This window comes from Oryzias latipes, chromosome 20 (genome assembly GCF_053564925.1).
Source record: "Oryzias latipes strain Hd-rR chromosome 20, Olatipes_Hd-rR_3.1".
Classification (NCBI taxonomy): Eukaryota; Metazoa; Chordata; class Actinopteri; order Beloniformes; family Adrianichthyidae; genus Oryzias; species Oryzias latipes.
The window spans coordinates 15,256,238-15,328,326 of record NC_136256.1 but is presented as its reverse complement, the minus strand read 5'-3'; the positions used below and the strand labels follow the sequence as shown (position 1 = coordinate 15,328,326).

Here is a 72,089-nt window from a genome sequence, read left to right as displayed (position 1 = left end):
GATAGAATGACTGATAGCTGTTTATTTCTCTAGTAGTCTATGGGATTTTGGCTTCTTGGAGCCAGTGGGTTCTTCATGTCTGGAACGGGAAGGTAGAGGGGTCACTCAGTTCAGTTTTCGTATACCAAGGGCCTGACACCTGAGGCTCCAGAGCCACATGTTGCTCCTTCACCCCTTCATTGTAGTTTATTGGGCTATGAAGAAAAATGCAAACAATCTCAATAAATAATAAATTTATTTTTGTTTTGTCATTTATGTTTAGAATGTTAACATGTCAGATAACTGAGGAAAAATTTGAGTGGTTATTTATTTGAAAAAGCTTAAAGCACATATAGAATAAATTAAATAAACAAAAAATGATTCTACACCAAAGTTAATTTTCAATAAAAAATCTGGGATGACGACACACCAAAGTTATAATAATAGATAACATCGTGTCTGGTTTTCCTGCTTTTGTAATTCAAGTAAATCTGTTGCACCACTAGGATCCTTTTTGAGAGAGGGTGGATTTTATTTTGACGGGAACTTGCATGTCCTGCTGTTCAAATTAAAGGAAGGTACAGATGTTATATAAAGAATATTTAAAGTATCAGTGTTAACAATTAATCGTTAATGTCCACAAAAACACTAATAAATTGTATTTTTCTTAACAGTGACTTTGTGGCCCACTGAAGTAACCTTAATTTTTACACTGTGAGTGTTTGTTTCCATCAAAACTATTTCTTTATTACAGATGATATGAATGTTAGTGTATTAAATCAAATAGGTAACACTTTACTTTGTGATCTGTTTAAATTGCAAGAAGGGTCTTTTAGATGCATTTCTGTTTAAAAATTTGTTGATAAAAACAACAAATCGTGACTTTTAGACATTTCCAAATGAGGTGCATCCCACAATACAAAAAGTGAGGTTTAATGGAGCAGCAAAATGTAAAAATGTAATAGGAGTTTTACCTATTTCACACATTTCAATTTGCTATCAGGAGAAAAAAGGGTTATAATCAACTTTAAACCCGTCCAAAACTATCTTTAAAGTTAATGAGTCGATTGCATCTATTTACATGATGGTCTATCTCTGCTGATCCTGCAAAAAATAATGATATAAATAGATCTGAAGAGAAATTCATATATATTCTCACATTAGTCCGGAGAAATAAAATATCACCAGAATTACAAATCATCCATGATCCAGGAAGAGTGATAAAAGCAGGCTAAATATAGAAGATGAATTACTATCCCAGGGAAAACAGCTTTTTGAATAATTCATGGCCCAGACCTTCAATTTCTCTGATGGTGGAAAAAGAAGAATCCCCTTTTCTTCTTCAAGAAAAGTTCCATCTTAAATTAGTTAATTACTTTATCATCCTTTTAATGTGCCCTCTGTGGAGCCATTAAATAATGACACATTCACATAGTCCATGCTTTTTTTGTCCATATTCATTTGATTGAAGGACATGCATCCCTGCAAACCCCTCAGTTTTGTTCCACTGTTTAAAGATGCTGAGCATCTTATTTTAAAAATTTCCAATTTGCAAAATTGAGATTTGTGACAAACTCGGGAGTATAAACACATGTTTATAAATCTGTTGTATCTTGGCTGAACGTCTCATTTGCATCATATACCGTATTAACATTTTCACTGAATATTCAATTACTCTTAGTTGTAAGTCACTCAAATTAAAATCTAGAAATATGCATATTGGCAGCAAAACCACAAGTGTCTTACAAATAGGCAGAATATTGTATTGGGAATAGAACTTCTTACCTTTTGCTGATTGATTGGAGCACCATTGCCTCTCAGCTGTCAATCACACCACCAGATTTGTTACAGCTGCAAATGTAAACACATTTTTTGTTGTGTTTGTGGGTTTTCATGGAAAGGTTGGGATGAGTTTTTTTGTTGTACTGCAAGCTACTTCTATCTCTTTGATATTGCCTCTCAAGATCCAGTGTTTCTTTTCCTTTGTTTCTCGAAACATTTTTGTTTCGCTAATGATAATATTCCATGGTGTTTTTATAAAATTGAAAGGAAAAAAATAAAGCTTTTTACCAAAAAATCTAACACAGGCCTCCATCACACCATGGATCCATAAGTAGGCCGTACATGTGACACCAGATGCTGAGAGTTATGTCTAGCATGGATAGTAACAATATGCTGAATGTTATGGATCAAATAGTGTTGGACTACAGTCTGTTTGGGATTGTCCTTCCATGATGGTTCCTACCCTTTAGCTCCTCAGGTTTCTGCTCCCTGTGGTATTCACAAGCCGCGTTATTCCTTGAAGCCTTCTTCCTGTTGTATTCCTGGAGCTTTTCTGCTTCATTTTGGGTAGTAGTCTTGGCTACGTGTCCCTTACCTCCCTACTTCAGCTTAGTGTACAGTTTTATGGTAGTGGATTTTGGGGCAGTTAAATATTTCTAATGCCACAGGTATAGAATCCCAGTCTTTATCACACTGTTCTGCAATTACGATGGCGATTGACTTCTCTGTGAGTTGCCTCGATTTCTGTTTCCGCCCTCTTATTGAGCCACGCATCTCAAGGGTCACTGTTGCTGTTGAGTCTATCAGCTAATGGGTGTCAGTGAAGGTTGTTGTGGAGATTTCTTCATGTGTTTACTTGTTCCAGTAACCTCATCCATACAAGCAAACAGCTCAGGTTTTATTTCATTGCACCACCTTTCAAACATCTCCTTACCATGGTTTAAATGCTCCCCATGGAACTTCACAGAGTTTACATCAAAGGCTATCATTAAGAGGCCTTATGAAAACCTTCTGTGAAATATAATTTCCAGAAGAAGCCGATGCAGCAATAACCATCCTCAAAGACCTCTGGGAATTCCTGTGCATGCCTCTTTCTATTTATGAAAGGTTGAATGCACAGATATACGTGTGTGTTCAACCTTTATATGGGGGAAAGTTAATAATGTTCTGATTTAGTAAATGAAAGGATTTAGTCAATGACATTCAATTCAAATTAAATTTTTACCAACTATCAATTATCAGAGGAATAGGTAGTTTTGTCCAGGGATCTGTGATCTATTTTCCTTTCAAGCCTGTATTTCAGTAAAATTCGATTGCCAAGTTGACTTGGATCTCATTTGGTTCTAGTCAATTAGGTTTTAATCAATTAATTAGTTATTTATAAACTAAACTGCAGCAGAATTCAAAATTCTGGGAAGAAAATACCAACTTCTACATAGATGTCAGAAGGCAGCCGTATCTGTTGTGCTACGTTCACACTGGCCTCGGAGACGCACGTTCAAGTAACCACTTTCAATGAAAAGTCTTTGTAAACACTTTTCGGCCTTCTGTCTTGAAAACATATTATGTGTTTTTGGGCTCTAAGTACAAGACGTGCGGCCATTGAACCAGCTGAACTGAACTTTGAACGATCAGCTACTTGCATTTGGTATGTACAGGTAGTGTCCGTTTTAATTCACAGAAATACCAACCATTTGAAAATTGATCATGAAGGAGGAATTATTATTTGCATGTTTTTGCCTGGCTGAAGAGTTTCATTTATAGGAATACGGCTGTGAAAGAAAAAGCCAGGAGCGAGATCTGCACCGCTTTGACATTTCGCTACATTCTACATTCGCTAGTATCAGGTTGCGACAGTATAGTGTGAACATCATATGCTAAACGTGCGATTCTGAACCTGCATCATTGAATGCGCGACACATGTGAACGTAGCATCTTTTAAAAGAATTGTATTCGAGAGGAATTACACCTTACTTTTAGATCATATTAAGCCATTACTTATTGAAACATTTCATTTTTGATGGCTTTAAGTCTCTGCTTGCCTTCCTGGGGTCTAAGAAATGCCAGCTTGTATTAAAAAACTGGTCATATTATACATCAACAGTATTTCCCATGGTAATATGTATATACAGCAGTACTGCTTTGAAGGAGGAGTTTGTTAAATACTCTTTTGTGTATAGTAAAAGCTGAGTTATACTCTCTAATTTTGCAGTTTTGAGCTCTGAAGGCAATGACTTCCTTCCTGCCTTGGGACCTTACTTTAACTTATCAGTCGCCAGCGAACAGAAACCGACTGACATGTGGAGGGAACAGAATTTCTGATTTGGATTGGAGACCATGCTAATTGCCACAAGATCTGTAAAGACAAATAATATCCATCACTCTGATTAAATTCCTTTTAGCCCGGGTGTCCTTGGCTGGGGAAGTTTTTGAGCGCCGCTGCTGTGTTAACGGCACTAACATCCAGAGTCAGCGCAGTAATTAGAATGACACCAAATGGTCAGTCTTTGAAAGCCAATCAGCTTCCAGTTGGAGTTCTGCCTGTCATAATGGCTGATTTTATTTTTCTAAGGCATAAGTAAAAATTTGGTTTAGCAAGAGTAAAAAAAGAAAAAAATGAAAAGAAAAAGTAAATTTTTGATTGAAAGTTTGCTGGAAGGAAGTGTGGGTGACTTATCTGCTGTGACTAGACTCTACTGTGCTACTTTCTGAGGCACAACGTCTCTCCCGGCTAATCTCTGTCCTGATTGGCCTCAGGTTACCTTCATATTACATAATTCACATCAGCGTGATTCGGTGTGTCACGCCTTTTGGGATAGATGCTCTCAGTTCCCTGATTACAAACCCATACCTTCATTAAGACAGTCATCTAGATTAAAAATGATGGACTCCACTCGACACCAACAGTTTAGGGATGGTTTGGGAGTAAAGCTATCAGGTTGCTTTTACTTTTATATATAAAAAGAAAGTAGGATATTAAATTTAAATGAGTGTTGTTTGCAGCTCCTCCTCCCCTTCACCTCTTCATGTCAAAAAGCACCGATTTATATACGAAACAAGAATCTAAGATAATGGCCTTTCACGAAAGGCTAATGCTATTAACTGCCACCAAAAACAAACATGGATGGATGCTTCTGCACCACCATCTTTTGCCGTTTTCTTGTAGATGGATCACTTAGCTGTTTAATCAGTAGTTTGATATAAGCCTTGGCAATTTGTCAGAGACACTTCTCCAATGAGTCACTTGGACAGTCGGCACTGGTTGTTGCAGGCGTTCAGTGAGATTGATTCATTTTAAGGGAAGATTGGGCGCCACCAGTCACCTAATCTTGATGGATGTGACAGCTTTTGGAAAGCTGGAGAAAAGAGCCAAGATGGAATAAAATGGATGATTATTTGCCAGTTGTGTTGTGTTTTTTTTTGTTCTGTTGTTGTTGCAGATCAACAATCAGGGCGCTTATGGAAACATATTTTGAGAAATCGTATTTTAAGTTAGCCATAAGTGTTTCCATCTCCTTTAGCCATTCCCGGTTTGCCATTAAGCTGCCAATCAGTGTTAGGGAGTGGCTTGGGATTCAATCAATCAAGCTGATTGGGAGTGTCAGGAAGTAGCTGCTTTAAGCAGCCAGAGGTTGTGCCTGTTGCAAACTTCATTTAACTGGCACAGCATGTTTAGCCAGCATGATAATTAGAGCAGAGTCCCTGTTAATCTTCCCTCTTTAGCTTCAGACTCGCCCGAAATGCAAATGGAAAAGCCTGCCGTACTCCTGCGGTTTTCAAATAGCTTTACCGCTTTGTTTATTCTTTTTTTCTTTTATTGCTCTGTTGATACAATTGAGATATCCTGTTTCTGACAACTACAACATTTGCTGTAAAAGCTGTGAGCTTCATTGGTAAAACGTGTCGCACTCCAACAGTCGCGATTCTAGCTTTTACAACATGTCAGCGTACTGGCGTAGCTGATAAAAACTAGTCAAGAATTTTCAAAAGATAGAGTTTGCAGCACAATATAAAGCAGCTAAAAGTCTTTGATGTGAGTGAGGTTTCTTTTTTAAGACTGATTTTAACATCAAAGGGAAACCAATGAGAGGCATTTCATTTTGATGGTCATCATATGGTGACAACCCTCACTTGGAAGTGTAAAACGTAAAATAAAAGCAGCAAAAAGTAAAAAAATAATTATAACGTTTTATATTTCTTTAGAAGTCTTATGCCGGTCATATTTGGATCTACTGTAAAAGCGTTCCCATTGGTCTTTTAATTATGATCAAGCTGCTTTTAGCTCAAATCCTTTTAGCCATTTTGTCCTTTTCTAGGACATAGTTTCTGCAGAGCAGCAGTAGTTCATAAAAAATGTACTTCTGAGTTGTGGGAGGGACTGTTGAAGCAGGAGTAGGCCGACCCCAACAGCCGCTTCCATCCGTTAACAGCCCCTCACACTGTCAACCTAACATTAGTTGTGCAACAAAACACTAAATTGTGTTTTGGGTGTTTTTAACATGTTCTTGTAGCATTTTTCTAATGATGGAGGACATATAAAAAAGAAAATGAAGCTTAACATTGCGTTTCTGAGTATTTTTTAATTCAAATTGTTGTGAATCAGGAGCAAATATAAAATGACGTTCGAAAAAAGCTCATTTGTGATGTTAAAAACCCAAAAGACAGGCCAAAACGTCCCTGCTCTGAGCTCTCTGCAGCAGCAAGGGGAAGGGGGGGGGGGGGGGGGGGGGTTGCTCTACGCCAACAGTCAACTCTGAGGCGGATTGTACAGCTTGTTTGCAGAAACTACGTTCTAGAGAAAAACACAGATTTTTGTATTTTGCTTAAAAACGGCATAATCATAATTAAAAGACCACAAGGAACGCTTTTAATAAAGATCAAAAGATGATCGGAGTGAGACTCTGAGTTGTCCATTAAACAAAAAGAACACAAACACTAAACCACAATGTGACATCATGAATGTTCCCTACAGCATCAAGATGCAAAAAGTTGGTTTTGTGACTGCGGTGCATGTATGTGCAGCAATACTATAAAGGTTATGAAGAAAGCTTGTGGCCAGAGGGAGGCTGGTTTGCATTGATTAATACAGTGAGGCTGCAGCTGAGAATATGACCTGAGCCTGCAGCCAGCTCTCCATCAGCCCAACCAGCACTGTCTGTCTCCCCGAGCTGTCAATAGAGCCTGATGGGCCTTTTAGACACTTATCAATATTTAACCAGCCTACCCCATTGACTCAGCAATTACTGCCTAATTGATCTTAGATTGATTATCATTAGCAGCATACTGCCAGCACCAGTCAGAGGCAAAAATCCTGAGTGCAAAATCACAGACTCCTTTTATACAATCGCTGCGTGAAGGAAAGGAGGGAGAAGAGGACCGATTGGATGTGGTACAATGCTGCAAACATACCTCCATACAGAACTGGTTCAAAAAATGATACAAATGATTGGATTACACATGTTTTGTGAAAACTTTAAAGAAATAGATTATGCCTTCTTAGCTGCATGAGATGATTCTGGCTCTTCTGGAACATGGCAATGCTCCACTATTTCCCTTCATATGTCCAGAAAAACATAGTCTGAGCTACATCATCACTTTAACCCTTGTGCTATCTTAGATGACCCCACCCTTACATTGACGTGTTCTTCCTACCATGACAAAGGTGGATAAAGGTGGAAAGATTTCATGTAATCCATGGACACCAGTGAAGATCACAAATCATTGAAGAAAAAAGGTTCAGAGCACTGTCTAGTGGGTGTAGATGACCTAACTCCCAATGTTAAAGTGCCTAGGATAGCACAAGGATTAACTTCTGTGTTTTAATCGAAGTAAATGTATGTGTGACCACACCATTGACTGCATATGAGGACTTGACTGAGTGAGTCTGATGTCACCAAAGGAAATGTCTGACTTCCCGCTAAATTTGAGTCGCTATTTTTTCCCGATACGAATGTCACCATGTTGGAACCAAACGATGTCAGCAAGCAGTGATTAGTCCGAATCGATCAACGTTTAATAGGCAACCACTGTTGCCAATCATGAGTCAGCTTGAAATCTTTATTTATTTGTTCCTTTTATGAAAATTGTTGATCGTCAAATATGTTTACATGTTTGTTGTACATTATTGAACATTTTCACGATTGGAAACTTGAACAACAAAATAAAATACAAATACAAAAAAGTAGGAGACTTTCCAGGAAGAGAAGCCCTCAAAAGTCACTGAGATTTCAGAAATATTTCTGAAATCCATGACTGATAACAATCATTATTTGTATTTTAGCTTTTTCTCCTCTAGTTTCCTGGTGGAAAGGATTTCAGGTGCCTGTTAAAGTTTCAATGCACTTCAGGTCACAGAGTTCTTGTCCAGGACTGCAGCACAATGCAGCAAAAGCAGCACATCGTGTTGTTCTCTCTCTGTTTTCAACCGTGTGTCTCAGTCCCATCAGTGAAATATTAATAATGAAGCCGTTCAAAAATCTTTAAGAAACTGGTTTGTTTTGAAAGCACAATCATCACAGCACATAAGTACACCTTCAATCGCATTCTTCATACACAAATTTAGGATTTTTAAAATCCCACTCCGATCGTCTTTTGATCTATTTTAAAAGTGGTCTTTTAATTGTGATTTTGCCTTTCTTGGTAAAAAAAAGAAAGAAAAAAAAAACTGTTTTCTAGGAGATAGTTTCCTTTGAGCTGTAGACAGTACTACTGCTCTGTGTTTATGTGCTGTACCACTAGCTTACAGCCCCTTGTGGTTCACCCAATCAATTTTTTTTTACATCAAAAATAAACTATTATTATTTAAATGGCTTTTCTTAAACAATAAACACAAGTAAACTGCTAACTAATGCTATAAATAATACACTTGGTAGTCCAAAGTAATGCAAAAAGTGTCTGTAAACATGTTATTTAATACATAAATAATGCTTAATTAAGTATTAAGAAACGTTACTAAAGGAAATCGTATCACATGTTGTTATCTAATTTTGTAATCCAGGCATTTTGCAGAAATAATACTGAAAAATGAACCTTGTAAGAAAGCTCGGAACTTGTGCTGCCTAAAAATTTTTATTACCTGTTTGACTTAAGACTCAGAGACTGTCCATCCATCCACCTAACCATCCATCCATCCATCTTCTGAACCCACTGAATCCTACTGAGATCAAGGGGGTTGCTGGAGCCTATCTCAGCTACTGTATCAGCAATTATAACATATGAAGCATATTTTAGAGGTAGCTGGAGAAACCTCACTCATGCACGAGGAGAGCATGCAAAGTCCACACAGAAAGGTCCCAGCTGGGATTTAAACCAGGGGCTTCTTGCTGTGAGGCAAGAGCGCTAACCACTAGTCCATTGGGCAGCCTTAAAGGCCCCAATTTTGGAGTCACACGGTTGCTGGAGCCTATCCTTTTCTCCTCCCATGGCAGGGCCACATATTCCTACTTATATTGGCCAGAGGAATTCAGAAATACATGTTAGCTCACATTTAACCGCTCCATTGGAGTAAACCCAATGGTTAGGAGGCTAAATTACTATGTGGGAATGCTCCTCCTGGTCTTTGCTGCACACTTGATACTGTATTTCATTCACCTCCAAAGCTCTTAAAGCCTGGGAGCTTTTAGAGCTTTGGAACAAAGTAAGTAGCATTCGTTGGTGTCTTTGAAACACAACGGCTTAGTAGGAGTGTGGCTGCGTAGACTCGTGCAGGTCATTAGCCTGCTAAAATACCTCGGGCTCCAAAGTGATTATGACTGCACGATAGGCTAATTAGATAATATGCTAAACATTCAACAGAGACTGTTTGTGAAGCGAATAAATAACTGCTCCCTGCAGAGATATTAGCCATGCTTTTGACACCAGAACATGCATGAAAATTTCAAACTAAGAAGAAGGGAGCCTGCCTCCTTGTTGGATGACGGATGCTTCACTCTGGCAGCAACAAGCAGAATCTCCGAATGAGAGTCAAATAAAAAAAGAAAATCTTCTACTTTACTGTGTGATAGAAGGTTGGTTCTATATCATATTTTGCCTTCTAACCTTTTCAGTGTTACTTATCAGCTTTGGTTGATTTGATTTTATCAGTTTGGCCGTCCTCCACCTTTTCCTTGCATCCTCCTGCTGTCCTTCATTTATCCATCCTTTAAAAGTCATCTTGGGTTAGCTGGAATGTCACATCACTCACATGTACCCTCTGGGGCAGCTCCTGTTATTTTAAGGGGTCACGTACATTTATCTGTGCGATGAATAAGGAGGCAACCAGAGACTGGATAAAAGTCCCTCTCCGATCATCTTTTGAGCTATTTTAGAAGCGTTTCCGTTCCCCTTCAATTATGATTATGCCAAAATAAAAAATAAAACTGTTGTTTTATATATATATAGTTTCTGCAGAGTTGCAGGAGTTTATTAGAATTTTGCCTCTAAATTGTTAAAGAGGAGCAACCCTACTCCGCCTCCCCTCCCTGTCATTGAGAGCTCTCTGTTTACACTCCCAGAGTAACATTAGCGGTCACAAAAAAAAGTGGCGAGCGATGTTGGATTTATCCAGTTGGACAGTTCTGAGCCAGATGTCAGCGTAGACGAGGAAAACGAAGACGTACACGGATCTATTTGTCCACAAGTGGATGCGTCAGAAGCAGGGAGCTTGTGGCCAGTCCATAGTATTTTCTTTTTCAAGTTGCATTTTTTTTGCCTTTTCCTGATTCACAACGATTTGAATAAAGAAATATAGGATTTCTTTATGAATACATAAATACTTTTCTTTATTTAAGTCCTCCATCATCATGAAGAACATCATAAAAAAAAGACCATTTTCATCAGTAAGGATGTTTAAGTAGAAGGTTGGAAAAACATAAAAGTTTGTTTTTTTCTCTCCTTTCTTTTAAAGGTTAAAGTTTGAGGATTGTTCACCAGCTGTCATCATGTGCATTTGGATCTGGATCTGTGGACTTTAAACCAGGAGGCTTGCAGTAAGCACCCCCTCCCGAATATGAGCAGCTCTTTAATGTCCCCTGTTTCTCTACCATGAATATAAACTCCTGCATGTATCCCTGCTCTAATTAAAATAATCAAGTAAAAGAAAAAAAAAAGAAAAACCTCAAAGTATTCAAACCGTTTTAATGAATCTGTGAGCTATTCTTGCGAAACACATGGAGGAAAAAGCAGGTTAAAAGAAAGAAAGAGGGGGAAAAAAACAAAAAAAAGGTGAGTTCCTCTAACCATTAGCTGCTGCTTGGAATACTTGCAGCGGGCGCAGTGCTCATTAAGCAGTGATATAAAGCCCAATCTCATAATGACTAAAGATCTGTTGTCTGGTAAGCACTAACAAAACGATTGCTTCATAAGCAGGAGAAGAGATGAGGCCAAGAAAAGATAGAAAATCCTAATGAGAGTGTGTGAGAGAGGGGGGAGTAAAGAGGCTGGGAGAGGCATTTAGTTGGCAGACAGTTTCCTGATTCAGCCAGGCTGGAGAGCAGGGCTAGCTGTCTTCTTCCATGTAGCTCATCTATCACTGCCTATTTCTAGAAGACTCACCCATTTCTCCACCCCCTAACCTCCCCCCCTCCAGCACACACACAGATGGAAGGGAGTGAGAATTCAATCTTTCCTTGCCTCTCGGTCATCTGCAGAAATGCATTCGTTCACCCTTCGCGGTGGGGCCCCAGAACCTGCCAATAACCCTCCACTGCGGCGGGGGCGAATGACTGCAGGTGACCGAGCTGTCCTCATGTGATCTCTTTCCAATCTGTAAAGTTACACGGGTAGATTAGGGACACGCCGAACAAGTCTGAAGGAGTGACGCCGGGCTCCGACAGCAGCCTAACACAGTTGGGATTGAATTTGGAAGCCCAAAGCTGTTGTTATTATTTAATTTTTTTTAAAAACCCACTCTGATGAAAATCATGTTTTTGACATGTTCTTGTGGCATTTTTCCGATTACGGAGAAATGCCACAAACTTAGTATAAGTTTAAACTCTTTTCTTATGTCTAATTGCTGTTCAGTTCTTAAAGTATAACTGCCAGTAATCTCCTGCAGCAGGAGGATCTCATTTGACACAGGATCTATTTAAGTTTGAAAGGAACTTGTATGTGCTGCTGTCAAAAGTAATAACATAAAAGAATTACATACATAGTTAAATTTTGTAAATATTTATAAGCAACATTTTATTAAAGAATGGCTTAGTGGCCACAAAAACCTTTTTTTCCCTTTTTCTTCTCAAAACAGCAAGTTAGGACTTTGCAGCTCTATTCTGTAGGAAACTGGACCAGATAACCTTTTTAGCAATAAAGGTTGCAGACCCCTGTCTTAGAAAGTGTTTATTTTTTATTTTTTTATTTTTTACTCTAGCTAAAAACAGCAAAATCATTATAAAAGCCCACTGGTTGCGCTTTTAAAATAGATCAAAAGATGATTAAATTGGGACTTTAATCTGAAATGCTTCTGATTTCATACTTTAAAAAATGTAAAAGAACCCACTTAAATGTTGAATACACGCCTGTAACTAAACACTCCCAAACCACTTTGTTTTATCACATTGTACCAAAACGTGAAACTGCAATCAAAATGCTCTAAAGTCAAAAACCGTCTCTTAAAAAAATGTCTTGAGTAGAATTTTTCCACAGGATGGTGGCCCTGAGCACATCAACAAGAGAATGGCTTTGAAAGAACAAAGAAAGTGGGTGCAATGTGTCCATCATAGTTCAGACGTGTGCCTGACTGAAGTGCTGCAGCAGAACCTTCTGGAAGCAACAGTTTGAAGTAAACTTTTTCAAAGAAAAAGTGGGACTTGTAGCATTTTACAGAAACATTCGACTGGCTATAAAATGTCCTTTACTAGCTAAAACATAATAGACTTGAGGGAATTTTTCATGAACGATTGACGTGTTTTGACAGTCAGCTCAAGTGTACATCAGATAAAGAGTTTTATCTGTAAAGGTTTTTTTTGTTTTTTTGAACGTTGTCCGCTCATGTAAAGCTTAATCCCTTTGCTTAAGCTAGCATGTAAGTGGTTGTTACTTACTTACAGCTTCATAACACACATTTGCAAGAAAAGGAAAAGGATTGTTGAAGTGGTTCGCTTTGAACCACAAAGACTTGATGCTGCACGTATCCCACAAAGTACCAAAGGGTTCTGATAGTGGTTGCACAGCAGCTTTAGGTCCGAAATACCAAGTTCTAATGTTTGTCTGCAGGTATTCAAACTTTAATTTGCTACTACCTAATCGTTCCTACTCTTAAAACCCAATCCGATCATCTTTTTATCTATTGTAAAAGGGTTCCCAGTGGTCTTTTAATCATGATTATGTCACAGCTGGACCATTGGACGGGAACCTTGGCGCTGAGAACTTCGCATCAGTTTTAAAACACACAACACTCGAGGCTCTTCTGAGTGTTTGTTCGAAATATTTTTAAACTGATGTTAAAACTGTTTGTTTTAACCAGAACATTAGGATCAGTTTCAAATATTTAGGACATTTTTGGAAATTTTATGCATTTAAAAAAATCCTTTTACTTCCTTACATGATCGAGAAGACGAAGGGTTTACATGATGACTTGGTGTTTAGTTTCATGCTGGACAACATTGATGACACAGACTTCAAATGCCAACAGCCCAGGGGCCAGTAAACCATCTTCAAAGTAACGATTTGGTCTAATCTTCCAGGTACGCTGACCTGGTAGGTCACTCTACACAACATCAGCAGTAAGGCCTTTTACTTTGAACCAATAGCTTAATTGCCAATACTGTCTTCTCAGCCAATCACAATCATTTTCACCTTTTAAGTCATGAATGCTTGACTTTCTACATTCTAGATGCTTCTAGCCTTCCTCCACCCGTTTCTCCACCTAAAACAATGCTTTGCCAATTTTTGGAAGTTGGTTTCAACCCTGCAGCGTCTAGGACTATGGACTTGCAAAGACTATGGACTTATTCCATGTACATTTTTCTGGATCACAAATACCTGATAACTTACATTCCTAAGATTTTTCTTTATTGAGATGCGGTTTCCAATTTGTAGGAGCCAAGGACATACTTGGTTTAACCTCACATCTGGACCATATTTGTCATAAAATGACCATATTATCCGCACTATAAGGTGCACTTAAAAAATCCTCAATTTTATATGTATTGTGCATACGCTAATGCAGCTAACCTTTAGCGGTATTGAACTGGGTTTTTTCAAGTGTTTTTAACGAGGGTGGGAGTTAATGTAGTCAAAGTAACATTTGTTTTATCAGTGTCGATCTATTTTTTAAGTCTTGCCAACAAGGTTGGGAGTTATAGTGACTTTGCTAATGCAGCTAACGTGTAGCGGTGTTGGGCTGTGTCTCTTCCTACATGTTACCAACAAGATTGGGAGCTAGCATAGTCACAGTATTGTTTGTTTTAGCGGTATTAGTCTCAATTTTACGTGTTGCTAACAAAATTGTGAGTTACCGGTACATGTTTTGTGAACATGCTGACCAGGCTAACATTTCTAATGTGGCTAACATGTAGCGTGGTACAAACAAGTTTGAGAATTTTTGTAAACACAATTAATAAAGTCTGACTGATTGACGGACGTATATCTGACTCTTTTGTCTAACTTAATGTGCCTTATAGCATGAGTTAGAATGGTAAATGGCGTATACTTGTAAAACGCTTTTCTACCTTTCTCGATGGCCCAAAGCGTTTTACAGTTACAAACACATTCACCCAATCACACACTGATGGCGGCTCCGCTGCCGAACACTGGCAGCGTAAGTTGGGATTCAGAGTCTTGCCCAAGGACACATGGGTGAGAATCGAACCTTCAATCTTCCGATCAGGGGTAGACTGCACCATGGCCGCCACAATAAACCATTCATTGACATTGCGCCTTATAATCTCGTGCAGTGTTTTTCAACCTTTTTTGAGCCACGGCGCACTTTAACCTTGACAAAAATCCCTTGGCACACCAGCATCCCAAAAAAAAACAACCTGAAACTCAAAGTCTGTATTGATCTACAGCCCCCTCCCCCCACCACCACCACCACCGCAATCTCACGTGCATTTTTGTGATAATTGTGGCAGAAAAAGCAGGAAGTTGAAGCTGTTTTTTCTAAAAGATGTAATAAAAGTTAAGTTAGAAAATTTACAAACTGTGTTTGTTGTGATTTTAAGACGTTTAACGAGGACGACTCATCGAACGCTGAGGCACTGTCACTTTAACCCAATGCATCATGGGAGATGTAGTGTGAAAACTGCCGCAAAAGGCCAGACAGACTAGGGTCTCTGAGCTTCATTGTTTTGTTCACTTTTTCCACGGTCTGATACCGGATTCTATGGAAAGCTACACCGCTAAAGACGAGCTTAAGCTGGTACTTTTTGAGCTAAATTGGAACAAGGAAGTTAAGAATTTAACCTCTTCTGATTGGTCAGACTGATGACATGTGATTAAGCCTTCAAGAATGATTGGTGGAGACAGTTAAAGGGGCTGGACGTTTCAGGAAACAGCTGAAGCTACGGCTAAATCGCGGTACCATCATTCTTATCAAAATGTCTTTACTAGAATCAAATAAACACAAAGAAAAAATAATTTTATGATTTTTTATATTCCTAACTACTCAGTGTTTTATCAGGGCCTGTTTGGATGAACACAGAGCTGATATCTTGGAGATGGGAAATGTTTTTAGATCAGTAAATGAGGGCAATTTCCCACGGCACACTTGACCATCTCCCAGGGCACACTAGTGTGCCGCGGCACACGGTTTGAAAAACACTGCTCGAGTGTACCCTATAGAGCGGAAAATACGGTAATGTCTTGAAACTATGTTGTTTATGCATGATGTTGTCATCTTATCTGCTCAATTAGTTATAATGAAGTTAATAATTAGAAATGACTACAAGATATAGACACGGCATCAACACATAATTTGCTTCAGGTGGCCAATCATTCCAGGTTTAAACCGTTTGTTTCTAAGCTGACAAATATTTTTCAACTATTTCTGTTTTGGGGAATGCTGTTTCCTGAAAATGTTTCCTATAAAACCGTTTGGCTTTGACTGGTTTTCCCGACATTATTGTTCCGGCTGGTGTACACTCTCTCCACACAGAACGTGTCCCAACATAAGGTTGACCTTTTCAACAGGACAGCCTGTGAGGTCAGACCAGGGGGACGATGATAACAGGCGGAAGACGAACCTTCCAGACAAAATTATCTCTTTCTGTTGAATGCCAACGCAAGTTTGCAGACGTCCAGCCTCTTGCCTTGTCTTTTTTTTTTTCTTTTCTCGAAGCTCTTTCTTTGTCATTAGCATAATCTCTGTGACACTCCGATTAATAAGTCCTGCAAGATTTGCATATCTGCGTCTGAAACTAAGAACAGGAGCTCACACAGTAAATACACGTCAACGAGAGACCAACTCTTGAGTGCTGTACGCTGAGATGAGGGATCTCCATGTATTTTTCCAGTAATTATCACACTCTGACGGCAGTGTGCACGCCCACACACAATCATCCAAAGCCTTTTTCACAGTCTCAACACCTATCAAACTTCGAAAGGTTCGGAAAGAGGAGATCTTTCTACACCTGCAGCTTCTGGAACAAGCAAAACCACAGTTAAACCCTTTTTTATCTGAGACACACCGAGAGCTTGTATTTGCTTCAACAGTGCCCTCCAGTGGGGCAAAAGCAAGCCTTCTGCTTGATTTCTCATCATTTTGATGAGTTTTTATGATGAAAAGACTCGGTAGTTAAAATGATGATTACTGGGGCTGCCGTTTTAATGTTTCAACCCAAAAATGTATGTTATATTGATATAAGACATGTATAGATACATATTTAGTGACAAAATACATCTTTTCCACATCCCCAGACTTTAAATAATAGAGTATTTGCTTTTCATTATAAAATAATTGCATGCTTTTTCTGTTGCATTAAGCTAGATTTCTGTTTTTATTTCTATTCTTTTTTTGTTAAGTTTCGTTTTTTTTAATTTGTGTGTAAGGAGGTTGAGGGGATTGTGTGCTTTTATAGGTTTTTATGTAAAACTATAAGCTTTAGTTTTAAAGTTTAATGGTTATTTGTAATTTCTACATCACGTTTTTCTGGAGTTGTCTGATAAGTACTTTATGAATAAAGTTTGGTTTGATTTGAACTGGTTGTTTGATTATACAGGCCCTGTCTTGATTCTCCCATTACCCCCTTACCCCTTAAAAGACTATCCAGTGTCCTGAATTTTGACGCAATTCGGATACCATTACAATTTTTTTTCATTGCAAAATAAGACGTAATTTTGTCAAAGTACAAACTTAATAAATATAAACATTTCACAAAGACTATTTATGAATCCACTGTGTTTTAGCGATGAAAACTTGGATGGATTATTAAAAAAAAACATCTAGATACGTTTTTTTCCCCTCAAATGAAAGTTGTTCAAACGCATTGCATTGTGGTCTATTTTCTCTAATTTAGTGAGCATTGATCCAGAATAGTTTTTTGGAGACTTCTGGTAAGTTTCCAGAGCACTGAATTTAGGAATTGTACACAACGTAAAGTCATTTTATATTGACTTTTAGCAGAATCTGCTCTGCTTAGACATTGCTTTGACTGAGATGCCACTTAAATGGAATTTAGCCAGAGTGAATCACATGATGCAACAGTAAAATCTGCTATTTAAGTGATATATTTTATTTGTTTTTGCGCTACAGAAGAAGAAAAATCAAATTCTTTGAAATAATCATCAAAATAATCTTAATTAATAAAACCATCAAATCTAGTTTTGTTGAAATTGAGGAGTGGTGCTTTGATGATCCTGGATTTACCCACTTCCAAAATGATGGGTGCAAAAGGTGATTGTTTCTTGACCCCACACTGGGGAAGAAATATTAAGATTTTGGGTCATGTAACCTCTTCTTGTATAGACCATTTTTGGAGCAGCAAAAACAAGATCAGCTGCCTTCTCGCACTAACTGTGGGGGGTCGTAGGGCAGCGGTAGATCGGTCAATCTCCACCCTGCCCCCTCATGTGTCGAAGTGTCCTTGGGCTAGACAGTGAACCTCACATTGCTCCTTATAGGTTACAGTTCGGCGCCAGTGGAACCACCATCAGTGTTTGAATGGGTGAATGGGACTGTGACTGTAAAGTGATTTGGGTCTAAAAGAAAGTAGGAAAGTATACGTCATTTACCATAACTGGACGTCAAAATGTCTACTCTAACATAAAATATGTTTAACAAGGACAATGTTCTCATTTATCACATCGAGACATTAAACCGTCAATTTACTCATGTAATTCTGCAACATTATTAATGTGACAACAAGAAAAACCTGGATGGGCTGTGTATTGAACTGATTTTAGTTTTTCAGATTTCAAAAGCCTCATTTGAAGCACACATTCGCGGTTGCACACACGCATACATACACACACACGCATATATAAAGCCTCACTGTCGCTGGGAAATGACATGCCAGCGATGAGGTAATGACATTTCCCCCTTGCGTAATGCGGCCGAAGGCGTCTCTGTCTGTTAGGTGACAAGAGGGAGATATATGGTCAGCTCCGGTGACAAGCCCTGCTCTAATCGACAGGTACAGCTTTCACCGCGGCTCAGGACCCAACAGGAGTAGCAGCTTAATAATTGAACGGGTGCAATATGTTGAGACGGTGTGAGGGGGGGGGGGGTTCGACCAAAATGTCTGCAGTGGCCTCTGCTTGGGGTAAAAGTCATCAAATGTTGGTTTGTGGAAATGTCAAAGTACTTGCCTCGCATTTTGTGGTCCAAAAGCATGCTTCCTACCTCTCCATTCCCCCATAGGCATCAGCTGTCAACAGCTATTTGTTGTTTTTTTCTTTTCTTTGATTTCTTTTCAACCAGCATATTGCTTTATTTATTTATTTTTGTGCGTTTTTGGCCATTTCTATGACTGGTTTCTTCATTAGGTTGCTATGACCACAAATGGCGTTGTCAAGCTGGCATTTCCCCCTTATCTTTCCCCGCGTTACACCAGCTTCACGGCCACACCAATTCCCCGATTTCACGGGAGAGGCTGTCGATGGCGGAAAGCAGTGGACCGTACTGTGTGTCTGCGTCGGGTCCGCCGCACGTGTCGGCTCAGCTGACCTTGGGACATTGTGCAAATAATAAAAGAGGGGAAGAGATGGTCTCATCTCCAGGCAGGTAACAGTCCACAGCCACACATGGCGAGTGCCACGGTGGCAGTCAGCTGAAACCGACAAGCCTTTTTTGTGAAGGCGAAGCGCTGCCCTCTGACACAAACAACAACATGGCAGCGGGTGGCAGCAGGGGATGTGTGACTGAGCCAAAAGAGAGCAAAACAAAAAATCAGGAACTAATGAGGAAGTTTAAAAAGAAAAAGCAGCTCAATAACGCCCAAAGGTTTTTGCGCCTTTTTACATTTAAAACTTTGGGTTAGTTTTCTTCTCTTTTCTCAAAATGAATCTATCCATCAATTCATCAGTGGAAATAAATGCTGTGAAAGTAGCACACGAGTAAGTCAATACAACATCAAACAAATTAAAGGTAAGTTCATAGTTGACTCAGTGATGGAAATTTACCAAGGATTTTGTTGCCAGGACAAAGGATCACACTTCCACCATCGTGCTTTACAGATGGCATTGAGGTGATTTAGCAAGTATCATCTGATGAAAATCATGTTTTTGTTGTTTTGAACATGTTCTTGCAGCATTTCTCTCACGATAGAGGACATATTTTAAAAATTTGACCTCAAAATTGCATTTCTGGGAATTTTTTTCGTCAAATTGTTGTGAATCAGGAGCAGACAAGAAAATCAATTGAAAAAGATGTAGACGTGTCACGTGGAGCCCACTGCGGCAAGCCGCTCCCTCCCTGCTCCGCTCCCTTCTGATGCATCCACTTGCAGACAAATAGATCCATGTACGTCTTTGTTTGCCTCGTCTGAGCAGGAATGTGGCTCAGAAACTGTACAGCTGAATAGCTCCAATATTGCTCACCATTTTTGTCGCACCACAATTGTTAGGTTGGGGTTGCAGAAGAGCGTGTAAACAGATGAACGATGGGAAGTAGACGCGGGCTTGCTCTGTGCCAACAGTTCCGCCCACATTGCAGAGGCAAATTTCTACTGAACTACTGCCGATTTGCAGAAACTATGTCCTAGAAAATGACAAAATTTTCCTGTTTTTAGATTTTCTAAAAAACGGTATAATCATTATTAAAAGACCACTGAGAACGCTTACTTAATAGATCAAAAGATAATCGGAGGTTTAAATATATTCAAATGTTACCATTATTAAGGACTGTAGCAGAGATCTACCATCATTTCTTTTCCCCAAAACAATTACAACAAAACTAAATTTGTGATTTTGGATTTTATGTGTTTCAGTGGTGTGTTGTCCAAATACAAAGAGGTTCCTTTTCTGGTCTCAAGTGTCTCTATGCAAGAATTCGGATGACAAAAGATTAGCAACAAATTAGTTTCCTTGTTTTCGTTTCTGTTCCCTTCTAAAACATTACTCCTCATCGTCTAGTACAGTTGTCCACACTCTAAACAACACAACCATGCCCACCATCTCTATAAACAGAACGTTCTTTCATGGGGGAGTTTTCAACGGTAGATTCCAAACCTGATCCATAAAAAGTGCATGTCAAGGTGGAAACATTTTCTGTAAACTTTAACATTTAACATGCCCTGCATAATCTCAGGGGTGGCATCTTTCAGATTTCTCAAATATTTTATGTTTTTACAGTTGACTTTTGTTGAAGTCCCACTCTGATCATTGTTTGTTCAATTGTAAATTATTCCCAGTGGTCTTTTAATTATGATTGTGCCATTTTTAGCTAAAAAGAAACTTTTGTCATTTTCTATGACATAGTTTCTGCAGAGCGACAGTAATTCATTAGAAATCCTCCTTATTGACGCAGAGCAACCCAGCCCCCCTTCCTCTCCCTCTTGCTGAGAGCTCTCTGTTTACAAACTCGTCCACTTGCTTACATCTAACAACCTCAACCTAACATTACCAGTGCAACAAATGGTGATCAATATTGGAGTTATCCAGCCGTACAGTTTTGATCAGCGATCAGATCAGGAAAACAAAGGCGTACATGGATACTTTCAGAATAAAAGTAGATGTATTTGAGGATCCTAAAGATCCTAAAGATTTTATTCTCTCAGGGGATTCTTTAGAGACATCCTACTGTCAGGCTAGTATGAGAAATACTTAACATTTCCTTTACCCTTTCTATGTATGAATAGAATCATTAGGAGGTCATTAAAAACAGATCAAATGTCATCAGATTTGCAGAACTGCTTCATGAGCCTTTTTTTTCAAAACATGGTCAAACGTATTTTATTAGAATTTAGCTGTGTCAGTATAATTAGGAGATCTGACTTGAGTCAGGAACATTTGCTCTCCCATTATATTCCTACTTTTTAGAAAGTGTTCCACATTGTTGGAACTCCTTAGAAATGTAGAAGTTTTTGTGCAGTTGGCTCCTGTGGCATACGTGAGAGATCCACTCAGTATTCATTGGGACTTCCTAAAATATAAATAAATATGTGTCAAACTCTGTGTTCCTTCCATCGTGAGGGTTTGATTGTGCCGATCAGTCACACGAGCCGTTGTGGCAGAGTGATGTGTTTTCCCCTCACATTGCCCATGAAAGAAAGCATTGTGGTTGCAACCTCCTTTGGACCCTCCAAGGTGTCACAGTAAGCAGAGCCTGTCAGAGGCTTGTCACTGCAGGGTGGCTTGAAAGCATGAAAAATGCCCTCTCTAGGGATAGAAAAAGGGATGACTACTGAGGATGGGCGGGGATGGGGAGGGTTAACTCATTTGAGCCTGTTGCATCAACTCTTGTCAGTCGTCCGTACAATAGGTTTCCGGCGTCAAAGTGCCCCTTTTTTCACCTCATGCGGTGATGGCTGTATCATTCAGTGTGACAGGCCCAGCCGCCGAGAGATCAAAATCTTTGCTAAATCAAATGTTGACAGTTCAAGTTTGCGCACTTTGGAGGTTGCAGAGTTTAATGATGCAGCTGAAAAGCATTCAAAAGGAGTGGGGATTCCATTAAATGGTAATCTCGCCAGACTTTTAGATTCAACGCTGCTGCTTTTGACACTTGTGACAGTTATGTCTTCAAGGCGTCTTTTGTGCCTTGCGGGATTTTGAGCTCAGGCTCCAATTCCTAAACTTTAGCAGGGTAAGTAATGCAGCCGAATTCCCAACATGTAGCAAATTATCTTAAGATGTAATTTGTGAAATGTCATAAATACAAAAAAAAAGTCAAAATCATTCTGGTTTTGCAAAATAGCAGAACTAAGATCATTAGAAAAATGGGAATGAATGTAATCTTTATGTTTTTTCTTTGTCTTTCCTGCAATCTGATTGGCTGAGATGCTGTATTTAAAGATCCACTCCATTGAAAAATGTATTTGTGGCATATTTGTGACAAAGAAAATACACTGGGAGGGCCACAATCTCCTTCTGAGCCCTTGGCATAGCGGAGGGGAAGGGGGGGCGGGGTTGCTCTGCACCAACAGTCCCTCCGATAAGTAAAAGGGGAAATTTCTCCTGGCATTGCAGAAAACCATGCCCTAAAAAAGGATGCAGTCTTTTGAGGTTTTGGCTAAAAACAGCATAATCATAATTAAAAGACCCCATGGAACAAAATTACAATAGATCAAAAGATGATCGGAGCGGGAATTTGCAGGAGAAATCTTCTTTCTCCATTGCTACCAATTGAACAAATGGACCCATATATTTAATTGGTATAATTCTGTATTTGTATAGAAAGGAAGGTACAATTCGAGTTTTGTTTGGAAGGCAAAATCAATCGTTCCATTGGTCACTTTTTAACGTGTTTCTATCTATAATGTTTATTTATTTTTTTGCTGGGAGATTCTACACTGTAGTTGGTATGTTCTGGTTCTGAAAAAGTATTTTTATTTTTTTTTACATGGACACTGTATTTTCAGGACAAATTTGAAACTGAGGATCCTAATACTTCTCTTTGGGAAAATGTGTACAAAACTTAAATTTTACAAAAGTTACTCTCCTAAAACACATGTTAACCAAAATGTAAAAATATAACAAAAATAGCCAACATTGTAGGGGATAAAAAACAGTATATAAAAAAAAACTAATGATTTTACTACATTTCAAACAATACCATTAAAAAAAGTTTGTCAAAATGAATGAGATGTAGATTAAAAAAATGTTGTAGCCTTCTGTTAGCATGTCAGCTGTTCGATTACTGTTGTCAACAAGGCAACCTATGGGGTGGGTTTTTCCGTTGCACCAGTAATGTTCATAAATTGTAGGGTCTCGGCATCCTGTCTGTTCCCAGAGATACATCCACCTGCCTGGTGGATGGAGCAGAAGCAGGAAACGGATTGAACACCCCTGAGTTGCCTGGCACCAACAGCTAGGATAAAGAAAAAGCCATAGTTTGTAGATGATAATTTCAAAAACCACAGATATCTGTCTATGTGCACCAGTGCAGCACATTTTGCCCTCTGTTCTGCACACTTTAATAGATGAATAAAAGAAGTGTGTGTGGAAAATCGGCTGTGATAAACTGTGTTATCAAGAGAAAACGAGGAACTTCAAAAGAAAAAGTCAAGACCTTAGTGGTCATGATGTGCAGTTATGAGGAAGCAGGCCTCAGCAGGTTAAGGTTCAGATCAAGGTGATTTGTAAATGTTAAGGGAACACGGTCAGCAATGGCTGCTGTTCTCTCCTGTGACCTACTCTGCTGTCATCTGCACAGAGCAAACAGGTGAGCAGTTTACAGAAAATATCAAATCTGAAGCGTGATAATCGGAATTTTTTAAGACCGTACTGCTATGTGCAGTGTGCACCGAAATGTCTGGACAGAGACATTGCACACCCTACCGGCAAAACGGTAGAAGACATTTGATGGTCGTACGGTGGTGTAGAAGGTCTTTGAGCAAGAAGGTCCTGGTTCAAATCCCGCCTGGAACCTTTCTGTCTGGATCTCCTCGTCCGTGTGTGGGTTTTCTCTGGACACTCTAGCTTCCTTCCACAGTCCGTTACATGGCTGCCCTAAATGTGAAAAGAAGTGTGTGATTGTGTGGTCCCTGCAACAAACTGAAAACCTGTGAGTCTAAAAGGGACAAAGGTGGTTTGAAAATTGATGGATGGACAACTGATCGTGCCTAAAGAGCAGAAAAAGAAAGAAAACTTGGGTTTTAGCTTGGAGATGCTGTAAGGCCTTGCTTTAAATGTAAGGACCAATGAGTTATATCACTAGAGGAGACACGCCCGCTTTAGAAGCCTGGCCGACGGTGGCGGAGCGCGACGCCATCTTGGTGAGGTCGACGACGCCCACATGACAATGATTTCTATTGCTTTTAGTGGTGTCTAAGCAGCTTTTATATACTATATATGTTTTTACAATTTATATATATTTATACATATATGTAAATATATTATATTTATATATATAATATATATATAGATACATCATTTGTTGTTGTTAAAGAAGAGAAACAGTCAGCCTTATACATGGATTAATCCTGCACAATAAATGTATTGTTATCGCGATTTCAAACTGTGCAACATGCCTAACGCATAAAACAGCGAAAATTGCGATAAATGGTTACCTTAAATGTCCTCAACAATCTTATGACAGCTTAATGTATTTAATGAATCAAATAAATCCCTATATGCATTTGACCAATCGGATGGACCCCTTTCCGTTGCGGACCAATCAGATGGAGCCCTTTTATGTTGGATGCTTGCCTCCTATGTAGACGAGGGTGATTTGGAGTATAATTTAAGTTACTGTATGTTGACTTTTATTTAAATTAAACTGTTGCAGTGATGTTTTTGGTTGTTTTGCTATTTGTTCATGTATTGCGAGTTATATCATCATCCTAATATTGATCACTAATATGGCAAATCGTGAGTTTTCCTCATATCTTGTAGCCTTAATCCTTGTAGTAGTGACTGATGTGGATGCGATTCTGAGAGGTGCACAGAGCTCTGCTAAAATATCAGTCTGTTTGGGTGTTATATTGAAACGCTCCAACCCTAACGTGTAGCGTGCTACAAATGAGTTCTAGAGTTACTGTGAACGCTGTTAAAGTCTGACTGACTGATTTATCTCCGAGTCTTTTGCCTCACTTGATGCGTCTTACAGACATACAGTATATGACATCATTTCAAAACAAGACCATTTATTGATGTAGGGCAGAAAATACAGTATGTCCAATTTATCGATAAGATGCATCGTTTTAAAAAAAGACATCATTTACCGTGGATGTCACACATCTTTACTTTGTGTGCTAAGATTTTCATTTATTGCTGAAGATTCTCAAAGAGGACTCAACATTAACCGTTACCCTGACGGACAATGGCGAGCTTTAACTGCATTACTGCGTGTGTAAATTGTGAAAAACTATCACTAATTCGTGTCAAATTGTATATTTTTAGTTCAGCATAGTGGTATGTATATACAAACATCAACTGAGCAACTATTCCTTTTGAATTACATTTAATTAGCTTGAATGTGTGCGATAGCAATAATTACACTAACTAGTCCATATGTGGTATAAAATGTTCTCCCTCTGCAGGTGGTATTTGAGCGTGCGTCTTCCTCTGCATGTGGATCTGATAGGAGACCAGTGGAATATATTAGCTCTTCAGGCGCCTCTGGAGGTTGCCTTGGCTTTCGTTAGAATTCATTTAGTAAGAAAGCCTCTGTGGATTATTTCTGTTTGTGGAGGCTTGCATTTCTGACAGGCCATTATGGTACACCCCACCGGGAGCTGCTGCGGGGAAAAGCTGCCGAGCCGAAAACCCCCCAATGCACGGAGTTGGGCCCGCGTTATCAAACGTCCCTAACTGGTTGATGAATATTAAAAAAAAAAGCTGATCAGCAAGATTGATTTTAGTGGTGAACCCTAACTGATCTGACTACAGGTTATCTTTAGTAGTGTAACACAAAGGTAAGACCATGGAAAGCGTCCGCGATGTAAACTGATGCCAAAAGTATTTGCGTTTGTTAAGAGGGACGCATCGATAACTCATTACCAAATTCATCAATGTTGGCATGGAGCACCCACCACCACCACCACCACCACCTTTCCCTTCCAGTTACTAAGAGCTCTGAGCAGGGAGCTTGTGACCCGCCCAGCATTGTTTTTATGTCGCAAATACTTTCTTTTTTAAACACGATTTTTCTCAATTTGAAATTAGAAATACTCAGAAACAAAATTTTGACCCTAATTTTCTCTATATTTGTCTTCCATCATGACAAAATTTGTTGAAAACACCCCAAAAAAAACGTACCCAATTTTGATCAGACTGGATCTTTCAGCTCATTTTGAATCACTTCTCTCACAGTGATGAAAATCTCTCAAACATTACACAAAAAAAGTTTGAAGATGTTTGATTTATAATCATAAATAGATGGAAAGGGGATTTTTAGATCATGAAAGTTGGACATTAAGGTAGAATCAAGAAATAATAAGTTTTCAACCAAGTTTTATAGCAATTTCATAAAGAAAGAAAGGGTCTTTGGTCAAACGATTGGTAACTCAGACAAGTGTATGACCCGTGTATGACTCATCGCCTCATGAACCTATTCTATTGTTATCTTTACAAATAGAGATATTTTGGGTTGTTAAATAAAAACATCATATTTTCCTGTTTGTTTTGGGGCTTTTGGGTTGTAGTTCATCATTTCAGGAAGTTTACATTTGAGTTTCTCAGCAAAGGTTTACAAACAGAAATGAGTCCAGGTAACATCCCAGGAATAAAGATCCATACTTTTTGAGCCCAAGCCAAGAGAATCAAGTACATATTTAACTATTTTCTTTCTTTGTAGAGTGAAAAGGTAGTCTCTTTGAGGGCTGCAGTGAAAAACACATAGCATATCTGAATTGCTGTTACTTTGAAGCTGGAACATGAGAAGATTTCAAACTTATGGGGTTTGGAGCCAAATCTTGGTGTGCAGCCAACTTACACTTGTCTTGAGAACATCAAACTTTGGGTTTCCATTTTTTCTGTTTTTAGACTAAAATTCAATTATGAAAAGAAAAAAAAAAAGGCAAATGACCTTTTAAAGAAGGAAAAAGTAAGTAAATGATTGTATGAAAGCGAGGATTTATGTATTTCGATTGGAACTGGTTCAAGAACAACTGGTCCAACTCAAATGTTCTGGTTGCTCCTAAATAATAAAACAGCAAACGCAAAAGGGAGCATGCACCCATAATGCCTTTCAACTCCCGTATTAACGAGTGACCTGACTCCCATTAATGAGCATCAGAGGAGAATTTCCAGATCTGCAAGGCAGCTAATTAGTGAGTGCTGGTTGGCTGTCTGTCAAAACCATGACAACAGAGCCGAATCACAAAGAGCTGCCATGGCAGAGAGGGGAAATCTCTATCGGATTAACATAAACAAGAAATAAATAGTTCCTGGTGAGGCATTCGACAGCTGAGGCACCCCTTTCCTTAGAGTGCAGGTTAAAGACTCTAACAGCGACAAACTATAGTGCAAGGTGCTTAAAGACCCACTCCGATCATCTTTGGATCTAATTTCCAAGCACTCCTAATGATCTTTGAATTCTGATTATGCCATTTGTAGCCAAACTCAAAAAACCTGTGTCGTTTTCTAGGACATAGTTTCTGCAGAGCAGTAGTTCATTAGAAATTAACCTCTAATGCAACCTAGACATAATATTTCAATTCCGATAACTAGATAGGATCAGCACATACCTGTTGCTCTCTGGCAGTAGGTATGTGAATTCATGTTTCTGAATTCATGTTTCATCACTGTCACTTTGTGTGCTTGGCGACATGAGTGCCATCGATACAGAAGAAGGATTAGCATCTATCATTTTCATAACTCTTTGCCAAAAAAACAATTTTACCAAACTGGAAAAATAAGAAAAATATTAATGTAAGTCCAGACAGGAATCTGCTGTTATGGCCCCTGGGCTGGGGAGACATGGGCCCAATGCTGGGAGGGGCTGGGGGACGGTTGTTTCACCAGGGACAGTCTAACAGCTGCACCTCCTCCAGAGGAGGAGCAGCCTCCCTGCTGCTTGCATTTGGGGCCCCGTGTTGGGGGGTTCCTGGTCCTACCACTACAGCGGGGTCTTGGTGTGGGGATAAGAGGGCACTTATTTTCTTCCTCTTTCTTTTTATATTCCATCATCCACCTCAGAAGAACAGAAACACTCACTCGAGCACAGGTGCTATCGCACCTTTGCACAAATAGTTTGTGAGACTGAATGAAATGTTTCACACTTGTTCGTCTGAATGCACAAGGATGTGTGTGTGTGTGAATCTTAGTCGTTTTGTGACCATGTTTACCTGTTTGTATGTGAAAATTATTGGAGCAAAAAGGTATGTTTATAACATTTGAATGTGTGTGTGTGTGTGTGGACAGGCCCCGCCCCTTTTAGAATTGTCATACATCTTAACCTGACAGTCGCGCGATTATAAACATCCAGCAACTTGTTGCTTTATGATCTTCATGATTTTACCCCGCCCCCACTTCTATAATCCTCCCCTTAACATCTCTCTTTTTCCCTGTTACAAGCTAATATGAATAAAGTTTAGTCTAAATTACAAAAGGGTTTTATTTAAATATACCTCTGGTGTGTCAGAAGATTCATGACCCTGTTGTTAAAGTAAAATATGTGCAACACAAAAGGCCTTCAGCTCTCATCTGTTTGCCTAGCTGTTGGACAGGACAAGTTAGAAAAAAAGAAAAAAGAAATTCACCTCTGAGTTGTGGGTGGTCCTGTAGTCGTGGCGCAACCCCATCCCCTCTTACCATCTTAGTCAAAAATACAAATGATTTCAAACAGCGTTTTGTCTGCTCCTGGTATACAAAACACTTAATGAAAAAATGATCAGAAATTCAATTTTGAGGTACATTTTCCAAACACATGTCCTCCATTATGAGAAAAATCCCAGAAGAACATGTTAACAACACTGTTTTCATCAAAGTGCATTTTTTAAACTATCAGCAGCAACTGTTAAAGACGACGGCAAACACACTCAAGTTTCCTTCTGGAAGGTTGCTGCCTCCATACCTGCCCGGTGATTACTCTTAAACCGAGAATTATATGCAGCTGGGTAGCTCAGTTGGTAAGGTAAAGGGTTCGATTCCTGGAGGGGAACAAACAATGGCACTGGGGCCAATTACCATATCAATGGCAAGCAATCCAGTGAGGGACCTTGGGCAAGACCCTTAACGCTACTGCCTACCAGCATGAATGTGCATGAATGATCCCTGTGATGGTCAGAGGGGCCGTAGGCGCAAACTGGCAGCAACGCCTCAACCATCTCCAAGTATGAATGAATAATGCACACAGTGGAAGCGTCCGGAAAAGCACAGATAAATCCAATGCATTATTATTATTAATTAATACGTAATTCATTGCGTAGGTAGACACGACTCCTTTGCTATTAACTTTGCCTCTGAGAGGAAAGCTTCTAGGATTATTTCAATTCAATTATTTTAAGCCGCATAGCAGACTGCAGGGTGTGTTGGTGGGGTTTGCTCACCACATTAATCTCCTGGCCAATATGGAGGGCAGAGCTCCCTGCTCCGCCTGCCACCCTCACTGCAGATCTTTTTACAGGTGGAAACTCTGTCTATAGGCCTGTTCACACCGGGACGAATTTCGCCGGCAATTTTCGCCGACGTTTAACGCCTCGTGACTAAACAAAGGGCACCAATGTGAGTGTGCACACCGACGTGAAAAAACGCCACGCGCCAAAGCGTCAAAAAAAAAAAAAACGCCTCGGGTTCGTTTTTTTTTTCGACGCGTCGCGTCGAAATCTATTCGACCAATGAGAATTGCGCTTTTGCACACGTGTCTGGAGCTTCTGAAGTTACAGTAAAACACAACTTGGGGGCGCTCAAACACAAAACTGCCTTTCTGAGCACACATACCAGCGAAGAAGATAGACGCCAAGTAGCATCTACACTGCCGCGAAGACATAATGACGGACATTCTTAAATATCCCCTTACCAAGCACCAGTTGGAGCTACTGATGCTTGAAATATTCATGTTTTCTTTGTATGATTCTGACAAGCGCGTAAATACTTGCTCTCTTCTTCTGAGTGAAAAGCGACTTTAAGAAGCGTAAAGTTGCGCAGCGCCACCTTGTGTACAGGAGTATTTCTGTTTACATTAAGCGCCATCTAATGTCAGGGAATGAAATTGCATGTTCGCTCGGCTCATCGTCAGCAAAAATCGCCTGGGTGTGAACACAAAAGACGTGGCGAAAAACGCTGGCGAATAACGCCTGGCGAATATTCGTCCCGGTGTGTACGGGCCTTAATAGAGGCACACGAGGTTAAATTGGGGAGATAAGTTCAAGTGAGGATGAGAAGATGCTCCCTCCGACTCACTTGTGTTGTAAAATTAATTTCCAACCTTTAAAAAAAAAAAGCAAAGTCCTAATGAAGCCAACAGTAGAAATTGCTAAAAATGATGCAGTATGCAGTGCTCCCTCACTTTGTAACTATTGACATTTCACAGCTGATTTTTATTGGATGTTTGTGTGTTTGTGTGTGTTCTGTGTCCTGATTGGCTGTGGACCATTGTCAATCGATCTCCTCTGTGGCAAATGTAGCGCATTCTGCACAGGAGACACGGCAAATTCAAATAAATCTTCATTTGTGAACAGGTTTTTGTTTTCATTCTAAGATACTGGACTGTATGAAAGTTTGAACTATGAGAGTTTAGACTGGTGAAAAAAGGGGAAAATGTTCATGTCTGTCTCAGAAAAGTGTAGAAAGTGTGTAGTTCAGAGTTTAACAGCCTTATAACATCTGTACTGTGATCCTACTTCCTAGATTTCACCTATTGTGAGTTATTTTTGTAACGTATCCCTCGCAATAAACAAGGAAACACTGTATTGTCAAAGCTCAGTGTCAATATTAAACTGCTTCCTGTTTTCTTATTGGACTCCAAATTTATTCTAGGTGTTCATGTGATTGTGTGGCCTGGAAAAGATTGGAACCTGCTCAGTGTGTACCCCACCTCCACCCACCAGTAGCTGGGATAGGCTCCAGCAACCCAATGATCTAGGTTTTGCAGGATTTCTTGATTTTTTATTTTTAAAGGCCATATGTCGTTTGCCCTATAACAGATGCTCACTATTTTTGAGTCTGTTTTTTTCCTTTCTCTTAGACGCAAACCTTTTACAGCAGATTACCGCCCTCCTTCAGTCTTGTTCTGCTGAAGGTTTATTCCTGATCTCCCATCCTGGGGGAGTTTTTCTCTCCACTGTCACCCGTTGCTTGCCCAGGATGAATCTACACCTTCCATATAACAGATAGGTAACTCGTATAAACTATTTATTAAATACAGATGAGAGAATCTGTCTTATTTAGAATCCTATGTATTATCTGAGCTGCATTACAATAATCCAAAACAGATTTAAGAGTGTGATCCATGGGTTATTACATCCTTATGAATATAGATTACATTTGATTATTTATTTATTTTTTCTGAATTGGGGCTTTATAAATAAACAGAATTCTTTTTTTAAAGGTTATGAATTCTAAAAGGTATCAAGAGCCCATACCATGATTACTCCACCCATTTGTTTAGCATCTGGACATAGTTTAAATGTTATTGCAATTCATCAATCCAAAGACATGATCTAAAAAAAAACAGGCCTGGGACTTTTGCAGATGTTGGTATAAACGCAACATTATTTGTAGTATATGTATGAAAATGTGAGTACTTTTTCATATTTGATCAGGTTGTGATACACAATAGAACATTGTCCTTTTATTCCGTATCAACTTTTAATAAATTCGTGCCATTGGTGCATTGGTTTTCCCTTGGCATTGTGGGAATCTCGTTTAGTTTTAAAAAAAAATCTATTTATGTCCACTTCTAATGCTAACCCCTTTTTGTATTTGCATTACTTAGAAGCCTGGTCCTGTTTGAGGAGTGGGTTTAATTTGCTTGACAGCTAGTTTAAGGGGTCCACGGCTGCTGCTTAAAGCAGACTGAAAACCCAACATGCCTCCTAATGAACGTCAGCGTTGCCGCATCTGTTTGATGTGAAGGTCGAAAAACTGTCAAGCAACTAATATGTTGACGCTGTGCATGTCAGCTCGTTTTAAAGATGTTTTTCTTTCCTCCCCTCATTTTCCCCTCCGATCCAGCAGTTATTCACTACTCACTGCTAAATAAGTAACACAGTTTGTGTTCCTGCTTGTTTCCCTTATAAAAATGTAGCTCCAAGTCTGCGCTCCCAGCCTGAAATCAAGCCGGGACAATATACAAGTCTGCAACACAGGTGATTTGCTGAGTCAGGTCCCTGCTGGGTGGTAGCTAATGATACGGGCTCACGGCGGATGGATAACCATTCTCACTTCAGAGGCGAAAGCCGACTTAGCTGCATTAGGAGCAAAAAAGCAGCATTGCTGTGGCGATGTTTGGCATGCTGGTCGGCCCATGCGCGTTACTCACACGGAGCGCAAAGAATCAGCCAGGGAATACTTTTCTACCTTTGCTGATCACAGGACCGCAGCTCCTGGCCCTGAAAAATCAACCGACAGGATTTATAGATTTAGCTTAGATTGGCTGTCCCGCATTTGTACCCCCATAAATACTTTTACAGCTTTGCTAATGTCACAGCTGGGAATAAACAAGGTTACTGTGGACGAGGTGAGGCGGAGATTTAGTTGGCAACCCGGTCGGCACGGAGCAGAGTGATGAGGTGTAATGTCAGGGAAAAAAATACAAAAAACAGGAGGACCCGCTTGGGTTATGTGTCCCAGGAAGCAGGCCACACTTTTACATGTCAATACAGTCTTTACAGTGCTATCCAGTCCCTGATAAAGATGTGATAGTTTTTCGCTCTCTATGAAAACCCGGATCCTCGGGGGGCCGGACATATTTTTGCTGTCATTCTGCAGGTGCCCAATAACTCCCATTAACATGGGGTCTCTCCGTAAACAAGTTAAATATGCAAATGAAGATAAATAAATAAACACCAGGCTTAAAGAAAACCGATGACCTTGGGCGTACTTCTTATCAAAGACATGACTGATTAATTATTCAAACGCATTCCTTCGCTTCAGTTTTAAACACGACTCGATCGGACAACTTCATGAAACTTGCAGGATCTAGAAGCATGAAATATGCAAGGTTGGGCCATCACTCTCTTCATAATGAAGAAGCAAACATTGGAATCGACACGTTCGAAGTCTTGGACTTAAAGGACTGTCGTCGGGTTGACGAAGTGCCGCGCGTCATCCTGGTGTTTCCACCTTTACCGTCAGCAGAAAGATCGGGTTGAGTTGGAAGGAGGAGGCGAAGGGAAGCAGGGTTCTTGTGGGGGTTTTAGTGCAAAAGCAGGTCAGTCCACAGAAGTCCACCTCTGTGTTCACGGTCTCGGAATAGGCCTTTTAATGGGAAGTCATCAAAGTTTGTATAACAAGTGTTAAAGCCACAGTCACAACTGCCCTTACAGGTAGATACGGGCTGTCAGCAGACAAAAAATGTGCCCACACAGAATAGTAAGGTCGTAGATCGATCAGTGGGTCAATTTTTTCTATGGGCGTGCTGCGAGCGGCACTTTGACAGGCGTTTTGAGTTTGAGTAAGCAGGCGTTTCGTACGGATTTGGGTTTTTTTTTCTTTATCCTACAAACAGCTCAAGAAGCCTGTTATTGCTGTTCATGTGATAAATGCATGTCCTTTCATAAAGCCTGACTGTTATAATTTAGGAAATTAGACAATCAGGGCGTAGTTTGTGTTGAGATCCTATGGGAACTTTGCATTCTCGGTAAGGGGCCAGTATGCGCACCTTAGAAATGATTAGAGTGCATTAGAGTAGGACCATCATAAAACAGCATCACATAAATGTCCAAAGTACATGTGACTTACATTGTTCTTATGAATACTTTATGATAAACTTAAGGTGGCCGTACAAGCCGTATGAGCCTTTAGGGAACTGCAAGACACACCTGAGCTCTCCTTGAGGCTCGTACCTTAAGTGCATGAGAAAGTATTCTGCACAAGAATATTGCAAGAGAATTCTATGCTCGTATGAGTCATATGAGACTCAAGAGAACTGCAAGACATGCTCGAGCTCCCCTTAACCCTTGTACTATCTTGACGTGTTCTCTCTTCCATGACAAAGGTGGATAAAGGTGAAAAGGATTTCATGTAATCCATGGACACCATTGAAGATCACAAATCATTGAAGAAAAAAGGTTCAGCGCACTGTCTAGTGGGGTCTAGATGACCCAACTCCCAATGTTAAAGTGCCTCCAGCAGCAGCATCCGTACAGGTCAACTCTTGTGTGACTTAAAATATGAAATCAATAAAGTTAATGGTTGTGTTCCACTTTTCCAAAAGCAGTTCCACTCAGTTGGAATGTGAGTGTGGCCTTGTGATGGACTAGCAAACCCCCCAGGGTGTACCTGCCTTCACTCAACAAAAGAGGAGATAGGCTCCAGCAAACCTAGTCACCCAAGAGGGTCAGTGGGTTTGGAAAATGAATTGTGTTCCAATCTTACAGTTGCAGTACCGCTCTGTGAGGCATTATGCCGAAAGCGCAAAATGCTCCTGGCAAGGCGAAACAAAGTGTCTGCATGAAAGAGGCAACAGCAGAGTGGGTTATGTTGGTGGGGTTTGGTCAGAACGGCATCACAGTCATGGAACACTGCACCATTCTTTAAAAAAATAAATAAAAAGAAAAGCTCTACAGTAAATGAACTGTTGTAAGTGCTTATGTTACTCTCATTCAATATCGTATATGACATAAATAAATAAATAACCAATTGACTCTTTTGAGATTCTAAATTTCTTTGGCTCAGACAAAAAGAAACATCATTAAAGGTTCCTTTATTTATTTCAAACTCAACACAAATCCAGCTGTTTACCAATCAGATACATGTCTACTGCCTACACAAGCACATAATGTCCGTGGGGGGAGGGGTGACCCACCTGCTACTACCATCGTAGCTTTCCTAAAATGACATCAGTAGAGAAAGGAGACGGGATGAGTTGAAACCATCAACTGTTTCTGAGAACTGGACTGAGTGAGTATGATGTCACCCATACGTCTTACTTTTAGCTAGAAGGTAATAAAGTCAATTCAGTAGCCATTGTTTCATGATACAGACGCCGCCATGTTGGCGCCTGCTGGCCAAAGTCACCATTTCTATTGGCTACTCAAAATCAGGTGTTTAAAACGTGAGACAACATACTTCTACTGAGGCATCTGATTGGTCAGTTTATAACTTTATAACTGAACTATTATTTTGAAAAATTGGATTATTAAGTAAAATTATTTAAAAAATATAGCAGATCTAGAATGACTGAGTAATAGCTCTTTAATTCTCTACAGAGATGTAAGGCATTTTGGCTTCCTGGAACCAGCAGGTACTTCCTGTTTGGAACGCCAGGGTATATAACCTACAGCTGTATGTTTTTTTTTGTTGAGCTGTAAAGTTCCGGATGTCATACAAATGTGAAGCATTAACACCTTTATTATTAGTCAAGCTAAAAGTCTCACTCTTCTATGAAACCAAAGGCTTAGACCTTGGCTGGAATGAAAAATGATGACTAAAGGCATTTCATCCAAAGGGAGGCTGTAAATGCTTGGCAGTTCTTTAACGCTCCTCCGTCTTGTTGAATCCTGATCATTTTTGTAGAATGCCTCTTTTAAAGGCGGAAATGAGGAATTCCAAATAGCTTTGGAACAGAGTGAGAGTCATTGCATACAGATACGACTTATACGGGTTGGAACGTAAACTCTGGAATTGCTTTCAGCCACCTTCGGCTAAGCTCATCTAACTAAAAATGCAGATTTTTTATCTTCAGTCGAGCTCTGACCTGCACAGTCCTTCGCTCCATGATTCCGGTTTCATTAGAAGCAAAGTGAGATTCTTCACGTTTGCCCTGAACGTTCCTTTAAAAGAATTATTTGAGAAATCTGCGTTTCTCCAAAAGTTTACTGGATTATGATCTCATCACTGTTTAAAAAACAGGAAAACTGTGGCTTTTAAAATATTCAAATAAAACCTTAAGAACGTCAACACCAAATAACCTTTTTTTTTTGCAAACCTCTAATGCAAATAAAGTACATTTTAACCTTCTAACCTCACGCTTCAATTATTCTGTCGTGCACTGAAAAGAGTAGATCGTTTTTCTTCGTTCTTATTGAGCAAAAGTGTGGCCCCAGCCATTTAATCAGAAATTCGCCAAAATTTTAACGCACCTTGTACCCGGTGAAAAGGAATTTTGGGCACGGTGAAGGACCCCACCCAAAGAAATGATGACATCACAGCAGGCAAAACTGTTGAAAAATGAATGGGGCCAAAATCTCTTAGCGAATTTAAATATATATTTTTTTCTTAATCTTTCCAACAAAACTAAAACACATGCGTCGAGGAAATCTAAAGGAAGCTTTAAAATTATCATGGGATGGCCACACAACCCATGATTCGGGTTGCAGTTTGTGGCAAAGTGGGAAATTTGGCAATTTTCTCACAATATGGGAAAGGGAAACTTTTGTTCAAGCGATCTTCATGAAACTTTACACACACACTGCCAGCTAATGTCTACAACTACAACCAAAGATTCATCGACCTTTGGGAGAAGCTGCCATCTTGAATCTTCAAAAATGCATCATTGGGAAGCTATTTGGGAAAGAAATGTTGAATTTAGAAGCTCTAGATTTTGAACGGCACTAGCTTGGTGAGCTTGCACATTTTAACCAGTATTTTGTATAGATTGAACACATGAATCCCAGGCAATAATTTATACATATGACCATATTAGGCAATGTGGGTGTGGTTAACAAAAAAAAAAAACCTCAGTTGCTAGGGAAATTTAAAAGTTAACTTTTGCTGATTACTCTAAAAAAATACACAAACCTTTCCATCACTCCCAGGTGGATGAAACATAAAATGGTTGTTTTGGAAACAAATCCAACAGAAAAACTGGGATTTTGTAAAAAACAAAACAAAAACAGCTTTTTTTATGAATTTGCCCCCCTGCAGCTCTAATCTGGTTGACAGAGGCAGAAGGGGGTAGTGAAGGCCTCAAAGCTTTTTAATTGTGTTTTAGATTTTTTTGCACGGTGCTTTGTTTGACTGGTCATGTTAATGTACCATATACATATATACACTTGTGAAATCAGATCCATCCATTAAATTCTGGATGGAGAGGCTTTCACTTCCAACAGCTACGTCGGAATAATGACGGTCACAGAGAAAAGGCAACATTTTTTCAAGTGGAGGAACTGTCTTATGAAAAGCTTCAAAATCCTTTCTGTTGATTTAAAATCTAAACTGAAAAGAAGATAAAAAGTTTGTCGCTATGGAAACCTGGAAACGGATTTCAAACCAGACAGACGTATACAAAGACATCTTGGCAAGTTTCTTTTGACTTCACAGCTCATGTTAAATCCAAAGAACTGAAATAAAGAGCTTTTCATTCAGTTTATTAGCAGCCCAGTGGACTAGAATCTCCAGATTATTAATTTGTGCTTTTATATTCCCAAAAATCTCAGAATTTATAATCCACTTGACATGCCCATCAATATAGGCAGCAGATTAATTTAAAAATCATTACTTCTTTGGATTTATTAACAGAAGTTATGAGTTTTTTATGCATTTTTTTATGTACCGCAGACCTTTATTTCAATAGATGTTTACTATTTCTGATGATTTGGCCTCAAATAAAGCTCCTTTTTGTTTGTTGAAGCCCCACAGTGTGCTGGGAATGGACTGAGCTTTGCAGTGTGTTTCATACCAACTTAAAAAAGGCTGCTGTCAAATAAAGATGTACAGACTTAAAAGAAAGAAGATTTTTTTTGTTTTTTAAAGGAAAAGAAAACTTAAAAGTCTACAGGGGCAAAGTCAGATGGACACATACGTCAATGGAGGTGTCTGGAGAGCGCTTCCGCCCTCAGGCAAGTTAATAATATCGCCTTGAATTTCAACAGTTTCTGCAAATTTGTTAGCAAACACGTCGCTCAGTCTGCACAAGGAGAGCAGAAAAACACTCCGAGGTAGGCAGAAAAATGCAAAAAAACAAAGAGAAGCACGTGTACACAATCCACAGGCTCAAGTCCATTTAGAAAACACACTGCACACCTGGCTGAGGCCAAAATATGGAACATATTACACTAATATTACTCCAGGGAAGTGGCAGTATTGAAGTGAAATGAAGGCTGAGCTGAGCAAAGGCACAACATACATCTTTATCTGCATCCACTTACAAAAGGTTATCTTTCATTCTGCTCAAATGTTACCTGATAAATGTCCTGGTAACTCTCAATATTTCCACCGTGGGTGGCGCATGTGTCATCGCTGAGGCGGCGAGAACAGAGTGGTGCACAGATGGGGGGACCCCCACCTCCACCCTCACCCCTTCCCCTCCGAGCTGGCATTGATGGAGGAGCTGCAGGTCCAACCAGACGAGTGCGTGTGATTGATAACTTTTCGGTGCGGGAGCGTTAACTGGAGACGGGCAAAAGCTCCCAGGCAGCTGGGGCCTAATGAACTACAAAAGAACCCGACAGGTGAGGCTTCACACCAGCAGTTGTACGAGAAGCTCAGGAACAATGAACAATGCAACGCTGTCTTTAAAAATCGCAGATTTCGGAGCACCTGATGGGAAGTCGTCTCCTGGAGAGCGTGGATGCAGCCTGGTGCAGCTTTTCTTTAAATCCAAACTCTTGATGCGTGATTGATGCCTACACTTTTTGTTTGCTGTACAACATGTGCTGCAGAAAATGAGAGCATCTTTTTCTCTGCTCTGCACTTTGAAAAGAAAAAAAAAATACACAATTTATAACATCATAGACGATAGAACGGTTGTGATAGGCCCATATTAGACTCTACAATGCCTTATAGACACCGGACAATAATGATTCTTCATTTTTTAAGTGTTTCTTTTTTAGTGTTATTATCTGTCTGCTGTTTTTATTAGAGCTTTAGTAAACTAATTTCCCCTTTGTGGGATCAATAAAGTTTTGTTCTTTTCTATGAACATTAATTCACAAAACCAGAGCCTACATTTTCTTATTTTGAATCAGAGGTTTTATTTTTATAGCACCATATCAAAAAAACAGAAAAATGTCACTTTCAGACATGATAAAATTCCCCTAAATGAGTTTTTTTTCCTCGTCTTCGTACGTGACGTTGATATTTTTCTGCTTATGTACCAAAGCCAGATTTACTCTCTTTAATCAAACAAAGGAAGATCAGGATAGGAGGCAGCCGGCGAGTGAGCAGGTAAGCTTACCGAGAGCTAGCAATTTCCTACAGGCTGGTGTCTGTCTGTCTGGCTTGTTTGCTGTCTGTTCGGGACGGTTTTCCGATTGTTTTGACAGCTTACCATCTGCTTCGGGTGGCGCTCTCCATCTCCTCTACCTTCTATTTGCTCAGCTTTTCCTTAGAACGAAAATAACCAGCTTTCATATTTTTGGGATTAAGTGTGCCAACAAACTACATAAATGTTGAGGAAAACAAAGAAAAAAAATACAACAGCAATCGATTAAAATAAAAAAAGGTATTTATTATTGGTTGAACACACGGCGTCTCCAAACACCACCTGAAAGTCAGTCAAACAAGGAGAACTTCAAAAGTTATCCAAAACGGTACAAAGACAACCTTCTTTTTTTTGGCAATGTATTTGATTCCATTTGTTAAGCTGCTTCTTTTCTTTAAGGTTCACTTTTCCCAAAGGATATGTGAGAGTAAGGATACAAATGGTTCTGCTGGGCCACAAAATCAGGCCTTGGTATCTTGAATAGATAAAGCGTCACAATCACAATGCAGTTCCACCAGAACGAAAGAGAGAATACAAGACCCACTCCGATTAAAAGACTGTTTTTGGTGTTTGTCTGACGATGTATGAAGAAAATTGAGCTGAAATTGTATTTCTGAGTATTCTTTTGTTCAGATTTGTGACGTAGAAAATACACTGGGCAGGTCTTTAGCTCCCTGCTCCAATGGGGAGAGGAAAAGGGGGCGGGAACTACAGCAGCAACTACTGTATTTTTCAAATGTTGAGTCGCTCCCAGGCAAGAGTTGCAGATGCCAAAAAATGCATTAGAAAGAAGGAAAAAATATGAACAGGTTGCACTTTTGGGAGAAATTTGTTGAAAAAATGCGGGACCAAGAACGGACAGGAAGGGTAACGGAATTAATAACAATACAGCAAACTTCCTTATTGTAACACACTGATGCTTATTTAACAATCGCAATTAGGAATCTATAATAATAAGAAAAAAATGATTCTGATAAGGATAGAATAAAACAGTGTGCTAACAGTTAACTAAACAATTTATGTCACTTCAAATCATTAAATCTGTTGAATTTCCTCCTCTATATTTCGCCAAGCCCCTGCAAAACTGATCGATGCTTTTTCGTGTTGCTGTCAGTAGCAAATACTGATATGCACGCCTACAGTGCCCCTAGTGGTTGTTTTTCTTTTAATTTATAAATCACAAGTCATTCCTGAGTGTAAGTCGCAGCCCCAGCCAAAGTATTAAAAAGAATACTCAGAAAAATGTATCTCCTAAAAAAGCGAGACAGGTTTTTTGATTTTGGCTAAAGCGGCATAATTATAAATAAATGAATACAAAAGTAATTTAAAAAAAGATCATCGGAGTGGGTCTTTCAAAATAAAAGCACACAGCCTTGGGAGATTCACTCACCTACTAACTTCACCTCTGCTTTGAACCTTTTTTAGTGTCAGTGTTGTCTTGTTTGGGCCGCGCAGACCGAGCAAATTGCTGTGAATGTTTCAGTTAAGGACAATAGAGGTTTTAGGCTAGCTCATTATGGGATGCAGCTGTGGAGGTCCCGTCTCTGGTGACACACGTGTGTTGGTCATTGGGCCACAACGGCTTCCCTATAAATCTCAGACACTGGCGTTCTGAGGAGCTTTGGTGGCTTTCCTAACTGGAAGGAGCTTCTCAGTGAGTTTGTGCCAGTCGCACAAAAAATGAAAGTCTTTCTAAACATTTTATTACTTGGTAACAAACTGTAGGGAACTATCGCAGCACAATTTGTGCTAATAGACGCAATCAAGGTCTAGGAAACGTCTGTACATTATTGCAGGGTCTGTCATTGTAAAATGATTTTTTTAATTTACCCATTGAGATGAATTACTGTTGTTGGATTGAATCACTTTAAATCAACTTGAAATGGGAAGGAGCATGATTAGAAGAAGAAAAGGGGAAAAAAAGCTTCTTTTTAAGCTTTTAAAATCTCTGGACGTTGGAACCAGCAGCCTTCCATGCTTTGTTTTCATTAGCCAGTGTGCTAATAGGTGTCCTCTTTTAGGAAAAAAAAAGCCAGATTATCTCCTGAATGGAAGCAACCTGCTTTATTCTCTGCAGCTGACAGAGCAAAGAGCTTAATGAAACCGTTTGTGTTGGATTTTTTTTTTCCCTCTGTTGTCTTCGGGCTAACAGGCACACTCAAAACTCAGCCGCCTTGTTTTGTTAGACAAGTTCAAAAGTTGAGGCGTAATTATCTGCATAGAGATGAGGAAGAGCAGGTGGCGCCTTAGTGAGACTCCACAGTCCCGGAGGCTCTGAGGGTCACAGCAAACAGCTGTGTTAAAAATATATAAAATATATATATATATATATGGAATTCATTTTAGGTCCTGTTCATTATTTTTCCAGATTTATTTAGTAATTATTTTCAAGCTTTTTTCCCTCGCTAACGAGTAAAAAAAACAATTTATTTGGATTAAAATATCATTATAGTTGTGACATATTCCATTTGTACATATTTCTGTGTTTACATCATTTGAAATGAGCTTTCAATATGGCAGAAAGGCTGCAGTTACGATTCTTTTTCCTCTCTTCAGATAGAAGGGAGAAAAATGAAAAGGATACGACGACGAGGGGTTTGTCGTGGAGCACGAAGCCGTTGGTTTCGCGCAGGGCTTTCTCTGCGCTCTGCTCGTTCGGGAGGCCGATAAAAGCCTGCCCCTTCATCCGGCCCTCCTTCATCAGCACCACGTCGAACCTGAGGAGCAAAGCAGAGCCGGGAAGCAGAGTAAGCCCAATGTGGAAAAACGGTCCAAAAGAACGGTTTCTATGCAATCAAATCAGGATCAGCTTGAAGGGAAAGAAAACCAAAATGTACCGGTAATTAAAAAATAAAAAATAAATCTGAATGCTGTTTTGGATTGTTTCTAACATGTTCTTGTGGCATTTTTCTGATGATGCCAGACATGTTTTAAAAACAAATTAAGGTCAAAATATTATTTCTGAGTATTTCTTTATTCAAATTGTTTTGAATCGGGAGAAGAAGCAAAAAAATGCAGAACCAAAAAGATTATATCTGTTATGTAGAAAAAAAACACTGGACGTGCCACACCCTCCCTGCTCTGCTTAAACAGAGAGCTCTCAGCTCTGGACCAATGATCCTGCCCACAGCTGTTATGTGAAATTTTTAATGAACTACTACTGCTCTGCAGAAACTATGTCCTAGAAAAACAACACAGGTTTCTTGGTTTTGGTTAAAAATTGCTTTATCAAAATTAAAAGACGACAGGAAACGATTAATAGATCAAACGATGTTGGAAGGTGGGATTTTAAACTCACAAGTACGCCATGTAAACTTTACAAAATGTCAAAAATAACAAAAACTCAGTCAATTTGAAGAAAAGTAAAAGCAGGGAGAAAAAAGAAAGACTAAAATGTAAATTTGGAATTTTTTGGCCGCATCATCCAGCTGGAATGTGACCATACGGTGCAGTAGAATGTTTTAGTGATGCTCCGTTTGTATTACTTTGATGTGGAAAAACAACAGTGGGCTGAATAAATGTCAAATCCATTCACATTGAAGTTTCCTAGTTTGTTTGTACACATATTTATTTTACACTTGATTATCTTGCAAGTAATAAAAGGAATCTGGAAAACTTCCCTGCACTGTTCAGGTATTTATGTCTGAGTCAGACTGTTTGAATATTTGTCTAAAGTTCGATTTTAGGATCATTCAGAGTGAACTAATATCGACTATGAATCGTCTCGCCAACCACAAATTATGATATGAATTGAATCGTTAAAATGAAAAAAAGTAACACCTGTTTAGTGATTTTCAACTTTTGTTTTTTTTCTCCATCTCTGCTTTTAGTTTCCAATTTACAGTTTCAATTCAGACTTTTCATTTTAGTAGAGCCTAATTTTACATGGGGGCGGGGCTTTGAGCCCCTTGGCTACCAGGACATGATTGGCAGCGGGAAACAGGGTGGGGTGCCACCTGCGTCATTGCCCCCTTAAAAAAAAGACGCTATTTTGGAGAGGAAAGGACAATATGACAACCTCTGTCTCCAGATGTCAATCACATCCCAGTAGCCAATCAGCTCAAAGCTCCACCCACAGTCACTTTGAGTTTCTTCAAAGAAAAAAATTAAACAGACACCCAATAAATGAATATATCAGGGACCACCCGTTAGCGACTGAGCACTAAAATAAAGCTTAAATCAGGTGGAACAGTCCTTTGAAGGAACGCTCCAACAAGCAGACATCGGCCTGCATGAATCCCTCCCAAATTCGCAGTGATGAGTAACTGCTGGAGGAAGAAGAGGCGGTGCCAAAGTTGGCATATACACGGTTACCAGGAAGTGACTTTAAGGAAGTAACATACATGTTTCTCTCCTCTTCTGATGAGGGGTCGATGTACCGTCCGTAGATGTATCGCAGATCCTGAGAAACAAGCAAAACGAGGAGATTATCCGTCCCCAACTCAGACCTACAAAGCTGAGTGGTGTAGGGGAAAAAAAAGCCAAAAACAGGTTTTAACGTTTGATAGAAATGTTAAAATGTTAAAAATTCTACCATTCATGATGGAGACTTTTTTTTTTAACTTTTAACTTCAGATGCTCCATACAGACGTACCTTCTCTTCTACTTGCTTTGAGATGTTCTTCACGTACAGCCTGCAGGTCGGCTCCCCAGCTCCATAATTTTTAAACACAGACATCCTTTTCATCTCTGTTAAAAAAACAAAGTGATGTTAAGTGAATTTAAGAAATCAAAGAATGTCTTTGCAAATAAATATCCATGCCTAATATTTAAAAACAACTGTGATTTGAAAGATTTGTGTCCTTTTCTCTCCTGCTGGAGAGGAAACGCCTCCCCTGATGTTGAACTTTCCTGCATCCACGACAGATGTGTTTAAGCCGAGCAGTTGGTCGCTACGGAGACCGTAGTATCTAAGACTAAAGAATTCCAAAATAAAAAGGGGGGGGGGGGGGGGGGGGTCCTCATTTGTGCCGCCACAGATGGATCTCAGAAGAGTCCTGCTGACGTTAGGCGTTCAGCAGCAGCTCCTCCTCTTCAGAGGGATTCGTCGGTCTCCAATTGGATTCTCCACCGTTTGCACTTTTTGTCTTTGTTTAGCCGTGACGCGTCTCGACCCACTTCCAACCGATTCTCATCTGCATTTCAAAGGCACTTCTGCCTTTTTCTACATCTCTTCTGTGGAGCAAAGTTAAGACTGTGACATTTGTCCGACACGAAGACTAAAAGTTGTTAATGAGCAAGTTTCCAGGAAGAAATCAAAAGCAGGGTCTGAGTTTGATTGCTCACTTTTTTTTTTTTTTTTTAGGAAACCTTTATGAACATTTTCACGTTTTAAGTGATTTCAGGAATCCTTGTGGGTTTTTACCCCCTTTATTGACTGGGTAGTGCCAACAACGTCATCCGTGTGTGTACATATTCAATATTCCCCTTTACCTTCATCCATGAACAACCTCCATGGTTGTCTGGGCCTCTTTTACTGGAGCGGCTGCAGCTTAAAGGGACTGCAGGTGTGTCTTCAGTTCCCTTGAGGCCTGAACGGCCACTTCAAAGGACGTCGTGAAAATGGAACAGACGATTGTCGTGCATGCAGGGAAGGGCATCGTGAAGTATTCATAAGGAGAATGTAAGTTACACGCTCTTATGGCGTACGGCTGATGCTGTTGTGCGACATCTTTACGCCTCACTTGAGTCATGAGTGAGGTAGGTAGGTGCCTGTATGACGCCCACATAAACTGTCTTCTTATCGTCTAATTTCCTATTTTCTAACAGTCAGGTGAATTCCAGTTTCTGAAGTGGAGGGAAGCAGCCTTGTGCTTATAAGCACCAAAGTTTTTATGCAAGTAACGTAAATCTGCTGATTCTGTCGGCGCCAAAGCTCCTTTTATCTGAGACGGAATCTGTGTGAGTTACGTTACTTGGTCAGAGAGGTAAGGTTTGAAAGGAGGGAAGCTGATGACACCAGGACTGCTGGAGGTCATTTATAAAACATCCACTTCTTTTCACTAAAGAAAAAAAAAAACTCACCACAAAAAAAAGGCTAAATTTGGGCTGCTTTGTTCTTATTATGGTTGTGATCCCTCCCCCAGGCTCCCCTTCCCCCTCAGAATTACCGTCTTTAGCTAGCCGTCCTTTCTCCAGCTCCTTCCTGGATATGACACCCGACACGAGATCGTCTCCGTCTGCACTGTTCTCCTCCTGCTGGTGGGAAGCCTGAGCGCTGGGGTAAAGCTTCCCGAACCCTTCAGACGCCGGCTCCTCCTGAGCGCTGCAGGGGGCGCCCTCCTGTTGCTCCGCTTCAATACGAGATGAAAAACACGCACAACAAGTTGCAGGTTTAAACCTATTTCTAGGCTTTTTATTGTATTTTTGCCAGTGTTTTCCATCAAAAATCAGCTTTTCAAAAACACAAAGGATGAAGGAGATTTCTTAGTGGAGGTTAAATAAATTTAAGAACACAGGAAAAGAAAAAGTGGAGTTAAACAGCAAACTATCTGCATTTCTATCAGAGATTGCACCCTCATCACAGTCTCCTGCTGTTTCTCCAGGCATGGGTTTGAAAATCAGCAGGAAAGAGAAGTCTTTGAGGAAAAAAAACACACATGTACAAACACGTACACACACACACACACGGAGATGATGGAATTACAAAGTGCAGCAGGCGTGTACAAATCTGATGAAGAAGGGGGAAAATAGAAACGTGTCATCCTCATGTTAGTGTGCATGCATCGAAGCAAGGAGCTTTCTTGATGCATCTGCAGACAACTAGATCAGCAGCTTTTCAGAAGTACAGCCCTCCTTATCTCCCCCTGCCCCCCCTCCTCACCTCTTCTTTCCATTTAAATAGCTTGTTTATTGGATCTCCAAAACAAGACTAATCCAAAAAGCCGCCTGTCATAGTTTATCTGTCTTTTTTTTTTCTTTTGTTAGAATTTGAGATCTTTTTTTCCTCCATCTCAGAGTTGTTGCCAGTTGCAGCTGCTGATAGATAAGGCAGACGGGGAACTGCAGCTAACAGGAAACGCAGGCTGTGCCTCCAATGACATTTGCTCAAACAGATAAACTTCTAGGTTTTTTTTTTTTTAACATTTCTGCTGTGCGACACTAAGCTCTAACTTCACCTAAAAAAAAGGGCTCGAACTCCTGGCAGGAACAAACGGAAACACCTCACTGCGGCTAAAAAGAAAAAACAACGTGGAAAAGGAAAAAGGAGGCCTTTCTGTCTACAAGAGAAATCTAAGAATAATTTTAAAGACAAATCGTCAACACATAAGGAAAAAAAACAGCTCAATCAGTGAAGAGTGTTCATGTAGATACAGACAGGATTAAGCCAAAATGTTGCAATAGATCAAAGTTCTGGTTTTTCCTTTTTATTTCTACAATCAATCAATTACAGTGATGGAAGCAACGGTGATGCTATGGTGACGGTAGAGAGAAACTGGAGAAATGCAACAGTAAAGTCTCAGAAATGATGCTACACTCACTAGAGTGGTGGTAGTGATGTAGTAGCGTGGTGTCACGGTGATGCTATAGTGACGGTAGAGTTTTTGGTAAGAACTCTACTCGTTAATGTTGGAGGAGAAAGAATGCTGAGTTGGATTCAAAAACACCATACCTACTGTAAAGCACGGGGGTGGAAACACCATGCTTTGGGGCTGTTTTTCAGCAAAGGGACCAGGACGACTGATCCGTGTAAAGGAAAGAATGAATGGGGCCATGTGTTGTCAGATTCGGAGTGAAAACCTCCTTTTATCAGCATTGAAGATGAAATGTGTCTGGGTCTTTCAGCATGACAACGATCCCAAACACAATGCTCGAGTAACGAAGGAGGAGTGGCTTTGCAAGAAGTATTTCAAGGTCCTGGAGTGGTCTAGCCAGCCTCCAGATCTCAACCTCATAGAAAATCTTTGGAGGGAGTTTTAAGTCCGTGTTGCCCAGCAACGGCCCCAAAACATCACTGCTCTAGAGGAGATCTGCATGGAGGAATGGGCCAAAATACCAGCAACAGTTTGTGAAAACCTTGTGAAGAAAACGTTTGACTGCTGTCATGGTCAACAAAGGGTATATGACAAAGTTCAGAGCTGAACTTTTGTTATTGATCAAACACTTATTTTCCACTATTTCTTCTCTCATTTGGTCTCTCGCAGTTTAGGTTAATCTATGATAAACATGACAGGCTTCTCATCTTTTTTGTCTCACTGTATGGAACTTTTCAAAACTAGAGAATAAAATCAAAACAGAAGATGTTTTCTTGATACTACAATCCGTCGTTTGTGGCCAAATATATCAAAACAACAACATTTTAGATTTTTCGGACTGAACAGAAACTAGTGTTTGCATTTTTATGACTTTGCAGTTTTCTTTAATTGCAAAAATGCAAATGATTGAAAAGATCCCCTCCTTCTGCTGTTTTGAATATGGCTTCGTCTAAACTGATTGAATGTTTCAGGTATAGTTAACACTGAACATATGTAGGAAGTCAAGCTTGTACCTTTGCTTTCCTCTGCAGTCGCCACTTCAGGAAGTGAAATGTGGAATTCGATTTTCTTGGGACCAGCAGGGCTGGGCTGCTCAAACACATCGGAGGGCTGCAGCGCTGGAGCACTGAGGACGGCAGAAGCAAACACAACTACAGCTACAGCTACACTTAAAAGTTTCCACACACACAAAAAAAAAAACCTTCTTTCCTTCTGACCGCTTTGGGATTTTTTTTTCATAACTTCCTTTGTTTTGAACCGGATATTTCCCAATCCACAAACACACAGCCGGGGGGAAACCCAAGTACACACTTTAGAGTAGGGAAACACAGTTTGTGGTTGCTCATATGGAGTTGGTGTGAGACATTAAGTCTCTGAGCGCCACAAAGCTGTCTTTATGAGCAGGATTCATCGCCTGGAGATTTGGGTTCCTCGCTTTTTAAGCTGCCTCTGAATGCAGCCTCCAGATGAATTAACTGGGAGGGCTGTGACACACATGAGTGCTTCGGCTGTACCTCTGAGACTCCGGTTTGGGAGCATAAAGTAGATCCTTGATCTTGGGCTTTTTTCTTTTGGAAGCTGTTTTTGGTCTCAGGGGTCTCTTGCAGGCTCGGTTGACCAGGCCCATCAGACGAGCCACCCTGAAATAAAGCAAGAACAGAGAAAATAAAGGAGAAAGTTTCCAAACCAGAAAAAAAAAAAGACTCTTTCTCCAGCTACAAACATTTAGGTTGGAGTCCCTACTGACCAACCGAGACGGGTTCAGCTCGAAAAACGGCATTTTAAGAGTCGAATGTGAGGAATGATGCCCCTTTTACCTCTCTTTGTTCTCATCATCCTCACTCTCGTACTCCGACTCTTCATCACTGGACACCTCCATGTCCTCCTCAGGTAGGGGAGGGAAGTCGGGGGGGAAGGGGGGAGGCATGGGCATGGGGGGAGCGGAGGGCAGGACGTCAAACTGCAGGAATCAAAAGGTTTTCAGTCAAATTAGGAATCATATGATCCGTATTTAAGGTTTAAAAATGTTTTTTCAGAACATAAAAGATACAAAAAATGTAAGACAAGCAAAAACATCAAATAATAAATAAAATAGTAATTTTGAGTCATTTGGTTGTATATAACATCCTAATTTAAGCAAAAGTTTTTGCTTAAGTTTTTTTTAAGTATATAAGCTTGTTCCAGGTAACAGATTTGCCTATTTTAAGGAAAAATTCAGCTTTATTTGACTTATAATCAATATCAAAATTTGATAGATTTGAAAGTTTGTCATTGTTGTTTAATTTTAGGGTTACTAAGGTTTAGAAATAAGGATTTGCTTGTTATACCTACTTTTAAGATATAAAACTCCTTTTTGAGCGATAAACACTTATTTTAGGATGAAATATGTCTAGTTACAACAGACCTAAATATAAATGTTAAGAATTAATTTTGAGATTTATTTTTGGTCTTAAATGACTGGTTGAAAGATATCTTATCAAGATGGAGTCTAGATGATGGTTTTCCGCCTATAAAAAGTAAAGTTTTGAGAAGGACATTGTTGTTGTTGCCATTATTTTGCATACATAAACTTTAGATTTATCTTTTAAGAATAAGTTCAAGTTTGAGATTTTATGAAGATTTTTTTTTAAAGATGGACAAACTTGTATTGAGATTGTATTTTCATTTGTTTACATTAAAATGACTCATGTCCACTTATTTCACTAGTTTATGGTCACTGTCATAAAAAATAAACAACTAAGAACAGAAAAACTCAGTTTTTACTTGGAACCATTTGCGAAGAATTAGCAGAAAATACTTAAAATTGGTCTTTTTTCATCTTATTTTTCCCTTTTTGAACACTTGTGTGCAACTTGTTTCTAGATTTTGATATAGATTTCTTGCTACTTGCTGTACGGAAAAATCATTTAACTACTTTCAAGTGATTTTCTTCATAAAATCATTTTTTTTTCTATTTAAAGGCAAACCGTGTACGTAGTGTGTTTCTCAGCTTGAAATATGTGAAGCTCCGCCCTTCAGTCGCTCATGCGGACAGTTTGATCTCGCCCGCTCGCGTGTGGGGACTCACCATGGGCGGCCGGGCCGTCACGGGTCCAAAAGGACACGGTAAATTCATCTTGTTCATCAGATGAAGAACCTGAATAAGAGAAAGAACGAACACGGGTGAGGCCAGCAGCAGTGGCGGCTTTCAAGTGGCGCATCATTCCTCAAGCTGGAAACACGCCGGCGCTCTGGAACGGCGGCCGTATGTAAAACAGATTGCTGGGTTTTGCATACAAATATGAGGATCAAGGTGGGGGATTGAGGCTGGGAGGCAGAGAGGAATACCTGTGGCACGGCTGAGCCCGAGGCCGCTCCGTCTGTAGCACACCAGCACCCCCAAAATGCCAAATCGGGAAGTGAGCGCTCAAAAATATAATAAAAAATAGGCATCAAGGCTTCCAGGGAAATGTTAAACCCATAACTCATGCCTCCTACTTACAGTTTATTATTAATACTTGCTCCCCAAATTGAAATTTAAAAGGCAAATGTTTGCCGTTTGATCTTTAAGAGCTCGGATGGCGCTCAGGAACCTCAGGGAGATGCTTTCCAGGGTTGACAATGCGAACCTGACGCCCCGGTATCCTGCAGAGTTTGCATTTTCTTCCCTATTTTTAACAAATTCCCCATTTCCATTTTTAAAAAAAAGGCAAAATGGAAATCAAAACAAATGTTTATAAAACAGGAACAAAGACACATGCCTCCATCTGCGTCTGAGTGTTAACTCACCTGAACGTAAAGCTTCGGCACGCTTATGAGGGCGTGGACGATGTTTGTGAGGATGCTGTTGGAGGGAGGGGGGTATAAATACTTCAATGTGGGATTTGATTGATACTTCAACCTGAAAACAATCCGAAAAAAGAAAGCAAAGTTAGAATCAAGCTCTACAGCTGCAGATTCACAGAAAAAGTCGAGCTCTACATGCAATTAAAAGGACCGTTTTGATCAAGATCCACTCTGAAAATCATGTTTTTGAGGTTTTAGCGTGTTCCTGTGGCATTTTTCTGCTGATGGGGGACATTTGTGAAGAAAAAGCCAAAATTGTCTTTTTGAGTTTTCCTTTATTCAAATCATTGTGAATCAAGAGCAGACAAAAAAAAAGCATATTTGTGACGTAGAAGATACGCTGGGCGGGTCACAAGCTCCCCGCTTCTAGCTCTCAGTAAAGGGGAGGGGAAGGGGGTCCCGCCCACAACTCAGAGGTAAATTTCTAATGAAATCCTGCCGCTCTGCAGAAACTATGTCCCACAAAAAAAAAAACAACAACACAGGATTTTTGATTCGGGTTAAAAACGGCATCATCATAATTAAAAGACCACTAGGAACCTTTTCCAATAGACCACAAGATGATCAGAGAGGGACTTTACAGCTACAGCTAAATGTACAGCTAAAAACCGGGTTTACCTGTTCAGGTAAGTTTGGCTTTTGGCTGACAACTAAATCAGCAGAAGCTAAAGGTATCATGTTCTAAATAAGAACGTCTTTTTACATAACCCTTGTGTTATCCTAGGCACTTTAACATTGGGAGTTGGGTCATCTAGACCCACTAGACAGTGCTCTGAACCTTTTTTCTTCAATGATTTGTGATCTTCACTGGTGTCCATGAATTACATGAAATCTTTCCACCTTTATCCACCTTTGTCATGGTAGGGAGAACATGTCAATGTAAGGGTGGGGTCACCTAAGATAGCACAAGGGTTAAAGATGGTTTAAATCTGTCTGCAAACACACTCCTGCCTGAATCTATACATGACTACAGTATTGATTAATTATTGTGTATTTCATCAGCACATTTACATTTGTTGCATAGGATTTGTTTTCAGGAAAATCTAGAGTTGATTTTCCCAGCATTATGCTCTCTTAGGCTTCCGTTGTTCCGTTGCTAATAGGCTCTGTGCACGCAACTAAGGAGTTCTACTTCCGCCGCCTTGAGTGTGAGGCCGACCATTTCCGGTTTGCGACTTCTAGAGCAGCGACACGGCAGATTTTGAATGCGAAAGATGGCATATTTCACCCGTTGTCTACAAGGTCTCCCGAAAATCGACGTGAACGACATCTACAGGATTGTCGACCAGTGCGTGGTTACATGGGCAAAATATCGTGTCGAAAATACCAGAAGGGAAATGTGTCCCGTTGTAAACATACCTTTGCTGTCACATATGCAACAGCTCGGTTATACGAGGCGATCTTCCAAACGTGCTTTTATTAATGTTATGAATATTATGGAGCGCCTGTTCGCTCATCATTTTATATTTAATCCTTGTGGTCAGTGCTTTTTTGTGGAAGAAGCTGGAAGAAGAACCCAGTGTTAGGATAGACTAACAACACGGGCTAACAACATTAGCCTGGCTTTTGATGGACACAAAATCCAGGACAAACCATGCGGGAAACGCTGCAATCTGCATCCTGGCTGCATGTAAATGTCTGGGAATAACATCAGCCTTTATTTTGTCGGGGCACAACTAGTAGAAACACAATTCCATGTGATTTTTTGAACAGTTTCTAAGGACTGAGCGTCATTTCTGCTCTGAAAAGCTCACACACACTTTATGCTCTGCTCTGTCCTCGTGAGTCCGGCAGCCGGTAACCCAGAGCGGCGGTTCGGCTCGCAGTCCGAATTCTCACACATAGCAAAACAACAAAACGCACACGTAACAAAGCACCCTCCCCTAAAACACATTAATTAATCCGGCTGCTCTGCTCAGAGAGGTTCACTCGGTCCACTGGCACCGGAGCCCGAACGCATAGCTCGGGTGCCGGGTCCAGACGTCAGTGGGGACGCATCCCCCGCATCTCCCTCGTGAGGGGTGTAAGAGAGGCGAAGAGCCAGCGGGGCAAGAGCGGAGCGGCTCTTTACTCGGGGCGTCCGCAGAGCAGCTGGTCGGTCCTGTATGAGCTCCAAAGCTTTCTCTCAGCGAAACACCGTCTATGCATGACGTAACCCAGAGCAGAAGTGACACACGATCGGAATGACCGTTTACATGAACAACGATCGGTATAACCCACCTATCTCGATCGGAAAGAAATTTTGATCCGAACGAGTCTGACCGGGGCAAAGTATTCCGAACGACGCGTTTACATGACGCATTTTCTTTCCGATTGCTGCAAATACGAAACACGACTCGTCTTGCTTGGGGTGAAGTCCTCCCGCCATGTTCACCATCCATTTGGCTCTTACCGACACATCTACTGGAAAGCTATGAAAGCTTATAGTACTGTTGTACTTTGACAAATTCGCACACGGGTACACAACAATGTTGTGATGTCTTTGTCACACGTTGAAACACCAAACGCCTGTCTTTTACCCGAAATCCGCTCCTATTTACTCAAAACTAGCAACTCAACAAAACTCCCCACAACAATAACACGACCAACAGGAAGTTGTCGGCCTTACACTCGAAACACGGAAGTTAACCGGAAGTTCTATCGTGCACGTAGGCTATTTCACAATCAGTTTGTGTTTTCTTACCCAAGGTTGGGCGCCACACCAGTTTCAATAAGTGGAATGTGAGGCTGTGTGCTTTCCTTAGTCTTCTGCTTTTCTTTGACATTTTTAGCACTGTGGGAAAGAGACAAATGTCACACAACCATACAAGAGACCACAATGTGATGTTGTATCAAAGAAAGAGAAGGAAACAGTTATGGCTGCCATCATTCTGTTTAAAATCAAGCAGTATTTCCCACCATTGAACCGAATCGTGGGAAAGTGAATCGTATGTTTATGTTGACAGTGTTGAACGCCTGCTGTGCTAAATTTATGAAGGATTTATTATTTACTGTTTTACTACAATATGCCAGGCTAGGCATAAGCCAAATGGAGGGTCTTCAGTCATTGTTACTCGCTTTTTAGCTAATTCAAAGAAGGATTTCTTGGACCTTTTTATTTTCACAAGTCATACATTGAATTAAAACAAAACCAGAACCCAAAGCTGATGTTTGAACCGAATCTTGGGGAAAGAGAATTGTTGCATCCTTAGAGACTACTAGGGCTGACGATACGATAAATATCACGATTAGGGCAGAACGATATGAGGAAAACTCGTGATATGCGATATTAGTGGTCAATATTGCAATGACGATAGTTATTGCTCTAACTGGTGCTTCAAAAACAAATTTTAAGTGTGATGAAGCAGCGTCACAGGGGGTAGGAGGGCGCTTGGATGTGCCACGCACAAGTAAACGTGCGTTTCACCGTTCATCGCCACGACAACGGTCTTCTTTCAGAGCGTTGTACACGTCACTCTGATTCAACAGGTCGATGAATTCGAATCTTCTGAAGCAAAATTTTCGCTTGCTTCCCCTTTAGCATCTTGAGGCTCTGTTTACCTTCATGACCCGTTATTTAATGAGCCCGCCAGATGATTGGCCAGAGTAGTACAGCAAAACCGAATAGAATAGAAGTGGCGGCCACGTCCAAAACGGAGCATCCAAATCCATCTTTTAATTTTCAAGATTCAATGGGTTTATTGTCATATGGACACAAGGAAACGGGTTTCCCTGTACAATGAGATGCTTACTCTGCTGTTCACTCTGAATGCCATAAAGTTAGAGGTTAAATAAAGATAGGGTAGGGGTCTACTGTGTCCGGAATGCTGCTCTGAATGTGGGTCAGGACCACTCTCCTGATGATTGGAGTGAGTGTTACTGGTCTGTCCGTATTCAGGCAGCTGGGAGGGCTCTTCTTGGGGAGGGGAACAATGGTAGCGGTCCTGAAACAGGAGCAGACAGTTGAATATGGAAGTGAGGACGTCTGTCTGTTCATGGGACGTGGTATGAGGGCTCGCCCCGGAATGTTGTCTGGTCCTGCCGCCTTGCAGGGGTTGATCCTCTTTGGGGCTTTTTTTTTTATACCTTGGCTGATGAGACTAGTGTAATGCAGTGGAGGGACCACGTAGCATGATACACATACACATATGTGACATACAGGACTGTTTATCCAGGGAAAACTTCCTCACTGGCACAATGTTCTCCACACAAGTGGTGATGTACCCACTCACATAGTCCACTCCACGCTAGGCTCTTGGCGTGGAGCCTTCCCCTTTTGCAGCACAGTTTCCATAGCACCCTCCTCCAGTCAGCTGACTTGCAAGAGGCCTTCCTGATGGGCGTAGTCACGGGGGCGCACAATGAATGCAGATCTGGTGACATTCAATGGTTCAATGGTGCGAGTTTGCAATTTGAACTAGTGCCAGTCTGTTGTATGCCACCCTGCATGGCATCAGTGCACTAAATATCCGAAAAAAATTAAAAAAACATAAGCTGGCATTCTAGAGCAATGCAAGCAAACAGGTCCGTCTCCGTGGGCGTCATGTTGATGTGGTAATTCCAATGCTGTGGAAACAGTACCAACTTACACAGAGTTACTAAGGGGTACACGTCTCACTGAGTTCTGGAACAACAGTGAGGATCTTGTTGCTTTGGTGCAAATCTGCTTAAATGGGCTGGGGGTGTCTTCTTGCCAACTAACGGTCAGAGGTTCATGCTGTTGTTCACCTTTTAACAAATCCCGTCAGGGGTCGCCACAGTAAATCAGCTTTCACCAATTCCCACAGGTGGTGCAAGTTTGCGTGTTTACATGCTTGCTTAGGATATAAAAATGGTTTTGTCAGGTTTTTAAAATTGCTACAAGTATTTCTAAATGACATATCCTGATTTTTCACAGAACGGATTTCCGTGTACGATGCAAACTGACCTGTCAGACACAGGCGGATCCCTTAACACAGTGATGTTATCTTGGCCTTTAGCAAACTCCACGACAAGCTTCTGATCCAGGATCTCTAGCTGATGAAGCCTGGTGAGAGCCTGGAAGACATTGACTCAGTAGCAAGAAGTCCATAACAATCTACAGAAACGGAAAGACTTCATCGACATTTCGACCTGAAATTTCAAATCCTTACCTTGCTTGCGAGGGTTTTAGTTTTAAAGGTTGCAAAAGCTGCATGTTTCTGTGGAGGAAACGTGCAAAACATGAGCTGAAGATCCCTGAAAGCTGAAGCTCAGCAGAAGCGAGCTAGCAGAGCAGAGGACCTACCATGCGGCCATGGTTCGAGAAGACTCGGACGGACTCCGCTCCGAAGTATTTCAGGAGGTCTTCCTTTTCGTCCGGGCTCAACTCAGAGGGTAAGTGGCGGACCAGCAGAGTTTTACTGCCTTTAGTTTCAGCGTCTTCCTCATTTTTGCTCATTTTTCAACCAACAACAACACACCTCCTACGTTTATTTTTACAAAAGAAACGAAGTTATTACAAAACAAAATCACAATGTCTTAATGCAAAAAATTGTATTTAAAAATTAGCTAATAATTAGCTAACTCGTTGCTAAAGAGAGGTTTAGAGTTTTCGGTTCAGATTTCTATCAGCTGTCCAGTAACTAAGTTGTTTTTTTCTTCTAAACAAAGCATAGAGGAAATATGTATTGAATGTTATAGTAATAAACTCCATGAAGCTGAGCAAATATATATATCATCATGTCTTACCTGTTCTTTCTCCGGAGCTTAAAAACACACGGGCTTCCGGTTTCAACTCTTTTTCTGTGTTTTAGACATGTGGCACCGAGCGAAGTAGGAGAATGTGCGCCACTGCTGGACCGGAGTGGTAACGCAGGATGTGGTAATATTTTAAAATTCCTCTCTCCACATAATATGTTCTTAAAAAAGAGCCACCTTCAGTTTTCTTCAAAGGTTTTTAATGAAAAATAATTTTTTTCCCCCAAAATAATGACATTGAAAGCCAGTCTAACCCTTCAACATTTGTTGAACTCTAAACTACATTCTTTAAAATTAAACTAAAAATTACCCCGTTTTTTGAGTGTTAAATCAAAAATGTCTATTGTCAAGCCATATTACACCTTCTTTTTTTTTCTCTTACTTGTATTTGTGAACTATTTTGCTATTATAAAACCTGCTTTGAGAGCAAATGCTAAACTTCACTATATTTCCACTTGAGGGGCTCAGATCAAAGCTCTATCGAAGACAATTAAATGGTTAATGCATTAAACAAATTCCGAGCAAGTACAAAGGGTGCTTATATAAGTGATATAAGTGACTCAACAAGATTTGTTGATATGTTTTTTTTTACCATAATTCACCCTCTTAGTGTTTGTGCCTATTTCTTCAAATTCTCCAAAACAAGGGGGTTTTGCTTCATCCAAAGCCTATTTCAAACTTTGCATACAGTCATTCATTATTATATTCCTGTCTATAGTTTTTATTTTATTTTATCTAATTAAAATAATACAAATTAAAACAAAATAAAAGTGAATTATTGCTTAAAAAGCACCTTCAACAGGGAACTCGAACATATAGTTTGCCATACTTTATAAGACTGTCCAGTAGCATGTTGATGTGTGATTTTAGTTATTTACCTGCAGGGGTCAGTGTTGCAATGTGAAATAGCAGCGGACTGATGTACAGTATGTTTAAACGTTCTGTTTCCTGTAAGAAAAAAACTCATAGCTTCTTCATATTTGAAATATTGATACTAAGATTGGCCTTAACAACAAAGACAGGTTGTTTTGAAAAGATCAATTTGAAGTTTAATCTTAAAGTCATATAAAAACAGGTTCGAGCAGCTGGAGAATTGTCGTTTTTTTCCCCCCCAGAGGGATGCTCTGTGGGTCTTAGTCTTCCCATCCTCACCCTGGAGAAAACCCCCTCTGCACTTCTCAAAATGCCTCCAAATTCCAGGCCAAATGAAGCATTTTCTTTGACGACCAACGCGAGGGCATTCCTCTTCAGCGGGGACACAATACCCTCTTTCAGCGTGGCCCGGCTCTGAAATTTCACAGGTGATGGGAGGAACGGCAGTCATCCGATCCTCCTCCCTCCCACCAATGTAACACATCAGATCCAGGGAGCGGGGCAGGAGATGCTTGTCAGGACTGTGGTTGGATGCTGAGGGGTGAAAGGAGACTGGCGTTTTTTTAATTTGTAGCAATTGACCTTATTAGAAAAACAGCAGCTGATATCTGGCAACTTGTGAAATATGTGGTGACAAACACCAAAGGAGGCAAAACCTTTAAATATCAGACGTGGTTTGAAATAAAATGCTGCCTGATGATCAAAGGGGCAGGGCCATGAAGGGAGGGTAAAAGTTGAAGGAGATTTGAAAGTAAGAAAGAAAAATGAAGGACGAAGTGCCTTTTTAGGGAAGCTGATGCAGTAATAGAGTCAAAACTGGTCTTTCGGTCTGTCAATAACGTATAATAAAGTTCAGAGGAGCCAGCACTGATGAATATCTAGTGTGTTGATTTAAAACCTTCTATGGTTTCCTGACTTATTTGTCTGTTTTTCAGCTTTTCATGGTTAAATCATCTTCACTGCATCATTTTACTTCTGCTTTTATTTTAATGAGTTTATTAATTAGGAGTTTTGTTTATGTCACCCAGCCCTGCGTCTTGTTTCCGGATCTCTCTGGACCAAACTCAAGCAGTTTTTCAAGAAGAATCCATTCTTCCTCTCCGTTCGGCTGTCCTTCTGTAGGGGTTGCTCCTCTTCTCGTCGGAGCCTCACCCAGCTTTGCTCCTCTTTTATCCTGCCTGTTCTGGGGGGTTTTGGGATTTCCCTCCTCTAATTATGGACTGATGGCTGCCCGTCTCGTCTCTTAAATTGATTTTTTTTTTGGCCCTCCTTCACGGCTCCTCCTCCACACACCTGAGTTTATGTTTTGTTTGTGGGCATCTGGAGTACGTGTTGGAGAGGAGGTTCTGAAAGGAACGGTGCAGTCTTGTTTACCGTCTTTATAATGAATTATTAGGGGTGTACAGTGGTGTAGTGGTTAGCGCTCTTGCCTTAGAACGAGAAAGCCTTAAATTTGAATCCTGGCCCCCACGTGTAAAAGGGTTCGCCGCTCCATGGCCTGAATAAGACGCCAATGTAATAGATGATGATGAGCACTAGTGCTGTGGCAGAACTTTGAATGTATCTGCTGTAAATCCAAGTATTGTTCACATCCGTTGCCACGTTTTTGACTGACTTATCGCATGAGTTGGCTTGTGTTTATTTGCATAATTGTGACTTAATGGAGACAGGATAATAAATTGCTTTTTCAACATTTTTAGAATTTCGTTCAATTTTGCGCATATGTGCAATGGAAACGTAGCTAGTCTTTTTTTTGTGTGTGGTTGGGTGTCTTATAAATTCAAACAGATTTTTTTAGGTTACTAATAACATGGGGAGTTAGCGTAGCCACAGTAATGTCATTCAGTTTTTTCACGTGTTACTAACAAGACTGTAGGTGCCAAAACTGTCTGTCCACTTGACGGCAAGTGATTGTTTTTGTTTACACCTGCGTGCTGGGCGTGTCACTTGAGTAGATATCTTTGATTATATAAATGAAGTTCACCTGTTCACTCAGTTGAAATGAATGCCAGTTGGAGTGGTTGAGCCGGGGATGTACACACCTTTTGTTGACCGCTTATGCTCTAACGCACATGAGTCAAACTCAGGCCAAATTTGGCCCGCAGTGTAATTTTATTTGGCCCGCAAGATCATGTCAAATGTGCACTAGAGCTGTTCCGTGGTAGATACTGTTCCGCTTATACTACAAATGGTAAATGGCGTATACTTATACTTATATAGCGCTTTCTACCTTCTTACGAAGGCCCAAAGCGCTTTACAGTAACAGTCCCATTCACCCATGCACACACACATTCACACACTGATGGCGGCTCCGCTGCCAAACACTGGCGCCAACCTCCCACCAGAGGCAAGGTGGGGTTCAGTGTCTTGCCCAAGGACACTTCGACACATGGGCGTGCAAGGCGGGAATCGAACCTGCAATCTTATGATCATGGGTCGACCGCCCTACCGCTGCACCACGGCCGCCCACAAATCCCACAATGCTTTGCTAGTATGTTGGCGCGCAGTCAAAACCGGCAATTGCTCCTTTTTTTCTGTTGTTACTCACTGACAGCCATGCTCCAGTCACATTGGACAATTTATTTTCACCCTCCACAAAAATGGCCAAATGAAAGATGGAAAACAGGAGCTTTGAAGACAGGCGGGAGGCAGAATATCTGTTCATGAGTATAAAAGGACAGACCTGTTTGTCTTGTGTTTAGAGCTGACGTGGCTGTAACGAAAGAATATAACATAAGACGACACTACATGAAAAGGTTAAACATAACATATCAATTGCAGTTAATTTTTCAATGAATATTGAGTTTGGCCCATGACTTTACTTCACTGCTTCATTTTGGCCATCTGTGAATTTGAGTTTGACATTCCTGCTTTAACGCATCGAATGTCTTTGATCACTACGATGCTTTGTAGGACGCTTAGTTGAATGCTTTGTAGAGCGTTGTTGCTTAAATGATTATCTTGTACAAAACGATGACCTCACTTGATCAGAGCCTTTCACGTAACGCTTCCATCACTAATGCAAACTATGAATAAGCGTTCAATTATAAAAATATCTTTCATTCAAACATACAGATGTTTACGCAGCGGAGCATGTTTGATAGAACAGACATGTAGCCGCCATGAAGGTTAGGAGTTAGCGTAGTCACAGTAACAGTGTTACGAAGAAGAATTAGAGCTACTTTACTGACACAATTAAGAAAGTCCGTCTGACTGACTTATCTCTGACTCTTTTGTACTGTTTAATGTGCCTTATAACCTGGTGCGCCCTACAGTGCGGAAAATACGGTCAGTTTAACTCGCTGTCTTGTTTTATGGTAGCTTAAAAATAAAATCATTTCATGGTTTTATTTTTAAAACCATGAGTCAGATACATAGGTCAGGTACATGGATCTAGCCGTCGGCTTCAATCATCTATAGCAGTGTTTTTCAACCAGTGTGCCGCGGCACACTAGTGTGCCGTGGGAGATGGTCATGTGTGCCGTGGAAAATTGCCCTCATTAACTGATCTAAAAACATTTCCCATCTCCAGGATTTCAGCTCTGTGTTCATCCAAACAGGCCCTGATAAAACACTGAGGAGTTAGGAATATAAAAGATCGTAAAATACTTTTTCTTTGCGTTTATTTTATTTTATTAAAGACATTTTGATAAGAATGACCGTACCGCGATTCAGCCGCAGCTCCGGCTGTATTTGGGAAAAGTCCCGTCCCTTTGACTGTCTCCACTAATCATTCTTGAGGGGCTTAATCACATGTCATCAGTCTGACCAATCAGAAGTGGTTAAAGTCTTCACTTCCTTGTCCCGATTTAGCTCGTAAAGTCGCTCAGTTCTAACAAAAATACCAGCTAAAGCTCGTCTTTTGCGCTGTAGCTTTCCACAGAATCCGGTATCAGACCGTGGAACAAGTGAACAAAACAATGAAGCTCCGAAAACCGATCTCCGGCCGTTTTATGCACTACATCTCCCATGATGCATTGGGTTGTGAGAGTGACAGGGCACAAGGAGATCTGTCGTTAGACGTCTTGAAACCAACGAACACACATCAAACTATTTTTAAATCTTCTAACTTAACTTTTATTGAATCTTTTAGAAAAAAGCAGCTGCAGTTTCCAGCTTTTTCTGCAACAATTATCTCAAAAATGCATGTGAGATACGGAGGGGCTGTAGATCAATACAGACTATGAGTTTATCCTTCTTTTTTTAAATTTTTGGATGCTGGTGTGCCGCGGGATTTTTTTTAAGGTTAAAGTGTGCCGTGGCTCAGAAAAGGTTGAAAAACACTGATCTATAGTATCAATCATTTTTTACACTTGTGCAGAACCTTTACTGGTCAGGCAAAAAAAGGAAGAAAGACACAAAGAAAGAAAAACTATGAAGAAAATATATTTACAGAACCATTTTATGTTGTTTCAATGCAGCAGTGTGCTACATTTGACCTAAATGACCGTGTTTGACTGCAATCAGAATAACCCATACTATTTTCTCAGGTTCTTATGAGAGTCCTACAGTCCCCATGAACTCACAGTGGTGCATGCAGGAACACAGAGGGAAGGCTTATACCCCTCTAGACAGTAAAGTGTCATATACATATGCAGCTCTCAAAGCTATAAAAGGACTCTTTCATGGAGTAGGCAGTAAACGGGGCAGTGGGGCCCTATGTGGCGAGATGTCTATCATGCTTCCATTATGCCAATACACTGTGTCAAGTAAAAGGTTTATTTCTATGGAAACTAACTGGATTTTACTTTAGCAATGCCATTTATCAAACATTCTCTGTTAAAAAAAATCTTCTGAAAAGAGCTTTAGAGGTGCACAAAACCCAAAATATCCCCGTTCCTGTTGCTGTAAGGCTCAACGGCTATCAAATTACCAATCGGTCATTTTGTAAATGGATCTCTTTGCAGAGACGTGGAAGGAGAACAACTCCGGTTGCAAAATGCTGCATCGCATGAAATACGAAAGCAGACATGTTTCTCTTCCTGTTTCTTTACAGACCGAGTCCAAGAGCATGTGTGTTTGTCGATTCTGCCTCTCGGATCGGTGTGGAATGTCCCCGTATGGACTTTTGAGATCAGCTACCCTCCTTCCTCTGAAAGCACTCATCCTCCAATCTGGTCCTTCAAGACAACAATGTTTCACAAACTGAGCTATTTGTTTAAATGAACTATTTGTTATATTAAAGACCCACTCTGATGTAAATTATGTTTTTTGGTGTTTTTAACATGTTCTTGTGGAATCTTTCTTATGATGGAGGAGATGTGTAAAGAAAATTAAACTTACACTTACATTTCTAAGTATGTCTTCATTTCTGATGTTGTGAATCAGGAGCAGATGAAAAAATCCTGAGCGTATTTGGGACGTAGAAAATACATAGGGGAGGCTACAAGTTCTGTTTTATTCTGTTGCATCATTTGTAGACGACTAGATCCATTTGTGTCTTCGTTTTCCTCGTCAGAGCTGGCATGTGACTCAAAACTGTACAGCTGGATAGCTCCAATATGGCTCGACATTTTTGTTGCCCTGCTATTGTTAGATTGGGGGTGCGGGGGCTGTTAGCTAACGGGAGAGAGTGTAAACAGAGAGCTCTCAGCAACAGGAAGGGGACGGGACACAGACTTACTCCTAGCCAACAGTTCCGCCCAGATATCAGAAGGGAGTTTCTAATGAACTCTTGTCGCTCTGCAGAAACCATGTCCTATAAAACGACACAGCATCATCATAAGGAAAAGACCACAGGGAATTTTACAATAGATCCAAAGATGATTGGAGTGGAACTTTGAAATTTTCGTTTGTGCAAATGTTTACGAGAGTTGAAACTGAAAGTGGCACTATCTCTCTGAAGCAGCAAGACTGGAAAACCTTTCATGATGTTCACATCTGTTTCCATACTAGACTAAAATTGAAACTAAACCGTCATCAAACAGACTGTGAACAAAGACAGGACATTTGAAACCATGTTAATCCACCATAGAGAGCCCACTCCATAAAGATCATGCTGCCTGACATTCCGAGGAACTTAAAGTAACTTTAATGCAGCTACAAAGGGCCTCTGACTTTGGCTAATGCTATCCATGAGTCACTGCACCCGTAAAAGATGCTGCAAGAATGCACCAAAGTGTTACTCTAGAAAAAGCACGTTCTTCGGTGACACTGCTTTTTGGTTGGCATGGAAACTCTTGTTTTAGCAAGCACTTTATAACTTCATTGCAGCTTAAAAAAACAACAACACCACTGTCAGTTTGTGAAAGTAAGGTTTCAGAAAAAGATATCTACATGGATTCTACTGTCTCTGCAGGTGGGGGTGGGGGCACCTTCCAAATGTCTGCTTTGTTTGGCAGCTGGTGAAATCCTAGCAAGCAAACCCTGATTCGTTTTGGTCGTTTACTTGCAATTGAACCCTGGTGTGGTTCACCTACAGTGTGAAAGCCCACCGAATAGTTAGGGAACAAATTGTGAACTAAATTTTTTAAAATGTGGAAAACTGCTAAATATGTTAAAATTTGTTTTTGGATAAATGGGATGTAGAGGGGAGGGGAAAGCACTTATCAATGTAGGGTGCTATTTTTGATACCAGTTGATGGTGATCTTAAACGCCTGCCTCAAATGAGCAGCATCCACAATCTTAGTCTTAACTGTGGACTAAAAAAACAAATAAATAAATAAAGTGTGGACTAAACCAAACGAAGGCGGGAACGTTTTCATTTTCTTTCTTCTCATTACAATTAAATACACAAGACAATCTTAACATTCTTGCCGTTATTAGTTGTTATTAATTTGAATAGTTAAGAAACAAATTGTGAGATAATGTGTCAATGTTTTGGATCTCAGGGGTGCACGGTGGTGTAGTATTTAGCGCTCTGACCTTACACTGCCTGAGTTTGAATCCCAGCTGTGGACCTTTTTGTGTAGAGTTTGCATGTTCTCCCTGTGCATGCATGGGTTTTCTCCGTGCATTTCGGCTTCCCCCATGGTCCAAAAACATGCTTCATAGGTTCGTTGGTGTCTCTAAAGTGCCCCTGGGTGTGCATAGGTAGGATAGGCTCCAGCAATCCAGTGACCCCAAAAGTGGATAAAATGGGTTCTGGAAATGGATGGATGGTATTGTACAAAACTGTTTTTTGTTGTTAATCCTACAACTATGACCATATGAAGCATCTTTGACATCACATAATGTACATTTGACCCTCATGCATAGACAGTTCTCAAAGAAAGGAAGTGCTGTGGGTGCTAGGAGCAGCTTATCCTGGCTGGCACATGGTAATCACAGCACAAAGCAGCTCTGAACCAACTATTAATTCCCCAGCTGATCAGCATCCAGACAGACAGAAATAATATAATCTGCAGCCTTCTTTGTTTGATCAGCATTCTGCTCCGAGCGTTTGATTACCGGTGAAGCAGGACGAGTTCAGATTGTTAGGTGTACATGATGAGTGGGTTTTTGAATCAACGCAAACATTAATTGTATACTCAAAACAAAAGCAGGTTGGATTGACTTAGTTGTGTATAAGAACCTCACCAGTCCAAGATGGTGGAATATAGGTTGGCTTCTCTGTCTAACATTAATTTGGTGTCTCAAGCGGTGCCTCAAACAACATTTATGCTTATTTTTGTTTTCTGTTTCCTTGTTGTTGTTGTTGTTGTTGTTGTTTTTACCCTTCCTGGGTTAAAATCTACACAGACCCATTTACAGTCTTAGATGAACTGAAAGCGTTTTGACTTTATTAGAAACCAACAAAAACAACCAAAACCCTTTTTCCTCTAAAATTAGAAAATGCTCTTGCTGAAATAATTACATCTGTGTTGCTGTGGTTAGTTTGGACCCAGTTCTAAAAATAGGATTTTTGAAAGCATGAGTGAACATTTAGCCTAAACACTGACTAACAGCTTCTGTTCTAATCCTGAATGGGGGATTCTTATTTTGATGCACAAGTAAAAAATGTAACCAATGTTGCACATATCCTAAAGCCACGCTTGGCCAAACGGGATTTGCATTTTAATTCAACATTTAGTCAATGTACAGATGCCATCAGAGGTCCTACAATGAATTTCAGTTGTTGTCTTGAATCATAGAGTTCAAATTTCTGAACTTTGGTAAGGAAGATGCGTCAGATCAACCAATCAGGACCTCAGTTTTGGCCTGTGACGTGTTGATGATGAGTGGGTGGAGCCTAAAACCAACATGAAGGAGAATCTGATCGTTCTCCTCAAGATCATTTTTATTTGCAATGAGGCAACAATAAAAAGCTCCTGTAACTTTGTTGCATATAATATTTTTTTATTTTTTTGGACTGAAGCAAGACGGCAAGTCTACAAATTGGATCACAGAGAGATAGATGGAAGTATCGATGAAAGCAACTGTAATTTAGACGCAGTTCCTGCAGTAGAGCTGCATCTTTATTTGCAAAATCTTTTATGAGAAATATAAATAGATACAAGTCAAGATTCATCAACATTAAAAGATGGACTTAGTTTTTTAACCAAATTTAAATAAGTAAATAAAAAGTTCAGGTGACCATTTTTTTCTGGAATGGAAGGATCCTGGATGAATGAGTCTTCACAGACTTTGCTCTTAACTGACCAGCCTTGTAAATGAACACATGCTGTCAGATAGATATATTTTACCAACTTGTCCACCAACCTAAAAAGTAAGCAGTGATACCTACACTCTAATCATTTGAACGGAAATGTACAATTAGTTCTATTACAGCATAAAAGTCCATAGTTGAGCCTCCTACCAGGCCCTGGTGAGCCCTGTATTCTGCTGTGGGATGTTGCGTCTCCCTGCATCTCCACTTCCGCCAGACTGCCCTTTCCAAACTGCTAGTTATGTCCCTAATATGAGGGCACCTCCCTGAGTGTGACTGGGGCTCGCTGGTGGATACAGCTGCATCACAGAAGACATCCGTCACTTTTTCCTGCACCACACATTCATTCTGGCAGATATTTTTATACCCTTTAACTTTTCTGAACATAGGATGTAAAGGCAGTAGCAGCACATGTATGCATGCAATTGTTTCTTTTTTGATTCTTTTGATGAAACACACGATTACATCGAGGACTGTATTTAACTGTAAAAAAGGCTAAAAATGTCAGCGCAACAAATAGGATTATAGTAACTCATACTATTTCAGTGTCTGGGACTGCAGTTGATTTTGGTTGATCTTGTAGCTGTAATAAAGTGGAGTCAAAAAAACAAACTACCATCTTTTCCTCAAAAAACAAAAATCTGCTTTTAAATCTGGAGCGCTTTATATATGCCTATGGATTATTTCTGGCTGTGTTGAAGCGATTTTGACTCTCATCTGTCAAATCTCAGTTTGTTTTTTGACGTGCTGTAAACAAGGTTAGTAGTTACAAATATTGCAATTACACTAACACTGCAAATATGGCTAACATGTACTGGTGTCGGACGGTTTTTTTTTAACGTGTTACCAGCAAGGTTGGGAGTTAGTGTAGTTACTGTAAAAAAAATGTTGTTGTATATTTTTTTTGGCAACAAGATTGGAAGTAACAGGTATCGTGAAAATGCTAACATGGTTAACACTTCTAACATGGCCAACGTGTGGCGTATTGCAAATAAGTATTAGAGTTACTGTAAAGGTAGATAATTAAGTCTGGTTGACGAAGTTATCTCTCACTCCTTTGTCTCGCTAAACGCACTTTACAGATCGATGTGTCTTATGACATAGGTTTGAAAAGAAACCATTCATTGATGGTGTGCCTTATAATCCGGTGCGCCCAATGAATGTATAATGTATAACTGCACGGATCGCGTGTGAAAATGCGTCACCCATAAAAAGTGCCTTGTTTCCGGTTCCAACCAAATGAAGTTAATTCATTCGCCATTTTTCCGCAATACGTCTGTCACCATGTTGGAACCAGTCATCCTCAGTAAGCTGTGATTGGCCCGTCTACATTTCTGTGAGAACCACTCTCTCCAATCAGGGGTGAGCATTTTAGAAGACCCTTCCACTGAAAGTGATCTCTAGAGAATCTGTCAATCAAACACTTTGAAAGTTCGACATGAGGCCACCTAATTTGATTGAAGGATCTGTATAGTCAGTTTACAGCTTGAATAACTTTTACTAGAGTAAAAATTTATTTAAAAAAATTAGGATTACCAAGAACATGTTAGTAAAAGATTCTGACAAATAGAATGAAGAATAGCTATTTATTTCTTAATAGGAGTCTTTGGGATGAGTGGGTACTTCCTGTTTGGAATGTAAGCAAGGAGGGGTTGTTCAGTCCAGTTCTCATTTACTGTCAATGGGTGTGCAGACAATTTGCTCTGACATCATTTTAGTTCACCATTTAATCCACCGACATGGCTGCAAACGTGACAAAAGCTCGCACATACGGATTCGATTCACCTAACACATTCCAGACCCAGTCCTACAGCTTGAGTGTGCGCAGAGACTTACAACTGCTGTCACCTTTTCTCCTCACAATAGTTCAGTTAATCTGAACATTTTGGTAACAGCTCTTCTTGCCAGACCAGTTGAGTTCTATTATCAAAGGGATAACCACAAGACTCTCATGACTTTTAGCTGTCTGGACATCTTGTCTCCCCTACTGACCATGACACGTTCAGACGGTTTAGTTGTAGAAAGTGTTTCCAAATGAGCTAAAGCAGACCACTCAGGAACTTAGTTTGTATGAAAAATCTGAAAGCTTTTGCATGTTCATTTAATTTTGAAAGCATCCACTGTGTATGAAAGCTTTTGGAGAAGCTCTGACGTTTTCATGAAGGTTATTCTGAAAGCAAATTTTGTCCATTAAATAATGTATCTAATTGTCCTGTTTGGAGGTTGTTTAAAAGTTGTAAATAAAGAAAAAAAACAGATGATAAACCTGATGAACTTAAACCTTTAAGTTATTTAAACATATATATAGGCAGTAACGCAAACGTAAACATAAAAGGCTGCAAGGGAACAAAACTGACTGCGATTCAACAATTTGCAAGAAATTGACAATTAATGACGAGCAAGTCAATTAAAAACCGGTGTAAGCAGTCTAATTGAGTAGAAACAGAAGCAAAACACCATGCTTGATCAGAAACTGAAACAACAAACATGAAGTACACTCATTACACAACGATCTATCATCTAACTGATATTCCTGGATTCTTGTATTCTACATCATCTAAAATAAAGCATGTCCAAATTCCGGTGCGTGGATGAAATGCGCCCCACATTCAATTTCTACCAGTCATCAGTCTCAATAATATGCGGCTCACCACACTTTCTTGATTGTGATTGGCTCATTTCCATTATAAGACGTTGTAAACCTGCGTGATCCATCTGTGACTAACTGACTATAAACAAAATGAACAAATTAATTTCTCTGATCAAATCCACTGTTTTGTTCATATAAATGAGATAACTTAAACAATTATTGTCCTGTTTAAAAAATTTGAATATAGAAGTTGGGCATTTATTAATGAATAATAATATGTAAGAAAAATTAGACTCAACATTAGATTCAATGTGGACAAAAAGTTGTTTTTTTTTTCAGACAGACATTCACTTTCTTTTATTTCTGGTCTTCAAATCATGAATTCACAGTAAGTTTGGTAAATGTATTTAGATGCATTTCTGTTCTACGGAAAGAAATGAAAAGTATCCAGTTGAAAGATAAATGCAGCTATGAAAATAGTATGGAGAGACAAAACTCTCCTAGTCCAAATAGAATTATTGGCAATATTGCTCTCCAATAAATAAATACATAAAACAGGAAAAGTCTCCAAAGAAAAGGAAAGAAAAAGTCCTTCTTTTGAAATGTTTGAATTGGGTTGACTTTGTGCTGCAAACCACAAAAAATGTATTTTTAATGTATTATTTTAATGATGAAGCTATATTTTTACCATCTTCTTCTAACTGAATCACAAATCTCAACTGCATTTATCCAAAAGGAAAACTGACTTTACATATTACTATGCATGGGAGTATAGGCCTTTTTTTTTAGTCTAGAGTGAGTCTTTGGAACAGGTGGTGATTGTGTGGTAAACAGTCCAGAACCAGTGGATAACCAGGATCCACTTCGGGTCTCCTAAGAGCATATATGCGTCCTTACAATCATAAGCTTTGGGCGGTCAAAGACAGACTGGGATCAAACATGCATCCAGACTGGACCACATCAAACATACCCAGAGCCTGTCATTGTATTGCCCAATAGGGAAATACAGTTTGCCTCCCTCATTGCATCATTTGGCCAGGCTCCCTGCCTCATGGCGTTACAGTTTAGAGACCAGTACATGTCAGTTCTTCCAATATGGGTCCACACTCCACTCTAATACAGGAGGACCTTCAGCAGCTCTTTCACAGAATCATAGGAAAAAGATGTCTAAGAAGGTTTCCTTTAGCCAAAACCGAATAGAAATCCCTTAAGGAGACTTCAGGACACGTGGCAGAGGATATGCTGGTGCTACCCATTGAAGTTATATGAGAACTGGACAGAGTGAATGTGACGTCACCCATCGAAAATGCTACATAAAAAAATATATATATCAAAAAAATCAGGATTAGCAAGAACATGTTAGAAAAAAGTAGCAGAGGAAGTAGTGTTATGCTTTTCTGACAAATAGAATGACTGAGTAATAGCCGTTTTTACTCAATGAGATTTTGGCTTTTTTTCAACCAGCGGGTACTTCCTGTTTAGAATGCAAGGGGGGAGGGGCCACTAAGTCCAGTTATCTTATACAGTCAATGGTCACCTGAAGTCAAAGGAAGAGTTCATGGGATTTGACTGTTGATGAGGTAGAAGTCTTCATCGCAATAATCACCATTTGTGATTTACAAGGTGGAAAAGATGACATACACTGACATACACTGACATACACTGACAAAGCTCCAAAAAGTTGATTTTGCATGGAATATGCCCTTTAAATAGGAAATTCACACTAATTTGGATAAAACTTTGTTTTTCTTCATGAAGTAATCAAGTATGCTATTACAATGAAATTTCTATTAAATAGTTCATTTGCATTTAAAGTCATAAGAGTTCAATGAATGCTAGCCAAGTGGTTAAGCCTCATAAATACTCCTCTAAATACCTCTAAATACTCCTCTAAATCTGTCCTTCTTTGTAAAAAGTTTGGACACCCACACATATGCTACAATTCTTAAGCTACTATAAAATTGTGTGTATTATCTTTTTATTTAAACTATTTTATACAAAATTTATGATTTAAATGTGTCCTGGCACGTCCTTAAATCGAAGGATTCTGAGATTCACAGCTTTTGCAACTACTGACCTGTAAAGGGGTTTGTTATGAAATGCATATAACCACCTACAGTTTGGATTAGCACCACCCACACTCTACAGAGACCGCTCTCTTTCTATATTTAGCCTGCACAATCCCTGGATTTCTCCACCAGCAAGACCATTTTTCATGACCTCTGGTAAACTTCTCCTCCTTTTTCTTCACTTTTAGATTTCTATTTTTAAAGTTTTCTTCCTCTCACATTGATTGGTGGTTTGCAGAATAAACAGCAGGTTATACAGGATGTTAGCCTTCACCTTTTAAACAGCTTTAGGCTCACATGCCACGTTTCCAATTCTTGATGTCAGTCCTGAAGGCTTTCTGGAGAACCGATCTAAACAGGTCATTTAGGCTAAAAGTGAAATTGTCATCTTTCCATTGAAGAGGTGAATACTGCCCCTTAAACCCTCCATGAAGTATTCTTGACAACTTTGAAGTGATTATATTTTATGAGTGGAGGGAATTTCTATTTATTTATTTTAAACTCAGACTGTTAAACATACAGTATATGCTAGAAAAACTTCCAAAAATGTCTTTTTACTCTTTTTTTTAAAAAAAGATTTTCAAGAGTTTTACTCTGAAGGTACATACACATCAGGTATTTGACGTGTGTTTTTTTCTTCTTATCGAATTGTTTTCTAGCACATGTCCGCCGCCTACAGCTGAAAGAGGCTTGGTGGGAAATATCTAAATCTTATAATTTGGGCATGAAAATGGAAACAGTTCACTGAATTGTTAGCGTTCTTGCAACGGTGGGTATGGCTTATTGTCATGTCAGGTGGGTGGCCTTGGTTTGTCCTTATTCGAAAAACAAACACAGATAAACCAGATCCAAACATCATTACCAAATCTGAGACCCTAATTGTTCAAAATTCGGCCTGATTTAACTTTCAATAGATGTTCAGGGGAATCTTAAACTCCAATCGTCTTTTCAACTATTTTTTAAAGTGTTGCCAGTGGTCTTTTATTTATGATCATGCCGTTTTTAGCCAAAATCAAATGTTGTTTTCTGAGACACAGTTTCGGCAGGAGTTCATCAGGAATTTGACCTCTGAGTTGTAGGTGGGACTACTTTGTAGCACTGTTTACACACTCTCCCGCTAGCTTACAGCCCCCATCACAACAATACTCAGAAATGCAATTTTCTTTATGTCGGCCATCATGAGAAAAATGGCACAAGGGAATGATAAAAACACCAAAAACTCCTTTTTCTTTAATCATTTCAATGTGACACTTTTTTGTTTTTCATGTAAAAGATCAAAATAGTGAAACATCACAGCAAGCTTGAAACTTTCATTTGGTTTAAGATGTACTTCAGATAACAGTGCTCAGACAACAAAAAAAAAGACTTTTGGACCTTTCTCTGACAGAGGAGCAGCTTGCTGCCTGGCTGCAATATTGCTTCTTTCTGTTTCATAAGTTCTGTTGAGTCAAGCTGCTTCTCATTATGACCACCTGCAGTCCAGACTGGCTTCACATCACGACACAGACTTTTTCCTCCTTTGATTCTTTTACACAAAGACGTTTGTTCCTTTTTGAGCTGAATCTCTTACTTTAGAGTACTTTAAAGTGATGTTTTTTGGGGATGACTGATAATCTTAGATTACAGGCTTTGATAAAGCATAAAACTGAAACGTCTAAGAGTCTAACTTAAATAAAAACTTAATCCTTCCATCTTAATCAAATCAAAATGGTTTACAGAGTAGTATTTATTTTGAAAGTCAATATTTACACTTTATTTCCCCCTCAATTATTTTGCTTTCAATGTGACGCTCTTCTTCGAGGCTTTAGGGCGTGTGCCAAGTAGTGGAGGAGGAGTTTTCGCAAAGGCGTGCTTCATGTAGGGGAGGAGCTGAAAACGATGACGTCTGAAGCGTCGCTCCCCCAGCCGCACACATGATTGATGATTGATTTGACAGCAATATAAACC

At 39.9% G+C, this 72,089-nt stretch overlaps 1 protein-coding gene and 2 long non-coding RNA genes across 6 annotated transcripts; 1 reads left to right on the top strand and 2 right to left on the bottom strand.

Moving 5' to 3' along the window:
• Positions 1-21,037: 21,037 nt before the first annotated feature.
• LOC144988334 (uncharacterized) lies at positions 21,038-31,158 on the bottom strand. Its single transcript, XR_013652202.1, has 3 exons — positions 28,479-31,158; positions 23,614-23,784; positions 21,038-23,143 (listed from the first exon to the last, which is right to left on the bottom strand). It is a non-coding gene; the product is annotated as an uncharacterized LOC144988334 (long non-coding RNA).
• An 8,092-nt stretch (positions 31,159-39,250) lies between these two features.
• On the bottom strand, positions 39,251-56,132 carry rnpc3 (RNA-binding region (RNP1, RRM) containing 3). 4 transcript variants are annotated; one of them, XM_023950196.2, is made up of 16 exons: positions 56,014-56,132; positions 55,571-55,748; positions 55,437-55,484; positions 55,232-55,341; positions 53,009-53,098; positions 50,269-50,380; positions 49,568-49,636; positions 48,318-48,460; positions 48,015-48,140; positions 47,514-47,626; positions 45,136-45,318; positions 43,620-43,714; positions 43,369-43,427; positions 41,610-41,742; positions 40,416-40,493; positions 39,251-39,500 (listed from the first exon to the last, which is right to left on the bottom strand). In XM_023950196.2, the coding sequence occupies exons 2-15, from the start codon at positions 55,721-55,723 to the stop codon at positions 40,425-40,427; spliced, it is 1,503 nt and encodes a 500-aa protein (XP_023805964.1). In that variant the 5' UTR covers positions 55,724-55,748; positions 56,014-56,132; the 3' UTR covers positions 39,251-39,500; positions 40,416-40,424. The 4 variants fall into 4 exon arrangements, with proteins under 4 accessions (XP_023805964.1, XP_023805965.1, XP_078794788.1 ...); XM_023950197.2 differs by having other exon boundaries at positions 39,251-39,307; XM_078938662.1 differs by lacking the exons at positions 55,437-55,484; positions 55,571-55,748; positions 56,014-56,132 and adding an exon at positions 54,537-54,677.
• On the top strand, positions 55,864-62,097 carry LOC144988335 (uncharacterized). Its single transcript, XR_013652203.1, has 2 exons — positions 55,864-56,146; positions 61,892-62,097. It is a non-coding gene; the product is annotated as an uncharacterized LOC144988335 (long non-coding RNA).
• Positions 62,098-72,089: the final 9,992 nt, after the last annotated feature.

Coding starts and splice junctions, on each gene's coding strand:
- rnpc3 (XM_023950196.2), bottom strand. CDS start 55,723: ATGAGCAAAAATGAGGAAGACGCTGAAACTAAAGGCAGTAAAACTCTG. Junction 43,428..43,619: donor CAAAGCAAGTAGAAGAGAAG/GTACGTCTGTAT, acceptor CTTGTTTCTCAG/GATCTGCGATACATCTACGG. Junction 40,494..41,609: donor ACGACAAACCCCTCGTCGTC/GTATCCTTTTCA, acceptor AAACATTCACAG/CAATTTGCTCGGTCTGCGCG.